The sequence below is a fragment of the Ipomoea nil genome, unplaced genomic scaffold (assembly GCF_001879475.1).
Source record: "Ipomoea nil cultivar Tokyo-kokei standard unplaced genomic scaffold, Asagao_1.1 scaffold3384, whole genome shotgun sequence".
NCBI lineage: Eukaryota > Viridiplantae > Streptophyta > Magnoliopsida > Solanales > Convolvulaceae > Ipomoea > Ipomoea nil.
In genome coordinates, this window is record NW_017619812.1 from 948911 (window position 1) to 1020999 (window position 72089).

Consider the following 72089-nt stretch of genomic DNA (forward strand, 5'->3'; position numbering starts at 1 on the left):
TTAAAACATTTTCGGAGAAATTTTAAAATGTATTAAAATTAAAAATCCGAAATACATTAATGTTGAAAAATATAATAGCCAACATTTTCAACTTTAATAAACTAATATAAAGGCATAATTCAAATAACATTGTATGAAATCATAATATCTAGATAATATATCTTTGATATAATGATGAATCAAATATTGAGGGGCATATTACCATACATAACTCTATAAGGAAATGAGAGCCTTTTTTAAAAAATTGATTGATGACGAATACAATAATACACAGTCAATCAGGCAAATCAGCCACAAATTATAATCATTTACTTTTACCATAATATGCCAATATCAATTACGGAGAATAATTGCAGTAATTAAGGAAAATGACAAGGCTTTAAATCTACATTAATAAGCACGAAACACTCACCTTTACAATTGCCATAACCGATAAAGATGCAGTGCTAGACGGAAGACAATTGCAGCAAGCCATCCATGGAGCACGGCAGCCCTATGATGATTTCCAAATGTTTCTCCATAGCCAAACTGGTAATTGCCAGACATTGTCACCCCGAAGCTGTACATTACCGCTAAGCCCCGTCGTGTCACAACGCCCTTGCGTTGCTAGTTGCAACACCGGGAACACAACATCCCATTAACTCATCACAACACTCCGAGGAGCCCAATTTCAACGCCAATGGTCATGCATGTCAACGCCGCCCCAGACGACGGTGTAGGCCAGAAACAAGACAACAGCGCCCCATGGCGTTGCTGTGGCAGAGTGCAGCAGTAGTGTCACACTGCCTCCTCCCTCTACCATTCTTGTCCATAACAGTAGCATCCCAGGCAGGACCCTTCATCATCACCTCTTAATGACGACGCCAACCCTGCCAAGTTCAAAGGGCAAAAGGCAAACAATGGTGCTACTATGGCACTGATTGAAAGTACCCAAACTGTGCTACAGATCCGATCCACTTCCAGAAACTAACGGTGACCATCGTGAACGAATACCATCGTCACCACTGCCTCCCGTTCGCCGGAGCATAGTCACCGGTAGCATCAGCATCAACCGGGAGCGCCGAAAGAGAGAGATGTCACCAGATGGAGAAGAAAAACCGCCCGGATACAATGGAGGAGGAACAATACCGCTATCAACCACCACCGGGAACCCAGCGGCGCACCCCTCCAACGTCTTCTGATCTCTCCGTCGCACCTCCGCCTCTGCCAAGTACAGCCGCAGTCTTTAGCGACATCATCCGCCGCCAGCCTAAGCTACGACCTCCTGTCTCTAGCCGGAAAACCCAACGCCGCTGACGAGCCTTACGGTAATGATGTCATCATCACCGTCGTTGTCATCTCTCTGACGCCCAATAGCGGTCATCGGAGAAAATGGTAAAATGGCAACCGTCCGAGGCTCATATGCAAAGTGAAGAAAATAAATTCTCACGTGAAAAACATGCAGCAGGTTAAAATTTTATTTTAAAAATAATACTCCGTATAACATTTACCAAAATTATTTTAGAAATATTTAAATATATAGAGAATAACAAAGTACATGTATCCATATATACTTCCATGGGAACAGAGATATTCATACTGCAAACATGCAAACATACTCTGGAGGAAAAAAGCAATAAAACATATATATTGCATAATATATAAATCAAAATATATATCATATGCAAATTCATCAACTAGGCAGAGATTAAACAGGCTCTGATACCAAATGTTAGAGTACACACACAATTTGAACACATGTGATGACCTAACCTCATAGCGGAAGCATAATGATCAAGCAAAACTCCAGCCATAGTTGATACTTTATTGCATTGTATTGTTGCTTCAAGAACTCCAATGATCATAGTTTTGTTGTCTACCATTAATCTCCTGTATGAACTAGATGGTGTAGTTGTAAAGCTGCAACAGGAGCAATGGGAGGACCATGCTTAAATAGCCTACATGCCATCATTATAGGCTAAGTAACGGAAACCGTTACTTCCGTTTCAAACCACAACATAATGGCCATAATTGGCCTATTAAACTTGCACCACTTAATAGTGTAATTATAATGAAAATGTTACAGGCACCTCTTCCTGCCTCTCTTCCACCGCCACCATCTCCTCCGCCCCCTCACCGACGTTTCTTCCTCCTTCACCACCGTCCCTAGCCATCTCCAACTCCTGATCCAAGCTTCTTTACCTTTTTCAGCGGTTCAATAAATAATATATATTAGTTAGTGGTTTGGTATTATAATTTATTTTGGTTGTTTTAAATTTGATTTTCATCTGTTGTTTTGTTAAAGTTATTTCCTCTCGTTTCGTTTGAGAGTTATTTCTTTTCGTGTCTTTACCGAGTTTTCCTCTCGTTTAGTTCGCGAGTTCTTTTCATAAGGTGAAACAATTTATCTGATAATAGAGTATGTTTGCTTCATCCCGAGCACCGAAGAAGATCAACCTTGATATGCAGTTCAGTTTAATGGAGATATTGTCTATGGACATAAGAGTCGCAATAGAATCATACTTGGTAGCAAGATCATTAACAATATCAAAGAAGTTTCAGGTTCTCGAAACGAATTCAGCTTCAATCTTGAAAAAACAATCAGCGATTCAAGTTTCGTGTAGTATTGAAAATTTGTTTCAATGTCTGATTCTAAGAATATTTTATCATTCCATCGATCATTTTGTAAACTTTTTATCGTATGATTAATGAATTAGCTCTTTTATTTCAAAATAAATAAATAAATAAAACTGTAGTTGAATTAAAATAATGCTTTAGGGTTGCTATGATGAAACTATTGTGTAAAATAAAATTGAATGATGAGAGATGTTGCTACATGGACCATAATGAAATTTGTCATCTACTATTCTTAACGGAAAATACTTCAAACTACGACGTCGTTTTTCTACTTGGTCCATGTTGCTATGTGGACCATGGTCCATATTAAATTTGCCATTTAAAATTTCTCCAAACTAACCCACCTAAAATTTGGGTTAAATGAGCCTAATCCAACAACTTGAGTCTCTTTTTGATAGCTCTACCAGCCACGTATGCCACCATGGCAATTATTAAGTGGACCATAATATATTAAAATTACATTATTTTTGTATTAAATGTACATTATTCAAAATAATGTATTTTTCATGAATATAAGGTGCATTTGTAATATACTTAAAGTATATTATTGGATAGTACGTACACAAAATAATGTACTTTAATTATTTAAATAATATTGGTTGTAGTATATATTTTCAAACAAATAATAGTCGGAGTATCGGGTAATCGATCCATTGGGAAGTGGAGTATTAAGCACTAGCTACTAGTCTATTCTTATGAAGCTAATCGTAACGAATATCATGGATAATTGATTAAAATAAATGAAATGAAGCAAAGCAACAAGTTTGTGAAACAATAGAGAGAGAATGAGATTTATGGGATTCAAGTATTTAATCACCTAGTGCCAAACCTATTGTTAATATTAAATCTGGGATTAAACAAGTGTGATAATGGAAATGTGGTATAGAGCTGCTCCCGCATTCCCTAACACTAGTGAATATCCACTCCCGTGGTATAAACACGCAATAAAACAAGAACAAACATTCATAATAAATCCCTAATTATTACCATCTCCCGATGTGAAACAATCAAGAATTAAACTCCTCAACTAATTTGTCATCTCCCAAGGTACAACAGTTAAGGACAATTGTGTGTGCCCTAAATTATGCCCAACTCCCGTTGTGACGCAAAGATAGCGTGTGAAACAAGTAACTGTGACCACTAATTACTAGCATCAACAATTCAAAACACAAATGCAACACAAATATAAAACCCAAATAATAATATATTAAAGATTATAAGAACAAGGCACAAAGGTTCATAAATACTATCACCTAAAAATTTCTAAAAATAAATTAGCCACACATATCTAATATGCAATACATAACAATTATTAAGAGTTTACAAGATAATCTAAAGAGTACAAGAATTGGCCAAGCGATTCTCTCAAATCTCATTGGCTTTCTCCTTGCTTCCAAAGACACTTTATAGCTCTCAATTCTACTCTTTCTTGCATGTCTCCTCTATGATTGAACCAAGGCGGAATTTTATAGTGGGAATCAAACCCGGACAAAATTAGAATTCTATTATTTCTTTAAAAAATTTCCGTCCTTAATCTTCAATTGTAATTAGCAATTTTATTCCTTTTGTAAATTAATGTTACTTTCTTGGAATTCAGGGCCGCCGCCCCTTTCTTAATTTGATGCTGCGCCTTTAGCTTTGGAGATTCAGCGCTGCTCAACATTTGGGAATTAAAGCCGCGCTTTTCTTAATTTGCACTCAACGCATTCGACGCGTCGAACTACGTGAGAGTTTACTTCTAGACGCATTCTGAAATTTTTGGACGCGTCGAGTCCAATCCTTTGTAGCAGTTTTCTAGGTTCATTTTGACTCCAAAATAGTCTTAGCAATTTCCTTACTCTTGTACTTGACCTAAAATAGTTTCAAAACACTCACAAACACCGTAAAACATTTAAAACAAGTGTAAATCATTTCCAAATGATAAAACAAGGGAATGTGTAATTAAAGTAACAAATTCATGAACTAAATCCCAACAAATATATTAAAGCCAACACTAAAACATGTACAATTAGGCTCACATCAAATATACTTTCAAATAATTTCTTTACAAAGAAAAATAACTTTTAGCATAAATAGTCATAAGTTTGAATCCCAAGGGAGCGTCCTATTAATTTTCTTAGTTTGAGCCGGCAAACTATGAAAAACCTAGACCGGTTTACCTTTTTATGATCCTTTACCGAACGAAATTGATGAACTGAGGGAGATCACATTCAGGCAGAGAACAAAAGTGTGCATTGAAGTCAAAGAAAACTCTGTGTTACAGAAGGGAAAAGATGAAAAAGAATTCAATTGAGAAAGGAGGGAAAGCCTCCTATTTAAACTTGCCATCAGGCAATTATAACTAACTAGTTACATAGGAAAAGACCAAAGAACCCTTGAGACAAGCTGCTGCTATGTGTGATCACTTCATCAAAAACCCTTGAGGCAAGCTGCTGCTGTGTGTGATCACTTCATTACCCCCCTCCCCCCCCCCACCCCTCCCCCCGCGTAAGCTGGAGCATGAAGATCTTGAAGGCCCAGCTTAGCAAGAAAGACATTAAACAAAGGAATTGGCAGGGCCTTAGTAAAGTCATCTGCAATTTTCTTGTGTGAAGGGATGCTCACCAATTTAACTAGCCCTTCATGTACTCTTTGCCTTACCGCATGGCAGTCAATCTCGATGTGTTTTGTTCGCTCATGGAACACATGATTCTCACATATGGCCGCAGCAGATTTATTATCACAAAACAAGGTAATGAGATTGCAGTTGTCTGTTTTCAGGTCTGCCAATAAGTATAGAAGCCATTGAAGTTCACAAACAGTGGAAGCTAAGGCTCTATATTCTGCCTCAGATGATGACCTAGACACTGTGACTTGTTTCTTAGTCTTCCAAGAGATGATGGACTCTCCAAGATAAATGCAGTAACCTGTGATGGATTTCCTGGTTTCTGTGCAAGTAGCCCAATCTGAGTCAGAAAACCCTTGAAGTTTAAGGTTAGAATTAGCAGAGTAGAAGATACCTCTTCCAGTAGAACCTTTTAGGTATCTCAATACTCTATGTGCTGCAGCTAAGTGTGTGTCTCTTGGCTTATCAACAAATTGGCTAAGCTGTTGAACACTATATGAAATATCAGGTCTGGTACTTTTCAGATAGAGTAGCTTACCAACCAGCCTTCTAAAAATCTCTGGACTGTCCAGCAAACTGCCTTCAGTGTTATTAAGTCTCAAGCCTGGGGTGCAAGGAGTCTTGACAGGTTTAGCATCTAGAAAATCATTCTCCTCCAAGATCTCCAAGGTGTATTTCCTTTGGTAAAGAGTGATACCACTAGTAGTTCCGTATGCCTCAATCCCAAGGAAATAGTTTAACTTGCCAAGATCCTTGATTTTAAAGGTTGCATCCAACAAAAGCTTCAGCCTTTTAATCTGATCAGGATCTGTGCCTGCCACTAAGATATCATCAACATATACTAGCAATGCCATAAAAGAGTGACCTGAAGTTTTGGTAAATAAGGATGGATCAGCAATGGACTGTTGGAAACCATCAGCCTGCAAAGCTTTTTTGTTAACTTTGCATTCCACTTCCTACTAGCCTGCTTCAAACCATACAGTGACCTTAGCAGCCTGCACACCTGATTAGGCTTGTCACTTTTAAAACCTTGGGGTAAAACCATGTAGACTTCTTCATTCAAATCACCATGTAGAAAGGCATTGTTGATGTCAAGTTGTTGAATGTCCCAGCCCTTAGCAACTGCCACAGCAAGGAAGGTTTTAATGGTTGTCATTCTTGCCACAGGAGAGAAGGTATCAATGTAATCCACCCCTGACTGCTGAGTATATCCCTTAGCAACCAATCTAGCCTTATATCTTTCTATTGTGTCATCTGCCTTATGCTTCACTTTGTAAACCCACCTACATCTAATTGGTGATTTTCCTTGGGGCAAGTCTGTTAAGGTCCAGGTATTATTTTGGACTAGAGCATCAATTTCAGACTGCATGGCTTCTTTCTATTCATTGTGTTGCACTGCCTCATGATAGGATTGTGGCTCATGTGTGGAGGTAACAGATGAAACATAGAGGTGAAATTTTCTATGAGATGAGGAGAAGATCTCAGAACAGACTTATCTCCCATCATAGAGTGACAGTAGTAGTCATTCAGCTTGTGAGGAATAGTTCTTAGCCTTGCTGACCTTCTAGGTTCTGGATGGTGAATGTGGTCTTGTGTGGAATTATCATCCATATGAGGGCTAGCTGTTGTAATGCTGTCTGGCTCAGCATTGTCAAAAGTTGCTTGACTGATTGGTTCATCATCATTCTCAAAATTATTTCTTTGGCCTCTGTCACTAACAGTATTTCTATCATCAATGATGTCTGCTATTACTCTGGGATTTTCAGGCCTCCTTATGGGATTCAAAGGGATAATCTCTGCATCAGTAGAAATAGGAATCATAGGGAGTGATGGGTTGAGTTCACCACTTTCACCATGTACCTGTTTTGGACTTTTGAAGGGATAAACATGTTCATAGAACTTAACATCCCTGGATATGTAAACAGTTTGATTATCAAGGTCATACAATATGTATCCTTTGACAATGGTTGGGAATCCCAACAAGACACACTTCCTTTCCCTTGAATGCATCTTATTTCTTCCTTTTGAGACAATAGCAGCAAAGGCCAAGCAGCCAAAGGTTCTGAGAAGGCCATAATCCACATCATTTCCTGTTAGTATCTTGAAAGGAGTACTCCTATTAAGTACTTCAGTGGGCAGTCTGTTGATGAGATAGGATGCATGTAGGACACAGTGGCCCCAGAACTCTGCAGGCATACTAGATTGAAAGCTCAAGGCCCTGGCCACATTCAGAATATACTGGTGTTTCTTTTCAGCCACTCCATTCTACTGGGGTGTATATGCACATGACTTCTGGTGGACTATGCCATTCTTAATGTAAAAGGTATGCATTTGGAACTCAGTCCCATTATCAGTTCTCATAGCCTTAATTTTAGTTGAGAATTGAGTATGCACAAAGTTGTAGAAATTCTGGAAAATGGTCTTAACCTCTGATTTATTTTTCATCATATGTAACCAAGTAAATCTACTATGTTCATCCACAATTGTCAAAAAGTAGTGGTCACCTTGGAGAGAAGCCATAGCAAAAGGACCCCAGACATCCATATGCATTAAGTCAAAAAGGTGATCTATTCTGGAAGTACTAATTGGAAAAGAATACCTTTTGTGCTTAGCAAAGTGGCAAACATCACAAACAAGATCATTGTGTTTTGTGGAGAATCAAACTTTATTCCATTCAACATATGAATTTTATTGCAAGGGTAGTGCCCTATCTATTATGCCAAAGTTCCACAGTCAAGCTGTTACATTGAATACTATCTCTACTAACAGATTGACTTCCTTTCTTGATTGGAGGACTGTTAATTAGGTATAAACCATTTCTCTCCTTAGCAAAACCAGTCATTCTGCCATGTGGTCCCTGAACAGTACATAAATCAGCCTCTATCACAAGTTTGCATCCAGACTGTTTAGCTAGCTTGCTAACAGAAATAATGTTGAAGGCAAAAGATGGTATGTACAACACAATATCCTTATTAAGCTTGATCTGCCCTATATGAGTCACACTAACAGTTTCACCATTTGGTAACTTGACAGACAATCTATTGACTTTGCTACACTTCTCAAAAAAATCTAAGGAACAAGTGATGTGGTCTGTTGCCCCTGAATCCAAGATCCATGCCATATGTAAATTTTGAACAACATTAACAAGAGGATTATTACCTTCATCATTTGCTTCTGCAAACTTTTGGAAATCTGACTTAATCCCAGGGGTTGTGACTGTTATAGCAGCATTACTTGAGCTTTGATTCCCATGATTTTGATTCTGCAAAAGAGACAACAACTTTTGGAACTGGTCAGCAGACATACCTATGTCATTCAACTGAATCACAGAGGCACTTGATGGTTGTTGTGAGTCTTGAGGCTGCTTGTTTTTGGATTTGTACCCTGCAACCCATCCAGGAGGGTATCCATTCTTTTTGTAGCATTTGTCAATGGTGTGGCCAAGCATACCACAAAAAGTACACTTAGGTATGTTCTTCCCTCCACCATTGGTGAATTTTTTTCTGTTGTTATAAGTTGTGACTGCCACAACAGACTCTTCTCCTCCAGCTTGAGTCTGGATGTTAAGAACTGCATTGGATTGGACAAATTCATTGCACTTTTGCATTATTGAGCCTCTGATCTTCTTTTCAACTTTTAGTGTCATGTTTAAGACCTTTTCCATATCTGGAATAGGGTCCATAACAAGAACACCAAACTTAATAGTCTCATATTCCTCATTCAAGCCATCTAGGAATCGAATTATGTAATCCTCTTCCCTTTGTTTATGCATTCTGCTCATAAGAGTGCAGGAACATCTAGGAACACACTCACACAGGGGCAGGGGTCTTAGAACATTCATCTGCTGCCATAGTGCATTACTTTTTGTAAAATATTCATTAACAGTCAGTTTTCCTTGAACATTTTTGAAGATCTCATTCTGGATCTCAGAGATCCTATGAGGATCGGACTGTGAGTACCTTTTCTGAAGAGCATTCTACATATCTGATGCCTTATCAAAGTACATCACGCTATCCGCAATGCTAGGGTTGATAGACTTCAGCATCCACGAACAAACGATTCGATTGCATCTTCTCCACGAAGCAAGTTTCAGATCATCTTCTTCTAGACACGGAACTGTTCCGTCAACAAAGCCAAATTTGTTTTTTTAATTCCAACGCAATTCTCATGGACCTGCTCCATGATGCGTGGTTAACTTCAGACAATGGAGGAGAAACAAGGCTTATGCAAGGGTTCTCAGAAATGTGGAGAAATAGGGGATCGTCGAACTCATTGCTTCGCTGCATCTGATTCGTCGAAGTCTGGTTCGCATAGGCTCCCTCATGCTTCGCCTGGTTTTGATTACTTCCACCACCTGTTTCCATCACCACCACCGCCGCATAGGTCCGGCGTAGCTCTGATACCATGATGAACTGAGGGAGCTGAGATCACATTCAGGCAGAGAACAAAAGTGTGTATTGAAGTCAAAGAAAACTCTGTGTTACAAAAGGGAAAAGATGAAAAAGAATTCAATTGAGAAATGAGGGAAAGCATCCTATTTAAACTTGCCATCAGGCAGTTATAACTAACTAGTTACATAGGAAAAGACCAAAGAACCCTTGAGACAAACTGTTACTGTGATCACTTCATCAAAAACCTTTGAGGCAAGCTGTTGTTGTGTGTGATCACTTCATCAAAAATTTTTACCTAATACACACTTTCAGGTATTAATTACAAATTTTTCTAGTCGCTCAAATGAAAAGGACATTTTATTTGATTTTTTTATTCAACAAACTAAAATTTTATCAAAATTAGACATTTTAGTGTGGTTGTTTGCACAAAATTGGCTTTTCACTTTCTTGAAAGGGAGTCACATATATACAAGTTATATGATGCATGGACTTTCCAAAAATGTATGCATCCTGGCTGCAGGCTAAAGTGATGATTCATTGATCTGTTTAGGTGTTTATGTGATCCGTTAGAATTAAGAAAGTCAATAGACCATTTTCACATGGAATCATATTTCAAATATTTTAAAGGAAATTTGTACTTTTCGTCCTTAAATTATAGGGTAATTGTAGAATTCGTCCCTGAGTATTGGTCATGCTCACTTTTTGTTCCTAAGTTATCATTGGCGTTGCACTTTTCGTCTCTGAGTTATAAGGTAATTGTAGAATTCGTCCCTGAGTGTTGGTCATGCTCACTTTTCCTTCCTAAGTTATCATTGGTGTTGCACTTTTCGTCCCTTTAATAATAAAACATTCACTACTACGGTCTACAGAACATAGCTACTACGGCGGTTTTTTTACACATACACGGCGATTTTCGAAGTGTCGCTTGTGTAAGTGACTGCCGTTGTAAATATACACATTCTATGGGTATTTTGAAAAACGATGTGTATGTTAACTATATACATCGGTTAAACTACCGCAATGTATGTCAACTATATACGACAGTTATTTAAAAAACTGTTATCTATTAAGTGACGTAGTATAACACTATATATTAGACGACGGTTATTTAAAAAACCGCTGTCTATTAAGTGATGTGAAAAATATTAATTAATATATATACGGTGGTTATTTAAAAAACCTTTGTCTATTAAGTGACGTAGTATAACAAAAATATATTAGACGGTAGTTATTTAAAAAACCTCTGTCTATTACGTGACGTAATATACCACTTATTTAGTAGTGATTAGGGACGAAATTTGCAATTTTAGTATAACTCAGGGACGAAAAGTACAACGCCAATAATAACTTAGGGAGGAAAAGTGAGCATGACCAACACTCAAAGACGAATTCTACGATTACCCTATAACTCAGGGACGAAAAGTGCAACGCCAATGATAACTTAGGGACGAAAAGTGAGCATGACCAACGCTCAGTGACAAATTCTAAAATCTCTATAACTTAGGGATTGAAAGTTGCCTGCACCTTTAACAGCTCCAAGAATAAAGTCTTTTTCTATGGAAATATCCTCAGGTAATGTCCAAGTTGAACTTCCATTTGTAGGTTGCACTCTATAATGGGTAAGGCATAAAGCAAAAAAAAAAAATAATAAAAAAAAAATGCAAGTATAAATGAAAGATGACAGCTGAAATACTTCAAATTTTTGTAACAAATATTAGAGTTTTTCCATGATAATAAACATCCACTGCACCAGAATTGACAGGAGTAGTCTTACCACATAAATCAACTTACACAATTAAACACCAAAAACTAAAAACCTATGTCTGTCTAATCAAATCAGCCTCAGCAAAAGGAATTTTAGTTGAACATACAACAGGGGGAGGAGGAAAAACAAGGTTGCATCCAATCGAAGCAATGCCATCGTCGTTACTTCCAAAGCTGAATGATCTTGTCATGACTGGCTGAAGCAACCAAACCCGCCACTGTCGATACAGCCAACGAAGCAATCAATCCTTCATGTGTAGGAAGCGTCATCGTTTTGTTTTCGGTCATGTTCGAAAGCTCTAGAGACTGCAAGAAATGCCCTTTTAGCTAGTCAGTTATCACAGAATCACATTCTTAAATGGATGCAAATTATAGGTTTCACAGTAATCTCTAGGAGTGGAGATAGGTTGATAACTTGCATGGTAATATCCAATAACTAGCAATGAAGAGTAGGAAGGATGGAAAACACACGAGTGAAACTTATTGCCGTTTGAACTAAGTCGACTCTTTAAAGTAATTTATAATGTAAAGAAACTGTCCGGTTGTTTGGGGCAACAAGAGGGTTTTGTTTTTTTTTTCTTTAATACTACTGACTCTGTTACAATGCAGTATTTGTTCATAACTACTTTCTCAACATACTGAAGTTCAAAGAGTCAATACCGCCTCCATAACTACTTTCTCAACCTACTGAAGTTCAAAGAGTCAATACCGCCTCCACTGAAGCTGGAACCCACAACCTCCCATATGGAAGAGCAACTTGATGCCACTAGACCACAAGGTCCTTTGGCAAACTATTTCAAAGCTAAGGCAAAATATTAGTTTATTTTCTCTTTTTGGGTATTGAGGGAGGCCACTACCCGAGGGTGTGCACAAACACCGCCTTGTGACCTTAGCCGCCAAAGGACCACAAGGAGGTAAACCAGCCTAGGTAACTAGGTTGGCCCTTAGCTAACCAGCTCAAACCAAGAAAGTCAATAGACCGCTCCCACTAGGAGTCTTGTGGTTACCAAGCCAACAGTCTGACCAACTTGATTGGGGTTGCCCCAGCAAAATATTAGTTTTGAACACTAGGCTAGCCAATAGCCATAACAAATTCTCCCACGAATTCTATGCACTCACCTTTAACGTCTGTCTCCACATCAAGAATTGATACAACATTCTCAGCAGCTGCTGCGAGATACCTGCCAAGACGAGACTGAAATCTCACCTGAGCCGTCCCACCCTATTTCAAATAATGAACATCACGATCAAGTTATGATATCAAATAAAAATGACAGTGAGGAAAGAACGCATCAGATTCATAACATGGAACTGAAATTATTGTACCTTGAACGCTCTTGTGCAGCTACCGTTGGTGATGCTCCAGTACCTAATCTCACCATCCCCATCACAGGAACAGATCAAGTCTTCTTTATTGGGATGGAAATCTAGTGACATAACACCAGCAGAATGCCCAGTAAAATTCCGAAGGGAGTAGCCAGGCACAAACAATACAGGTCCAATTAGGATCGTTTTAAACAAACCGTGGCAAGAAGCTTCTCTTGAAACCTCCTTTCCGTTTTTGGTTAGGTAAAAAAAGGACTCACAAATTTGAACGATCAACCAAAGTTTTAAGTTTGGACATGAACGAAATTTCAGAAAGAAAAGAAACAAAGTAAAGTATAATGTTTGGCTTACATTGTCAGCACCCCAAACTCTTACACTCTTGTCGAAAGAAGATGTTGCAAGGCGGGTCATGCTTGGACTAAAACGAACATCAGTTATAAGTGATGAATGCTCTTCAAGTGTAGTTTTTGGCTTTAAGGTATCTGTATGCTACAAAACAGCCTGCATGACAAGATAATGAAACAAAACCTTGTAAAGATCAGAACAGTCAAATATGAACCAGTGAGGAAATTCAGTAGCTCTAATTGTTCACCTTTTTATCATGGCCACCGCTGACAAGCAGATTTCCATCTGATGAGAAGTGGCAGCAAACTACTTTACTGACACTTGCACGAACAGAGTTTACTTCCGTAAATGTGAACCCTAACATTATAATTTATTTACATTAGAGACGACAATTTTGCAAAAATATGACACAAGAAGTAGCATGCTACCAATCTAGAGAGTTCATAGACATCAATCTTGAAACACCATATAAAAGCACAAAGAACAAATCAGGAAAACAGAGAAAATCAGCAAAAGATATAAGAAAATGCATTTAGTACTAGAAACTACTTTTGTTTCTCAAATGAAGGTTAAACCATTGCATCATGATTCATGAATAATAGTCAAACAGCTGTCTAAATCATCCCAGATTCAGTTTCCAAAGGTCTGAATTTTCTTTTTCAGAATAAAATACAATGATAATAAATACAATGTATATTTTGTAGAAACAATGAGTGTTTAAGACTACACAAAGAACTATCACCCTCAAATTTACAAATTCAACAGATTTGGAAGGTTAAGCAAAAATGTGGTCAATATAAAAGCCAGTCAACTATCAAGAACCTAAATAGGTCAAGTAATTTGAAAGATGGTGCATTTTTCTATTATTATACAAAATGGAGGACTGCATAGAATGAAACAACATAAGATCAGATTGTGAAATGCTTATGGACCAAACGTGTGAAGATTAGTGTATTAGACCATCTTATGTTAAATAGATATTGTCTAGCACAATAGAATAAAACAGGATAAGTAGCTATCCATTTCCAGTCTTCCTCATGGGTAAAGTTGGGCTTTGAAAACAAATAAACAATAGAACCAGATGGAGGATGTCACCATATAGCCATAGATCTTGTTGGTTTCTTCTCCGAGACATTACCATGGAGAGATGTGGTTAAATGGTTAATATCCACCTACTTATCACTAATTGGTTTTAAGTAGGATATGACAACCAAATAGCCAAAGAACTCTGTGGTTAATCGTGTTTGACTTACCACAGTCACAGGATGAGTGTCCCACTCGGAAGTAAGCATAGTGCAGTGTTGAGATCCAATAAGTGGTTTTTTCATGCATGTGGATCCTCTATGTACAATGTCCTCAAATATTGAAGGGCAAGAGGTAGCTCATGTGCAGGTAGAATTTCACTAGCCTGACCTAGATATCCTTGAGGATCGTTTTGTGTTTTCTGCAAATTTTTACTAGGATTATACTCCATTTTACCTTGCAGAAATTTGGAAAGACTACAGCCTGGGGGATTCTAGATATGCAGCATAGGATTCTTGTATAATATATGTTGAAGGCATCAAAGCTGTTCTAGATGAACCAGTATGAAATTACTGCAGTTTACACTATAGCTACAAAGAGCTGATCGAGTAGATAGATAATTCAAGTGGGCACTTCTTTGGACATCTCTAAGGAACTGCTATATATGTAGTAGTTTATAACATGTCTTGGACTCATGGAGGGTTATAATTTAGCTTTAAGCCGCTAAATAGTTGTGAATTTTTCTGGAATGGTTTCCTAGAATCATATTAGTCCACTGCTAGAAGAGGATATGTTGAGTCACTGAGGGTGGATACTTTGCAAGATTGTTGAGTATATAGAAGCAATCTGTAGTTACTCTATGCAGTCAAAATTTGAAAATCAAATACACGAGCATATTATGCAAGAGGTAAATTGTATGCACATTCTGGGAAACAAGAACACCATAACTAGCAGCAAACTCACCTTTACTGGAATCCATACCACGACCAACTGTGTCTCTTGGATCTGCATCATCATGAGATAAAAAGGATGGTGTTATGAAGAAAATCGAATTGCTGCAAAGATGAAAACTAATGAACCATTATATTGTTTGGATAGAGTAAGTTCAGAACTAACATCTCAACCAAATACCAAATCATATTTAACACTAACACTTCAATGAATCGCACAATCCAATAATACAGTACTATCACTTCAGAACCATTGTTTTAATACAATAACAGTTCAACCAACGAACCAGCCAACATTATCGATGAACTCCAATAATCCAGGATGCATTTCTGGGAATGAAGCCAATGCATCATTGTAACTTGTATATGATTCCCTTCAAGAAACACAAACAGAAAAGCTAATTCTTTGCAAATACCCAAAATAAAATGTCTAAATGAGATGGTAGCTAGGTTTTGATGTTTCATTGGTAATTTGGTATGCATACCTTGGTTAAACCAGATTTCCTCAAACACAAAGTTATCAAATTGCGTACTCACCCCTTTTATCTGAGCTTTCATTGGTTGGCAGCTCAATCTAATAAAAAAAATAAAATTAAAAACCAGAACAATTAAGAAAAAAATAGGAGAGGAAGGAGGGATTAAAAAAAATGATTAATAGAACCAAAACACTCATAAACTATTTATCAAAATTCATAATTCATAAATGTGAATTAGAGAGAGACCTTAGTTACATCACGAACAACAAGTACTCCTTCATCTCCCAACTCTAGTTGCGCTAGTTGGATCTCCTTTGCCGAAGTCACAAGAGAAGAACAACAATTGCCTAACTCAATTAATCGCAATGTAGAAATCTGCTTAAAATCATTTGGAAGTTTTTCCAAGTCCCAACAATATTTTAGAATTAGATGCTCCAAAGCTGGGAAATGGTTTGCATTTGCATTCCAATGTTCGAGATCAGAGCGCTCAATAAGGAAGAACCTTAGTTGTAGAAACTCCCCATGCCTTGGTGTCCACTTTGGGCCACAAACAGCAAAATCTTTCAATTTGAGTAAATCAAGGTTGGGTAACATGCCAATAATGTCTATATCTTCCCATGAAAGATACGTATTACTAAGGGTCAATTGCTTGAGGTTTGATGGAAAACAATTTGGAAGATTAAACCGCTCTACCCTTCCTGTTTTAACCTTTAACTTCTCAAGTTGATGTAACTGAGCAAGGTTGTCAAGAGCATTAGGCAATACTTCACCTTCAATGTAGATCCCCAACTCCTTCAGGTTTGGAACTCTTGTAAAGTTTGTTGTTCTTGAGTCCCAGCCGGTAACTTTGAACCATGAAAGAGTTTGCAAGTTCTTTTGAACCAAGTTTGGGAGATAAGATGAAGATCCCTTGTCAAAGCGCACATGCCTTAACCATGGCAAATCCAAAACATCACATGGCAGTTGCAATTGATACTCTTTTGTCCAAGCGGAGAGAATGAGAGTTTGCAAACTTTGGAGCTTAAACAATTGAGAGTTACAAACAGAACCTATAGTTGTTAAAGCTAAATATCTTAAATGAACCAAATTCACAATCTCACTAGGCATGCCATGCCAATATTTTATTAATGATAAGTCCAATATTCTTAACAACTTCAATGATGATGAAGATATCGACCAATACTTTGCAAGATATAAATTTTTATCAAAGTAGAAAAGGGAACGGGTTTTATCTTCCGGGAAACCATATTGACGACTTACCCAGCGAAACCCTTCAATAAACTCATTATCATCAGGCCTACGAACCGTAATAATATCCTCCTCAATTGCTTTTTTCCAGCAAAAATGATGTACTACAACATGCAGCATACATGATTTGATTTTTCTATCCAAACTCCTCTTGTGAATTTGAATTAGCCTTCTATTGATAAGATCACACAAATATTCTATAGCTATCTCTTCTAAACTCTTGTTTGTCTCCGGGTTTACAAATCCTTCAGCTACCCATAACTTAATCAACGTTTTCACATGAATTTTGGTATCATGAGGAAAAACTCCGAAATAAAGAAAACAAGGTTTTAGGTGACCAGGCAAATAGTTGTAGCAAACTTCAATTATGTATGACAGTATCCCAGAACGATGCTCGCATGATGAAATGGTGAACAGAACATCCTCCCACTGCCTTGGTGAGTTGTTGAGTGTGGCCAGAAGTCCACCAATCCAAACAATTACTAGTGGCAATCCCTTACATTTCTCAACAATGCATCTCCCTATTTTCTCTAATTCAGGGGGTAGACTACTACATAATTTTCCATTACACGTTGCAGTTTTGCTTAATAATTTCCAGCTTTCTTCTGGATTCAGACCCCATGTTTCGAAAATCCACATACCTGAGCTACTAGCAAATTCAGCCACAACCATATTTAGAGTAGTTATCAGAACTCGGCTTCCATTTCTATCATCTGGAAAAGATGTACTCATCAATTCATCACATGCCTTTTTCGTCCAAAGGTCATCAATGACAATCAAATACCTTTGGCCCATCAGAAGTTTGCGAAGTCGCTCTGCTAGCTGCTCATCATTTTGTTTGGAGATTTCTTCATTGGTCAATGACACAATACAACTTAGAATACCAATGAGTACATTTCTCTTACTGCGTGCTAGACCTTCAATCGTCCATGCTTGAATGACAAAGTGAGACACAATAGATGGATCTCCGTACACTTTTTTGGCCAAAGTAGTCTTACCTGTCCCTCTCCTTCCCACAATTGAAAGGACTTGTAGTTGAGTGGACGAAGAAGTTTGAATGAGCATGCCTTTTATTTTCTCAACATCACCTTCCATTCCTGTCAATGTATTCTCTAAATCATAGTTGGAGGAGGAGACACCATCCCTGTCGTTCTCTAGCTGTAAACAAGGTGGTGTTGATGAAGAAGCATGATGAATTGAGGCTGTATGTCTGGTTTGCAGATCTCTGATGCGCACCTCAACACACTCAAAATCCTTCACTACTTGTTGCAAGCTCCGATAAAGATCTTCACAAGCTGCAGCCTCACCCTGCTGCTGGTTAGCCGCCAAGTAAACTTCACCCACTTTGGATTCGATTTCATCTTCTGCTTTCATTGCAACATCTCTGATTTCTTTAAACAGCCTTTTCACTGCCTGGCGATCGGGGTGGGAGGTAATTATGGACTTAAGTATGTGAAGATAGGCCGGCAGGACATGGAGCTTGTCCTTTAAGGTGGATAGGATGATTTCATATTTTGCTTCCATTGCAAAATGTATGATTTCTTCATCGAGATGTGCCACATCGAGATATGCCTCATCGAGATCGGGATCAAAGATATTTATGGGCCTAGGCTCGTCAAGATAGGTGTGCAGGAAATGGAGCTTGTCCTTTAAGGTGGATAGGATGATTTGAGCATCATCAGGAAGAATGAAACAAGGATTTTTATGAAGAAGAAGAAGCTGTAGTTGATCTACTATTCCTAGTAGACTGCTTACAACAACATAATCCATTGCTTTTTCTCTTCGATCTTCTTTTACTCAACTACTGATGGATCTATTGGAGAATATCCAATTGGCTATACTAGTATTTGGTTGGTCTATGGGAGAAGATCAGAAGAAGTATTTGGTTGGTGTTTTTGTTAGTTCAAACAATAATTAAAACAAGAGATAGATAATAAGGCCGGGTGGGTTCATTTCTCTAAGCATTGCATCATGAATATCAACAACCATAACCATTAAATTTATTTATTTTTTAATATTTGTTCGATTTTCAAAACTCAATTGGTGGTGGTGGACTATAAAATATATGCTCTTTGTTTTACTCTTTACATCTTAAGTAGAAATTATACTTGCGATGCACGGACATATGATATAATAGTAAATTTAACAATAGTGATAAAATAAAGACTATAATAGTATATGAATTACTTAATGAAAAACAAAGAAAATTGCAATTATATTACATATTATAGAAATTTCTTTGTATACGACAAACATAGTCGTACTTCCATATGGTACATTATCCCCACTTTCAGATGATAAAGTAATTTAATACATCATTACCATTTGATAGATTGCTAAAAGGTTGCAAGAATATAGAACTGTTCATAATTTTTGAACTATATATTCATAATTATGAACAATTTTAGAATCATGTCTACCTTGCAAGGTGGACACGGTTCCACAACATAATTTGCCTCGCACATATATTCAGGCCTAATATTTAAATTATATAATTTGTTAAGCCCAAATTTCTACCTCAGATAAAAAAACATTATTTCAAGCCCAATGAAGTCTACTATTCATGACCCAATAACCCAGTTGTATAACCCTTTCACAGTCGAGAACTTTCCTAACCCACTCGACCCTTCATCTTCTCTCTCGACACCCGGCAAGGAGACAATCGCTGATCTACTTTGTCCGAACACCTTCGTTCTACCCTCATTTCTTCGATCTAAGCTGATCAATTCTGTCCGAACACCTTGCTACTACCCTAATTTCTTCGATTTCTAATCTATTCTGTCCTCACACCTTGCTTCTACCATAATTTCGTCCACTAAAATTTTCATTTTGGGTTTATGGTAGCTTATATCACGATTTTGTATCATTAATCGTGATAATAATCACGTTACAAAGTCTAGATCAAAAATAGTAGATAGAGATTTCGACTTGGTCAAGCATGGATTTAGATTTACAATTTCAAATGGCACCCGTGTGCCAAGACTTTGTGGTCTAATGGCACCCGGGTTGGACTCCCATTTTATAAGATTATAGACATGTAATTATTAATAATGTTACTATATATGTTTTACTTGGCAAATTATTGTGTGGACCATGAATTTTATAAGGCATTTTTAATATATGATGTTGTAATTACTAGCCGTCCATAACCCGAACCCAATACAAAGTTTATAGAGGAAGGTTCAGGTGCGGCGGTGTCTTACGGTGCGGCGTCACCAATAGTTCAACAAATATATACCATCAACGTTAGGAAAATACACCACAAAAACACACACAAATTAGGTACGCATCACCAAAAACACACCATTAGGTGTGAGTAAAAACATCATACAGTTTTCGGAAATACACAATTGGGGGTGATGAGTTATATAGTGTATTTTTTTTTTGGGTCTGTTGTGTATTTTTTGGTGTTTTTTTGAATTTCATTGTGGTGTGTTTCTCTTACACTGTTAACACTGTTGATGTATTCTGAAATTCCGCAGCACTGCCGCATGGGAAGACCCCGCCGCATATGAACTTTCTTTTATATATATATATATATATATATATATATATATATATATATATATATATATATATATATTGTTGGTCCCGGTAAGGTCGAAAGAGAGTCTAGAGGGGAGGGGGGATTGAATAGACTATACTCCAATTTTAAAAATAATCATTTCGAATGATATGCACAGCGGAAAAGTGTGAACTTGTTTTAGAATATTCTTTGCACGGTTTCGTTATGAAAATCTTAGGGTTTGGTCAATATGAATGCAATGCCAGATAGATAGATAAACGAAAGTAATGAGAGAGTGAGAGAGAGATTTTTATAGTGGTTCGGCTATTAACAAAGCCTACTCCACTCTTCTTCCACAACTTGTGAAAGGGTTTGCAATATCACTCCTAGTATAAACTAAATAAGCTAGCTTCCTTGATCACTAAGCCGGACAGCTACTTGTGTAGGTTTTTCAACTCCTCGAGTTTACTCCGCCTCTATCAACGTCTTCTTCAGAGTTGAGGGTTGGAAAGAATTGATGTTGTTCTCCAACTCATGAAATCTTGACTTGATGATGCTTGAATCTTCGATTACAAAATGCAAGATTTCCTTGTGTTGTGAAAGCTTGTAGTCTAGATGATCCCTTAAAAAGAACCTTCACAACAACACACTGGTTTGAAAGCTTTTTGGATGACACTTGTTAACAAAGCTTTTGTAGATAGAAATTGAATGAAAAACCAGCACCTTCTTCAGTGGTGAAGAGGGGTATTTATAGGTGAGGAAAAATTCATCCGTTGGAGGGTAATGAAATTTCAAACCTATTAACTAGTGTGTAATAACCACTGGGCATGAAGCATTTAATACGGATGTACTGTGTAGCCATTGGTGGCAAAAGTTGCTTGTCCTTTTGTCCTTTTTCACTGACAAAGGTACTAATCATTTAATGCTTCTTGATTTTTGTGAATATCATTCCTAGGACTCCTTTTGTCTAGGATGATTGCCCAGCTGTGAGAGATAGACAAACATTCTTCTTATTTACATGTAGAAGTTGTATATTTAAGTCTGACTTAGACTTTTTGTCTCGGGAACGAAAGATTGTCCTTATCTTTCGTCTTTCCTTCTAGTCAAGTGATCTTTCTCATCATTTGACGTTTACACGAGAGTTAGACCCTTCCATGTTTCGGTGTAATTTGCTCTCTCGGCCTTCTCTTGATCTTCTCTTCTTCAGGTAGACCTAATTTACTAAACACAACTCAGATTCATGTATATGTGTTCCTCAACACGAATCACATGGTGAGTTGAAGCTTCTTTCGTCTAACACGAAAGATGCAGTATAACGAAAGTAAAAAGAGGGGTCTACAATCCTAGTGAGTGTGGTATCATCAAAATCTAAATACATCTGTTCCTAACAATTTCCCCCTTTTTAATGATGCCAAAACCTATACTCTTGATATAAGGCTGAAAATTATCCATTAAAGGATTTTTATTACAAAGCATCCCTATAGTTGAGTTTACAAGAGAAATCTAAGAAAGTTATTATTAAATAAACGACTTAACACAGACAGCAAAAAGAGAGATTTCATTCAAGTTTAATGTATTACAAAAAGAGATTGAAATAACTAGTTATTACATGTTCAAGATCTTATCTCTCTGTGCAGCTTCTTTCATTCGGGTTTCCTTTTTTTCTGCCTCCCGCTTTCCTGCCAAGGTCTGATAGTCGAGTTCATCATTGAAAAGTTTTTTGAAAGCTCTAATACCTTTGTCTCGAGCTTTTTCTGCATATTGATTAGTGAAGTTGTAATTAATGTAGTCGTTGTAAGCTTCGACTACATTTCTTCCTGGAACTATTCCATTGTTCCACCAAATAACAAGTTCAATGGAGTTCATTCCCTCGAGATAGCTCTTGCCTGATTTTTCATGAATTTTAAAGACAGCATTGTGTTTGGCATATGGATCAGCATCAATCTCAACAGTGCTAAGGTCTTTGATTTTCTCTTGGATTTCCTGAAAGTAGGCAAGATCTTGTTCTCTTCTTATTCTGACTTCTTCTTCAGCTAGCCGCTTCCTTTCGTTTTCTTCTCTTATTTCTTTGTTTCGGGCTCTCTGATATTCCTGCCTTGCTTGATTATCTTGTTTCTTCATGTGGACATGTATGTTACATCCTTCAAAGCGCTTTCCACCGCCTACAACATATTCTTCGTAGGGTATGAATTGTCCTTCTGCACTCAATGTCACATTTTTGTCTTGCATCCACTTTCTTCGAATTTGCTCTCTTGCTTTTTGACTGGATTGACGAGTGCTGTAACACCCCTAATTTTTAAAATGATTAAAAGCTTAAATAAATAGCGTAATCTACCATTAATCATCCCAAACAGAGAATAAACCAAACATAATTGTCGGGGTGCTATGCCACATCTAGGTTTGAGAACCTAGATGCACAGGCTAGACTAACTGAACAAGGAATAAACTATAATTAATATCCGTTACACAATTCAAGGCTCACAGGCCGTCTAACTACTACTAAGCTAAATCCACGGACCATCTAACGCGCTCCTTAGCAAAAGACCGCCACCTGAAAAATATATCGTAGCAACCGTTAGCGAATAATGCTGAGTAACCCACTCCCACGCGTTAAGTACAATAAATATAAACATAGGAAATCATTTTGAAACTGGAATACATATATAGTCTTAGGTAACATTAGCTTTCAAATCAAGATCAGGACTCAGAGTATAACCCTGGATCGACATCACGAATACTACTAACATGCGTCCTATATTTGCAAAGTATCATAAACAGGCAAGCACATATTTAACAATTAAAGGCAAGCAACAAGACTAAATAATCATCAATTAGCAAATAATCCTTAGAACACACAACTCATCTTCCAACCTTATACTAAGTTCCAACCTTTACTCCCCTCCATCCTTATTTCAGTTCCAACCTGTACCTCCTGGCCACCCTTATATCGCCTCCCTTATTCCTCCGGAGCAACTACATGCCCTACTCCGTAACCACCAACAAGTCCACCAACATGGTAGCATCGAAGTGTCATTCGCATGGTCCGTGCCTCTAGCACCAATACCAAGGGGTCAGCGCATATAGCCCTAACATGACATCGCGGCGCTTATACCCTGACCCAAGCATTTAGCCAGCAAGTCTAAGGGGTAGTCCGTGCCTTTAGCACGATAACTGAGCACTCGTTGTGCTTTCCGCCAACAATTATTTTCCACCAATCACAATCTCATCATCATCAGTCACATCAATCAACATTCAATCAACAATAATAATCAAGACATAATAACAATGATACGCACTACACATAAATTCCTAGAACGGTAACCAAAACATCGTACGAGACTCATAAACATCAAACGGGGTACAACGGGGCACGGGGAAACAACAAATGGGAGAAAACATCCCGCTGCTCACCCATTTTCCAGCGGGTGGGCAGTGGGTGGTGGACCACCCGCCGGCCACCCGCTGGCGGGCAGCCACTTTTCCAGCGGGTGCCCAGGCGGTAGGCCACTGCCTGCTAGAATTGGGCGCCACGGGCATACCCCCACTGGTACGAAGGTAGAAATCCCGGTCGGTGTTTGTTCGTGGAACTCAAAACCATGTCCAAACACACTTTAACACGTAATAACAAATTAACGAAGATTAAACCAAGAATCATCCAATTACATTCTAACACGATTCCTAAACATGTCACGACTCAACATCAATCACATAACAATTCAGGAGCATCTGGAACCTCAAGAACATCAAGAAATCTATATGCAAAGCCCTACAGACAAGTCTTAGGCTAGACTCAACGCCCGAGCATGCATAAACCCACCCAATAACACGAAGAACATCACAATACAAAATTCACGATATAAACCCTAGGGACAAGCTCTAGACATAATTAAATACAAGATTACACATATAATCAATCACAACATCAAGATCATCAAGATTATCAAATAAACACAACATAAAACCTAGGCAAAGCTCTATCAAGACTCAATCACAGAATTAAAATTACAATTACCAAAAGAGCCAATAATCAAGATATAGCAAGGAAAATAGGTTTTGTAAGACATGAGTTACCTCTTAGCCCTAATAGATTTCCCTTGGCTACTAAGGTTCTTCCCTAAGATTCTTCTCCCAATTGGTCTTCCTAAGCTTGCTGGTGGGGGATTTCCTTGGCTGGATTTCCTGAGAGTATTTTCGAGTAAGAATGATGTGAGGAAGGGTTCTATCTGCTTCCTAATATTCTATTTATATGTTTAAGGGAAACCTATTCAGAGTCAGAATAATAAGACCCACTTTCCTTATTTCCTACGGGCTTAAGGTTTCTAGTTCAGGCAAAGGTCCATGATCCATCGAGGACCGCATAGATTAATTAAGAGAATCATAATTGAATTAAATCCTTCTTAATTACTTTAATTAACGGAATTAGTTTAATAATTAATTCGGGTTTGAAGGCCGTAACACGGGTGTTACACCCTCCCTCTAACAAGAAGCTTCATCCCCGAAGCTTAGACGTGACGAGGTGTAACCTAACATCTTAGCCTAAGGTCTAGTCTATGTTAACTGGTGTGAATAGGCCGGGGTAGCGTTCCCTCATTGTGCTTTCGAGCTCCCATGTCGCTTCCCGGTCTTGTGATTGGACCAGAGGATTTTAACCATCTTCATAGTCTTCCGGCGGGTCTCCCTTGTCTTTGTGTCCAGGATTTTCACAGCCTTTCCTTGTAGGATAGGGCGTAATCCAAGCACACTATTTCGGGTTGTAGTACGTGAGTCGCGTCGTGCACATATTTCTTTAGTTGCGACACGTGAAATACGTTGTGTACCCGCTCTAGTTCGGCTGGCAACGCGAGGTGGTAAGCCAGGTTTCCGACTTTCTCTAAGATTTCGTAGGGGCCGATAAACCTAGGACTTAAATTCCCTTTCTTCCAGAATCTCATCACTCCCCGAGTGGGTGAAATCTTTAGCCAAAGCTTTTTTCCCTACAGAGAATTCAGCTTGTTTCCTCCCTAGGTCGGTGTAGGACTTCTGGCGGTCTTGTGCAGCCTTCATTTTCTCTTGTATGTTTTTGACCTTTGTTATGGTGTCTTGTAAATACTGGGGTCCCAGAGTCACCGGATTAACCATGTCTTCCCAACATATGGGAGTCCTACACTTTTGACCATACAGTGCCTCATAAGGTGCCATACGAATGCTTGCATGGTAGCTATTGTTGTAGGAAAATTCAATTAGATCTAGGTGTTCCTCCCATGATCCCTGGAAGTCTAACATGCAGGCTCTCAACATGTCTTTGAGGGTTTGGATCGTCCTCTCGGTTTGGCCATCGGTAGTGGGGTGGAAAGCGGTGCTCAACTTTAGTCTCGTCCCCATGGCCGTTTGCAGTGATTTCCAGAACTGTGAGAGAAATCTGGGGTCTCTATCAGAAACGATGTTTTGTGGGACTCCATGATATTTTACTACATGGTTTATATAAGTTTTGGCTAGTTGTGTCATTGTCCAAGTCTCTTTCATGGCAATAAATCGTGCCGTCTTGGTTAGTCGATCCACTATTACCCAGATTTTGCCATCTTGATATTCCACGATTCATTGGTGAGTTTGCATCTAGCACGCTTATAGATTCTTTCTAAGTATTTTTGTGAGCTATCGTTGAGATGCAATGCTAGTATAATTGAATCTTGAAGCTAGTATGATCTTGTTGAAAGCCTTATTCTTGGAATCTCAGTGTATTTGACTTGAGCTTATTATCCTTGAATCCATATTGTTAGGATCCATTGAGTTGTTGAGTCAAGATCTGATTGTTGTTGCTATGCCATTGGAATCCGTATTTGTTGAGTTATTCCTATGAGCTTATATTTGATGAGTATTCTTGAAAGTGTTTTACTCTTAGAGAGCTATTGTATTGACTATGCGTCCTTTTTGTACACTCGGATCAAGTTGCTATAGTATTGAGATTGTCCAGTATAGCATTCTTTCTTTGTTATTGAGCTATTGAGCAATTGAGCTATTGATTCTAGATCATCTCTCTTTTATACCTTTAGTTGGAATCCACTAGTATTGATATATTGTTTTGAGATTAAATCCTTATTGCATCTTCATTTGGAATCTGTTAGTATTGAGTTATTTCATTGAGACTATTCTATGTTGTGCTCTTCTTTTGGGATCCGATCTACAGTTTTGTTTCACGAGACTTTGTTGAATCTTGGAAAATCTTGACTTTGATAAGCAGAACTTGGGTTGTAACCCATAGTACTCTCGAGTTTCAAATTTAGAAATCTCTTACTTTCACCATTTGTGAAGTCGAAATTCCTTCAAATCAAGTGTACACCTATCCGGTGAATTCAAGTTTGTTTGTTAAGAAGTTGCTTTGTTCACCCTTGTTTTATCCTTGAAAAGTGAAAGTTGAAGAGTTAAAAGTTTAAAGTTATGTGAAAGTTGTTAATGTGATAAGTATAAGAGTTATGCTTATATCCTGTATGTGTGTTTTACCTATGTGATCCTTGCTTTTGAGAAAAGAAGTTAGAAGTAGTGAGATATTTTGTTGCGAAGAAGTAAGGTAGTAGCGTGGCAACTAGACGACCGAAGAGCTTGATGAAGAAGGTTGCTCCACGTGCAGCATCATCTACAAGACTTATGCAAACCCCAAAGGTTGAAGAGAATCTCCGTGCAATTGGAGACAAATATGAAGAAAAAGAAGCAACGAGAGCTTAAAGACGAAGGTTTAAAGGTTCTCAATCGTGAAGAAAAGACAAGTGTGAATGCTGATGCAACCAGAAGGAAACAAATTACGCAAAGTGGATGCTTTCGAGATCAATGGTGAAGGAACCTTCAAAGGTCAAACTTGAAGACTAAAGGTTAAAGCAAAGAGGAAGAGTTAAACCCAGGAAATAGAAGACTTGGAACTTAGGATTGGGTTACACAAATAGAAGGCGCAATACCATCTACCTTTAAGAAGATAAGAAGGAGATGAGCTAGGAGTTGTGAACTCCAAAGGTGTGAAAGTCTAAGACGATGGATGGTAACTTTGGGATATAAAAGATATAAATATAGTAAGAAGCATTGTCAGTAAGTTGTGAATCCCTATGAAGTGTGAAGAAGTTAAGGAAAGAACTAAGCAAAAAGGGACAAGTAAAAGAATGTAAATTTAAAGGAGGATAAGTTATGTGAGAACTTAAAGAAGAATGGTGGTAATGAGAATGAAACAAGAAGCAGTTGAACTTATGATAGAATGATTGGGTATTTGAAGGAATGAGATTGGCAGAAGTAAATCTAAACGATTAACACAATCGTTTAACTTTCTTGAAGAAGAATGAGACTTTGCATTGAACGACTTCTGAAAGGATGAACGTGGATAAGGCAAGGAAGAAAGTAACGTTAAGAGTTTCGTATAAAAGCGATGGTAAATATTAGTAAGAAGGGGAATAATCAAGTCGGAGTTTATCGAACTATAATAAGTTTTGGAAAAGACTTAGTAAAAGAAACTTATTATAAGTTGGCACTGATGACTAACGTAGACAAAGATTTAAAGTGTAGAGGGGTGTATGATTGTATTTCTCGTGTGGGGAACCCCTTGAGGTAGAAAAGGTGAACAAGGCTAGCAAGAGATAAGTAACAAGTTGATAAAAGTAACAAGGATAGTTAAGTAGTATCAAGAAGTTTTATAACGAAGTGCTTGGTAAAGGGATAAGTTATACCATGGAATTAGTAAGGAAGCAGTAAAGGAATACACCGAACCAGATTGAAAGAGAGTTGCTACTTTTGGTCTACAATAAAGAGAACTAAGAGCGAGTTGGATCACATTACGTGGTCAGGAGGGTTGATATATCCCTAAGATGAGTATCCATGTGTGGTATGAAAGAAGGGCTACGACATTATGTCTAGTATGATAATAGAAATCGAATGATGAACTTGAGAAGTGAAAGCGGTAATGAAGGTTGATTTTGTTTGCTATCAATAGTTAAAGGATTATGTAAACGATGAGGAAGTGATGACGTCAAATGAAAGGATCGAGGTAGTTGGAGTTTATCAACTACGATCAGAGTGAACATAGTAGTGTTATGAGAATTAGATCTCATTACGTGTAAGGTCCTTGAGGGGTGAGAACAGTAAATAGTATGTAAGGAAGTATATACTAGTTCAAGCAAGAGAGGTTGAGATCGGTTTTAGTTTGAACTTTGTGGGTGTCTGACCCTAGTAAAGACGAGAAAGATGCTACTAAATAAGAAAGAAAAGTGTTTGTGAAACACTCTCAGTTTTCATGAGAGAAAACGTAGAAGTTCAAGTGTGGAGACCAAAGAAGTGGTAATAACGATAAGAATAAGAGAAGTAACAAAGAAACTTTGAGTTAGTGAATTCTAGCAGTTAAATTAAGTTTAGCACCTTAGTTGCTTCGGTGCTTGTTTGGAACTCAGAGATTCCGTTTCTTCTTAGTATTCCAAGAGAAACTTCTAAACCAATTCTTGAGATTCTTACCATCTTTTCGAAAGCTTCCGTTTTGAGAAAATTGATCCGTCCTTCTAAGTTTCGGGACAAAAATTCTTTTAAGGGGGATAGAGTGTAACAACCCAAAATTTAATTTCATAAATCCAATTTTAAGAAATTTCGAAATAGCCATTTTTCACTCCGTAAAAATTTTTGCGATGAAATTGGTGTTGAATAAATTATTTTGAGCCACTTTTAAGTAAATTCAACATCAGGATTTATTTTAAATTTAAAATCCTAAATTTTCGGGTACTTCGCGTACCAAGTTTTTAACTGAGAAACCAATCTGAGTGAGACCGGGAGAAAACTGAACCAAGTGTTTGTTTGGAAATCTTTTTGGAAAAATACATTTTGACCCCAATTTATTCAAAAATAATCTATCTAGCCCTTGGTTCATGATACAAGGTGGACCACAAAGTTTTGTCTGATACTTTAGAGATCAAGCTAAAATTACCCTTTTGCCCCCAACCAATCATTGGCCACCTACCTAGGGTTTTGAACCCATATAAATAGAACATATTCTCCTTGTTTCTCCTGATCCATTCCATTTGCCTCTTCACTCCAAGCCTTAGAAGAAATCACAGTAAGTGTTCTGCCATTGATTCCTCCATCCATTTCATTTTCATTTCACAGACTTTGTTCATTCTTTACCTCCCATCTTTGAGTTGCCTTAAGCTTAGTAGGCATGTATGTTTGTTTGAGGAAGATAGGTGGGGGAACGTAGTAATCTCTGAAGGGGAAAGGAGAAGGGATCCACACAAGAAGAAGAAGCTACAAGATGTATAACCCCATGGACTCCCTCTTTAAAATTTGGCTCTGTGAAGCCTTTTTGTTGAGTAGAAATGAGTAGAATCTATGAGATTTTGTCGTGTTTATGCTTAGAAGTGATCTAGTATTTGTTTGTGAGTTGTTGAGATTGTTTTGGACATGTTTGGACTGAATTTGCAGATGAAAAACCTTCTGGTGCACAACATAGTGTGCACCAGATCAGACTCACGGCCCTAGCTGCGGCCCATCAGGAGGGCCGCCGGCTAGAGCCGTGGTGGCACATGACTAGGGCACGGCCCAAGAGGAGGGCCGCCGCCTAGTCCCGGTGAAGTAACGGGGTACAAGGGCCGGACCATGAGGAGTCCCGCCCCAGGTCCCTGACTTTGATTCTGAGAAGAATCTGTGCAGTGGTCGGGCCCTTGTGGCTTAGCTACGTGTCATTTCGGGCCGAGTGTTATGGGCCCTTGTCGCTCGGCTCTTCGGGACCGTCTCGACGCACGTTTTGGCTTTGATTTCGTTGAATTTGGATTAAAAATGAGTATGTTATGAAGAAATTGGTGAAGATTTGCTACACAGAGTATATATTTGCCAGCTACTGTGTATGATGAAATATTTGGCTATGTGATCTGATGATGTTTTTATTGAGTAAAGAGGCATTATCATTTGAGAATGTGATTTATTATGATAGCATGATTAAATTGTGATATTTGATCAATGAGAAATGAAGCATATTTTGTTGATAGAATTTGCTATGTTGCAAACCGAGCATGACACTATATTCTTATGTATTTCATTATATTTCATTCATGGTTTTAGAAGCATGTTATAGAGCATTTTGACATTTCACATGTGTCATATTTCAAAAATGCATAAGGGGCCAACGTGAGCCCAAGAATATTTCCAAAAACCATGAGCATGTGGTATATTATCATTCTTTGATGCATTGAGTAGTAGTAAAGTTGTTGCATGCATGAGAGATATATTTATGTATTATCTATGTTGGTGAGGTTTTGGAGGATACCATTTGGACTATGTCCTCTCGAGAGATATTTATGGACATTGCAGTCCCAGTACATGTAACGCGGCGTATTCCCACGTTACGAGGTTGGAAACTGCCCGCCAGGCTTGGAATCCTGGTCAGGGGGTGTGCACACTGAATGTTCAATACCTGATTCCACAGCGCGTGAACCACGAGATTGGTTCCGTAAACGGTAGGAGATATTGGGTCGGACTTACGTCGTTCCCGATGGGGCAATTCACGCTACGGTGAAACCCTGAGCCGTTTACGAGCGAAAAGAAAAGAAAGCGAGTCAAGAGAAAGAAAGCGAGTCAAGAGAGACTCAAGAGAAAGAAAGCGAGTCAAGAGAGACTCAAGAGAAAGAAAGCGAGTCAAGAGAGAGTCAAGAGAAAGAAAGCGAGTCAAGAGAGACTCAAGAGAAAGAAAGCGAGTCAAGAGAGAGTCAAGAGAAAAAAGCGAGTCAAGAGAGACTCAATAGTAAGAAAGAAAGAAAGAGACCTCCACAGAAAGTACTCTATTTTTACGAGTGTGCATGAGTATATATATATATATATATATATATATATATATATATATATATATATATATATATATATATATATTGTCGTACGAGATTGCATATAAGTATGAGTATATTGTTGCACGAGATGACATATGAGTATGAGTATATTGTTACACGAGATTGCATATGAGTATGAGTATATTGTTGCACGAGATTGCATATAAGTATGAATATATTGTTGCATGAGATTGCATATAAGTATGAGTATATTGTTGCACGAGAATGCATATGAGTATGAACATATTGTTGCAAGAGATTGCACATGAGTACGATTATAGCATTGTACGAGATTGCACATGAGTACGATTATAACATTGCACAAGATTGCATTTGATTAAAGTATCGCATGAAAGTACATAATGTGAACGTTGACTTTTAATCGTTTTGTTGTATTAGAAGTCTTGTTTATCAAATTATGAGATGAGAATATGAAAGCATGAGAATACCTGTTATATGGTGTATTAGCATGATCCTATCTGTAAGCATGAATTGCTTGATAACTTATTTGAGAAGTTATATGTTGATGAAACTAAGTGATCAGTCTTATATATATGAGCATGCCAGCTGATATTATAGGGTGCAAGCATCTAGAAAGTATGTGATAGATTTAAAGATGATTTGAGATGAGTTATTGTTGATAAAGAAATCAAATATTTCCGAGTAAATGCTAGAATGCTTTACAGGGTTGAGTGTGGTTATACTTAACTTCCTGCTAACGGGTGTTTTCCTATTTGTCTATGTGTTGCTTGCAAAACCCCTTTCAGGTGGACCCAGCAGTGTGAAGAAGTCGAGTTAGATTAGTTTCGTAGTTAGAGATGTCTAAAGTCTAGATTTATTGATGATCTTGTTTTGATGACTAGACATATTGACTCTATGTTCTTTGATGATGTTGTACACTATTTGGGGTGACGTTTTCCCCCTTACGTTTCCAGTATTTTATTTAAACACCAGATTTTTATCTTATTTCTAATAGTACCCTTTAGCCTGTGCAATCACAACGGAGGGGTGGTTATGGCGGTGACACTCCCACTATTTATCTTTTGGTTAATATTTCCGCTGCTTAGTTTATGTAAAAGATTGTTTAGGGTTATAATTAAGAGTTAGAAAAGTGGGGTGCTACAATCGACCTTGTTACTTCACATTGGACCGCAATGTCCGTTTCTTTCTTTACTTTCTCTTTTCTTCCGAAAGGACATAGTCCTAACGGGCCTCCAAATCCTCATATTACTCACACTAGATACATATAGATATAACTCATGCAATAACTTTACTTATGCACATAGCTTCTCAACAGCTTCTCTTTTATCACAAATTGGAAATCAAATATCATGCAACTTCTCAGTGCAAGTAGATAATGATTTTCGATAATAGATATAGATTTTTGAAAGAATACTTAGGCTTACTTAGAGCCACTTATGCACTTTAGTTTATGATATGCTAAATATACTCTTTACTATAAGAAATAACTCAAATTCTCTTTAAGTATAAGTCAAGCAAACAATATGCTACTTCATGCTTATCACTTTAATACTTAGCAAAACTTATTAGCAAACACTTAACAAATATTGATCATGCTCTTTGAACACAAAATAGACAACATGCTTTAATATTTCACTTTACTGGACAAATAGATTCATGCTCTGTACAACCAAACATCTCATATTCTTGGCAAAATTCTCAATAACTCACAATGGCTATTTAAACATGCTAATCAAGCAAACTTTGGCAAATAATGATCATGCTTCTCATTCAAATAGCTAAGTCTAAAAACTTCACATTTTCCTTGTCTGTAAATGCTACACAGTACATATCATTGACAATTCTCAATGCAAAAGCTACTGTAATTTACTCATTTCAACTCCAAATTCAACTAGTGCGTCGTAACAATCCCGAGTGTCCGAGCCTCAAGGGCCCGCGAGTCCCGGTACGAACGACACGTAGCTGAGCCACAAGGGGCCCGACCACTGCACTGTATTGGCCTGGCGGTGCTTGCAGTGGGGCTAGAGGAGCCCCGCCGCTTGGATCAACCAAGCGGTGGCCTAGGGCCACGACTCTAGTTGTGAACCGTGCCCTAGGGATGCTCCTTCATGGGGCTTGCCAACGGTCGCTGCCTAGGGCCGTTGGCTAACTCCGTGACTCCATCTGGTGCACACTGTCTGTGCACCAGTGGGGTTCATCTTCATCACATTTTCATCAATAAACTTTACTTCACAAAGTCTAAGTAAAGAGGTGGGAGTCCATGGGTTATACCTTTGGTGCCTCCTCTTCTTGTGTGGATCTCAGCCCCCTCTCTACTCAAAAACCTTCACTTCTTTCACCACCTAAACACCCCCAAGCAACCACAAAAGCTAGACCTAAGTATCTCAGAGATTGGGAAGTTAAAGGAAATAACTCAAGAAGCAAAGTGGTGGAATGATGAATGAAGGATAGCTTACTATGAATATTTTCTTCTATCAGACTTGGCTTGGAGAGGCAACGGAAATGAGATCAGAGAAGAATGAAGGAATAAGATGGGTTTTATAGGGTGCAAAACCCTAGGAAATTCGCTTATGATTGGTTGATGGCAAAATAGTAAATTTGGTTGATTCTATAATGTATCAAACACATGGATTTTGTGGTCTACCATGCTACATGGACCAAGGTCTAGAATCATAGTTTAAAATAGTTTTGGGGTCAAAATACATTTTTCCAAAAATTCTTTCTAGACAACCATTTAGTTTAGGTTTCTCAGATTCTCCCGGTTTCACTCAGATTGACTTTTGATTCAAAAACTTAGTATGCAATGTACCCGAAAATTTAGAATTTTAGAATTATAATAAGTCCCGGTGTTAAATTTATTCAAAAGTATCTCAAAATAATTTATTCAAACATCGATTTTATCTCAAAAAATTTTGATAGAGTGAAAAATGACTATTTTAAAATTTCTTAAAACCGAATTTATAAAATTAAATTTTGGGTTGTCGCAGTGGGGTAGCAGGTCAAATATTCCACAATAATATTGTGCTTGTTTCGCTGCATTAGTATGTTGGTATTTTCCATACACTGTGGCAGAAGGTACATTTAACAATCAAGAGCTCTCTGCGGAGTTATCGTGGGGTAGTGTTTAACTTATGAAATTACATTTTTTACTCCTAATTTTAACTATAAACAAATAGACAAGTTAACCGAGGATTAAATTAGGCAAAGATTACATAATTGAGGACTTAATTGGGTAAGACTGGTAATTAAGCACTAAATTGGTAATTACAGCATAGTCGAGGGACCATTTTGTTTATTAACTCTTAAAAAAATACTAAGGACCTTGTGGTTTAATGGTATCTGGTTGCTCCCCTAAGTGGGAGGTGATAGATTCGAGCCTTAGTGGAGGTGATTAGTAGTTTGGGTATCCCCTTCCTTTGTAATAAAAAAAAAAATGTACACTGAAATATTAGTTTTATAATGTTAGAAATTAGATTATTTAATAATAGATCCAGGCATTGTTTGGTAAGTGCAAATTTGCAAATTTTCATTACTGTAAGTGCGGAATAATAGCATCAGGAGGGACATCGTCCCAATACATAGTAATGTTCTGGTTAGAGATCAATGAAGCTAAAGTATGAGCAATAATATTTAAACGTCTCGGAATAAAACGAAACTGACATGAATTATATTGTGCCGTAAGCACTTGACACTCATGAACCACAATTCCAACATATGATCTGGGTTGCGAGCCAATTCTGGATAGATAGGATTGTAGGACCGAACAATCTGTGTGAATTGTAATTTTTGTTACTTGCCGATCTTTCAACCAAGATAAAATTAAATTTTGGGTTGTCGCAGTGGGGTAGCAGGTCAAATATTCCACAATAATATTGTGCTTGTTTCGCTGCATTAGTAAGTTGGTATTTTCCATACACTGTGGCAGAAGGTACATTTAACAATCAAGAGCTCTCTGCGGAGTTATCGTGGGGTAGTGTTTAACTTATGAAATTACATTTTTTACTCCTAATTTTAACTATAAACAAATAGACAAGTTAACCGAGGATTAAATTAGGCAAAGATTACATAATTGAGGACTTAATTGGGTAAGACTGGTAATTAAGCACTAAATTGGTAATTACAGCATAGTCGAGGGACCATTTTGTTTATTAACTCTTAAAAAAATACTAAGGACCTTGTGGTTTAATGGGGTAGCAGGTCAAATATTCCACAATAATATTGTGCTTGTTTCGCTGCATTAGTAAGTTGGTATTTTCCATACACTGTGGCAGAAGGTACATTTAACAATCAAGAGCTCTCTGCAGAGTTATCGTGGGGTAGTGTTTAACTTATGAAATTACATTTTTTACTCCTAATTTTAACTATAAACAAATAGACAAGTTAACCGAGGATTAAATTAGGCAAAGATTACATAATTGAGGACTTAATTGGGTAAGACTGGTAATTAAGCACTAAATTGGTAATTACAGCATAGTCGAGGGACCATTTTGTTTATTAACTCTTAAAAAAATACTAAGGACCTTGTGGTTTAATGGTATCTGGTTGCTCCCCTAAGTGGGAGGTGATAGGTTCGAGCCTTAGTGGAGGTGATTAGTAGTTTGGGTATCCCCTTCCTTTGTAATAAAAAAAAAATGTACACTGAAATATTAATTTTATAATGTTAGAAATTAGATTATTTAATAATAGATCCAGGCATTGTTTGGTAAGTGCAAATTTGCAAATGATCTGGGTTGCAAATTTTCATTACTGTAAGTGCGGAATAATAGCATCAGGAGGGACATCGTCCCAATACATAGTAATGTTCTGGTCAGAGACCAATGAAGCTAAAGTATGAGCAATAATATTTAAACGTCTCGGAATAAAATGAAACTGGCATGAATTATATTGTGCCGTAAGCACTTGACACTCATGAACCACAATTCCAACATATGATCTGGGTTGCGAGCCAATTCTGGATAGATAGGATTGTAGGACCGAACAATCTGTGTGAATTGTAATTTCTGTTACTTGCCGATCTTTCAACCAAGATAACGCCTCCATACAAGCTAGAGCTTCCGCTGTGATAGCATTTTCACAAAACGGAAGCCGACCACTCGTTTCCGCCACAAAGCATCCGCTCCCATCTAACATTACTGCCCCAAACGCTGCTGTCCGTGACATTTGGCTCCATGCCGCATCTACAAAGCAGGCTGGTCCTTGTGGAATGACGGCGTGACATTGCTGCTGTGCTGTTGGAGGCGTTGGTGACCGAGCCGCTACCCAGGCAGTGAGGGTTGCTTTGGCGCTGCACCATAACATCTTCGGCATCTTCATACTCCCCTCCCAAACTACTGAATTTCTTGCAATCCAAAGGTGATATAAAACTGCAACAATTTGAGTAAGATTCTCCTTTGTTAGCACAGTCATTGCATTCTGAAACCACTCAACAAAAGACCCCCCAACCACAGAAGATATATCAATACAAGATTCATTCCAAACTCGACAAGCATATTGACATTCTAATAAGCAATGCATAACATCCTCATTAAAATCAAGACACATAGGACATGCTAGAGACACATCAACTCTTCTAATCGCCAGGGCTGTTGTAGTTGGCAAAATACCACTTAAGGCTCTCCACAAGAAAGTTTTCCACCTTGGTGGCACATCCAATTTCCACAACGCATTCCATTTATTAAAACCAGTATTATTTTGTATTTCTCCTACAACTGCCCGGTAAGCACTTTTAACAGAGTATGATCCATTATGCTCCTTATACCAATACCATGTATCCTCATAATCCGGACAAACAGGCACCCTGCGGATTCTATTTACATCAATGGGGTCAAAAATATCATTCAAAATATCCAGGTCCCAGGTACGAGTATCCTGATCAATCAAACCTGATACTCTTGCCTCATAGATATTACCTGGTAAATCAGTATGAATCTTATAATCCAAGTCCAATAGCCAAGGATCCTTACCTATCAATGTTGTTTGTCCATTCCCAATTCTCCTCCTTATCCCTCCACATACAAGGTCATGGGCAGCCATAATACTTCTCCAACAATAACTTGGGCTATTTCCCACAATAGCATCTATAAAATTAGATTTAGGGAAATACCTTGCTTTATATACTTTTGTAACCAAAGATTCTGGCTTCGTAAGGAAACGCCATGCCTGCTTCCCCAGCATTGCAAGATTAAAGGCCTTTAGGTCCTTAAAACCCAGTCCCCCAGCTACTTTGGGCTTACTGAGACGATCCCAAGCCATCCAGCGAATACCTCCTCTGCCTACGCCCCCCTTCTCCCAATAATACCTATTCATAATCCTCTGAATCGCCACACAAAGTGAATTCGTTAGTAAAAAGACACCCATTGAAAAGGTAGGCATAGCCTGGGCTATCGTTTTCAATAGAATCTCCTTACCAGCTTGTGACAGCAACTTCTTATTCCAGGATCCCACCCTGTTGGTCCCGAAAGGGTGGCGAGAAGTCTAGAGGGGGGGGGGGGGATGAATAGACTTCTCTAACTTTTTCAAACTTCTTCTGCAAACAACACTTTGTAACTTCAACTCTAAGTAACTAGCATAAACAAGTATAACAACTTAGAGTGTGCACAGCGGAATTGTAACGGCAAAGTGTTATGCTTTAAATTGTGTCATGCTCAAATAGAGATTTTATACATGCATCACGTTAGAAACACTTAGTATAGATGTAGGATGATGTATATAAAATTTCACTTGAATGCAAACGAGGGAACTATCAAACCCAGACAGATAAAGATATGCAATAAACCGTAACGGGTTAGTTCACAAATAATATAGGCATGCACGAAATATATATGAGCAGTAAGTAAATAGAGAGAGAGATTTATAGTGGTTCAGAGGTGGTGTAATCCTCCTAGTCCACTCTTCTCCTTTGACTTCAAGGAGGAAATTCACTATTCTTCGATCACCCAGATACAATAGTGAATAAGTGCCCAACGACACTTCTCCGAGTGCTTCGCACAAAGCTACACTCCACCAAGGTTTTTCGCATGCTCCTCTTGTTACTCCGCCTTCCCGAGTACTTCGCACCAAGCTGTACTCCTACACCACGAGAACTACGCACAAAGCTACGCTCTCACCGGGTTTTCACAAGCTCCCCTTGTTACTCTGCCCGTCACAACCGAGTGCTACGCACAAAGCTACACTCCAACTGGGTTTTTCACTCTCCCTAGTTACTCTACCCCTTTTCTACACTCAGTAGAAGATTTACAATGAAATACAAAGATTTTTCTCTCACTCAGACTTGAATTTGATCGTGTATAGCTCAATATATCACTTGATGATTGATTGGATAATTTTCTTGTTCAAGTCGTGCTTGTCTTCAAGTCTGCTTGGGCAATTTATAGCAGATGAAAGCTATTTGCCCGTTGATCAACTTTCGATCTCGATCGTCCATTTTGAATTGTAGTTGATCAAATAATTTTGCCAACTTGGTCTGCAAAAAATCATTTCGTCGTCTGTCAGAAGATTTAAATAAATTTGCCGTTGCTCCTCTTTAATCTGACAAAGCTTTTTCTTTGGAATGGGTAGCCTCCAAATTTGAATTTCTCTGGCATGACTTTTGTTGAGTTATTGATCTGATGTGCCAAGTTGATCAAATAATTTATCTGCTGATTCTTGCTTGAGTAATAAAAAGATCTCCTTCGTATATCAGCTTCTTCTTCTCCTTCGACTTCTTCTGCAGAAACAGAGCTTCAAAATAATGTTTCTGTCTAATTCTATCATGATGTCATAGCTCCTTTTGATGAAGTCATGTCCCAATAGTATATCATGTTCCACCTTGTATCATGGACCATATATATCATGTTAGCTATCATGTTCCACCTTGCATCATGGACCATGTATATCATGTTCCACCTTGTATCATGGACCATATATATCATGTTCCATCTAGCTATCATGTTCCACCTTGTATCATGGACCATGTATATCATGAAATCATAAAATCAATTCGGGTGGGAATCGAACTGTGGACCATTTACTTTGCTTGGCAAGGCTTCTTCCATCTCGGTTGGGTATCCAATTGATACAATCCAAGACTTAAATTCTTTTGACTTATTTCCTCCACGTGTTCTCCACTAGCTTTATCACATCGTGATGTCATTACCCGATAGTTCTCAACTATCACGATATTACTATCATGATGACATCATCTCCTGATATTGCTACTTCACGATAGCAATTCATCTTTACACCAAAATTGCTTTAAATGAGAATCAAACCGTGGATCATTTCGTATTAGGCATGCTTCAACAAGTCTTCTATCATCTCGTCCATCTCAACCTTTGGTGACTTGATGCTTCATAAATCTGTTAAGCTATGATCTCGTTTTCATTTATTCTTCCTTCAAACTGCTTTCACGTAGACTTCATGTAGGCTTCATGGCAGTGGTGCACTATACTTTGTGAACCAGAACTGACTCCAATAAAATAAAATTGGGGTCTACAAAATACATTTGGCTCATCAAAACTTATACAATATATTCCTAACAATTTCCCCCTTTTTGATGATGCCGAAACTTATACCCAAGTCATTTGGCTATGTCAAATTTTTTGAAAAATAATCTTTCTGTCCAATTTTATTGCGACTAGCCATTTGACGGGTTTAACACATTTAAGACCTAGAGATTTTAATTTTGGACGGTCCTAAACGTATATTGAGACTATAACGCGGGGTTGCGTATTGATTTTTATCTTTTAATTTTTCTTCCCCCTTTCAATTTTATTTTCTCAATTATACGCCTCACATGCAATTACTAAGTCCAATTTAAAATCTTGAGACTTTAAAGCAATTAACATACTAGACAAAGTAAAGAAATAAACCATATGCTAGCAATTTATATAATGTTCCAAAAAGCATAATTCGAACAAGCTAGCTATTATGTACACCAAAAAATTTGAGGCTTCAAAATTTTACCTCTTGCCAATTAAGGCATTCACGTGTGCCCTTAATTCCTTGAAGTCTCGTTTCTTTCCTTCGGGTTGGTATGGTGCGGTGACTTGCTCGGTAACATAATTTCCATAAGCTTCTTGAACATTGTCACCCCGTAACACTCCGGCTTGGTACCAAGCAACGCATTCTTCAAAAGATCTTCCATCTACCATTTCGTTGCTTGTGTGCCCAAAGAATGTCTCCAACTCTCGTATAAGCTTCAACTTGTTTTCTTCATAAATTGATCTTGAAGGTGTTGATCTTTGGCATTCTTGTTGGCTAGGAAAATCCATGCTTTGAGGGGTCATCAAATAATCCATTATTCTCCTTTTTTCTCGGCCTTGAGCTCTCGGTGTGGGTGTTACTCCTCTTGGTGCCCCTGGAGGTCTAACAAGCTCAACTAGTGGTCGTTGTGATGACGGTCCAATCAAATGGTTCACCAAATGACTTGGAGCTCCTCTAGCTCTTTCCCCCTTTTCGGCAGCATCCACATAATGTTGGAAACTCGCCGAAGATTTGTCTTGGCTCTTTTGGACTCCAATTAAAAGATCATTGATCACGCCAACTTGATGTAGTAGAGCCTTCAATTGGTTCTCTACCAATCGTAGCCTCGATTCACACTCCGTTCCTTTCTTTCCTAAGTCAAGGAACATCTTCAAGACTTCCCTATTACGCTCTTCTTGCTTAGTAGACATTGTGGCCATATCACCTTGGATTGATCCTTGTCCAAGTAACAAGGATTCGGCCCTTTCATATGCTTCTTTGTGAAAGTCATCTAATTTGGTATCAACATTACCAAATTGATTTTGGACTTTCTCAAACTCTTGAAAGACATCTCTTCTCAACTCTTGAATTTCTTTTCGTACATCCCCAATAATGTTTTCTTTCAAAGCATTAATATCAATGGGAGTAGAATGTACCTCCTTGTGTGTCTCATGTGGATGTCTCGGCAGTGTGGTGTTATCCGGCTCCGGTGCTTCCACATGTGGTGTATCTTCAAGACATAAGGGCTCATCATGAGTGGGAATGAATGGTTCGGCAGTGGCAATAGGAATCGGTTCGGCACGGTTTAGTGGCAAAGGTGACACTTCAATTTGTTGCACATTTTCTTGTTCCTCCATTCGGCTTTCATCATCAACATTTGTTTCCAAATTTTCATTCACCGAATTCGTCACATCCGTAGCCATGTGGGGTGAAATAGCATCAAAACTAAGGTTGTCATCCCCTATATTCGAAGGAAATGGGTCTAATTCTTGCAAGCTTCCACCTTCGGTCTCCTTCAAATGTGATGCTTCCCCATGTGTGCCGTGCACTTCTTCTCTAGAAATGACCAATGCTCGGGCAATATCATCACGAGCAAATCCATCTATTGTCTCAACGACATCTTCGGGAACTTCTTGAGCCACTTCCTTGCCCCGACTAATGGCAACTTTCTTAACAAAGCACTCATTAATCACCGAAAGCCTAGTTGCGGTAGCAAGATTTCTTGTTCCAATCCATGTTAGAGCAAACTCTTCCAACTCTAGAGTATCCGGTCCTATTGTTGTAGCAACCGAATTATGATCACTTAGTCTCCAATTTCTCCAAACTTTCACACGTTCATACTCCTTCAACAACTCACTACTTGCCCCATAAGTTGGAATGTCATCTACACTCCCAACTTTACTTGGAATTGTCTCCTCTTCATTCGGGTTTGGGGTGTGGGTTACGGGTATGGGTATGGTAACAAATTGATTGCTACAAGCATCATCACTACCCCTTCCATGAGTATTGGATTCCCCGTGACTAGTAGCTCGGTTAGAAGGAGGTTTTTTGGCTAAGGAATAGGTTGATGCATTTGCCGGTTTTCGTTTTCGGATATTGGCTAGGGAAGGATAAACCGGGATTGGGGTTCGAAAAAGGTAATTTTGGTTTTGTATGGGTTTTGGTTTGGATAGGGCAACACCTTTCAACTTCAACAACTCCCCAACAACAAAACCATATCCAATATCATTAGGAAACCATCCATTCACCAATGGTTTTGCTAGGCCAATTTGATCAACTATTCGGCCATATATAAACCGTCCCCAATCTACGGCAACAACATTCACAATGGCATGCATCAAAGGCAAATTTTTCTTAGTAAAATAATTCCTACTAGAATATTTGCACTCAATAGTTTTATGCACTATATCAAGTAGCATTCCATATTCGTGCTTCAACATAACCTTAAAGCCATTAGTACACGTCTCGACTTGTGTGGTTTCGTGTCTAATTTCACTCCAAAAATCATTTAAATCAAAGCCGTGATCTTCCACTTTCAACAATTTTTCTTCCAATCCAAAATGAGCTCTCACATCATCTAACACAATTTTTAACACAACACCTCCAACAGTAGAATTTATAATACCATGTTCGACAAATGCATGTCTATAAAATTCTACTACTTCATTCAAATAGAAACCATCATACTTGAAAGAGCAAAATTTCAATAACCCACTACTTTCAAGAGAGGTTAAGATTTTTACCCCCAAGTCTTGGTTTTGGATGAACTTGTTGTAGTCCTCAAGGTCCATGATCATCCCTCGAATCACCCGAGTGAGTTTCCTCGATCCTTCTGCTCCAATTGGGTTTTGAGCTCCTTCCATCTTGATAGAACAAAAATTAGGATAAATTTTGAGATGGGTTTTCGGGTGGGGTTTCGGCAGTCCAAAAAAATGGGTAGAAGGAAATGGGTTTTTGGTTGTGAGAGGTTTCAAGGACAATGGTGAGGGTGGGTAATGGGTATTTGGGTGTAGAATGGATTTTTGTGGGAAATTTGGGATGGGTTTGATTGAATTGAGAGATTTTCAAGTTTTGCTTCTTCTTCTTGCATGCGTCGGTGGTGAGAGAGGGAGGAAGAAGAAGATGGACTTCTTTCTTCTTTGTCTCTTGGAGGCAAAATAAATGCCTAGCAAAATTACCATTTTGCCCTTTAGTGGATAGAAAGAGATTGTAGAACAATTGAGGGCAACTTCGAACTTTCACTGATTTAAATTTACCAACTCAGATTTTAATACTCCATTTGTGGGTACATAGCGCCAAAAATTAAGCTTTTAATTCGCTGCCACCTGTAGATGTTCATGGAGCAAAAATTTCTTCGACACAAAATTGTTAGAGCAATAAATCTATTCATGCTAACAATTTAATTTCGACATCTGATAAATCTGAGAATTAAAATTGATTGTCCAATAAAATCAATTTAAACAGATAAGATCAAAAATGATGCTAGATACATTTAATTTTAAAAAGAATCACATCAATTTGACTTAAGCAGGTGAAAATTAAAATTAAAGCTGATGACCATTCAGACTGACAACTCAATTTGCATGTACTGTTATTAACTTTTAGCATAGCTTAGCAGTAGGTCATTCCCCCTAAGTCATATAATCCCTTACTATCATGATGCATTCCCCCTAACTTTAATATTCCTTTTAGCAATTAAAAACAAATAACCAATTTCTACGTACCTAAGTTCGTAAGATAAAATTACTAACATGTACACAAATAAATTGTAACACATTAATTAAATTAAATCACGTTGAACACATAGGTAACAAATTTCATGCAAATCACGTACATAAATTTTTCGAATTTAAAAGTTTCGAAATACTTAGCTCATTTCGATCATTCCCATGCCTTAGAGTTGCAAAACGAGATTCACACAACGGTTTTGTGAGAATGTAGGCAATTTGATTTTTTGTGGGAACATGATCGATCTTCAAATCTTTCTTCTCGACGTGGTCTCGTATAAAGTGATGTCGGATGTCGATGTGTTTGGTTCGCGAGTGGAGCACAGGATTTTGGGTTATTGCAATTGCGCTAGTATTATCACATAAAATACTAACATTTTTGCATTTAATCCCATAATCCAACAATTGTTGCTTCATCCACAAAATTTGTGCACAACAACTCCCAGCTGCAATATATTCGGCCTCGGCAGTGCTCGTAGCTATGGAGTTTTGTTTCTTGCTGAACCAAGAGACCAATCTTCCCCCTAAGAAATGGCATGTCCCTGAGGTACTTTTTCGGTCTATTTTACACCCTGCAAAATCTGCATCTGAATAACCAGTTAGTGTAAAATCTCCTTCTTTGGGATACCATAATCCCACATTGATTGTTCCTTTGAGATATCGAATTATCTTCTTGGTTGCAATCAAATGACTTTCTTTGGGCTTTGATTGGAATCTTGCACATACGCCAACCGAGTAGGATATGTCCGGTCTGCTTGCGGTTAAGTATAGTAACGATCCAATCATCCCTCGATACATCGTTGAATCGACGTCTTTTCCTTCATCATCTTTATCCAATTTTTGAGATGTACTCATGGGAATTTTGACTGAAGATTTTCCATCTATGCCAAACTTCTTGATAAGATCTCTTGTGTACTTTGCTTGATTTATGAAAATTCCTTCTTCAAGTTGCTTGACTTGCAGTCCCAAAAAGTAATTTAATTCTCCCATCATACTCATCTCGGACCTGTTCTGCATGAGCTTAGAAAATTTCTCACATAAAGATTTATCAGTACTTCCAAAGATAATATCATCAACATAAATTTGTACTAATAAAATGTGATTATTTTCTCGAATTCTAAAGAGGGTTTTATCGACTAGACCTTTGGTGAATCCACAACTAATTAAGAACATTGACAAGGTGTCGTACCAAGCTCGCGGAGCTTGTTTTAACCCATACAATGCCTTCTTTAATTTGTAGACTTGATCACCAACGTCTTTTACCTCAAAACCGGGTGGTTGTTCGATGTAAACTTCTTCTTCAAGTAAGCCATTAAGAAATGCGCTCTTTACGTCCATTTGATATACGATGAAATTCTTGTGTGCTGCGTATGCTAGGAATATCCGGATTGCTTCGAGTCGTGCGACGGGGGCGAATGTCTCATCAAAATCAATGCCTTCTTCTTGTGAATACCCCTTTGCGACTAATCTTGCTTTATTCCTAACAATGACGCCATCTTCGTTCGCTTTGTTCCTAAAGACCCATTTGGTGCCGATTACATTTTGGTGCGTTGGTCTTGGAACAAGTTTCCATACGTCATTGCGCTTGAATTGATCTAATTCCTCTTGCATGGCATCTATCCAACTTGGATCGGCTAATGCTTCGTCAATTTCCTTTGGCTCCAGTTGTGATAGAAAGCATGAGAACATTGCATCTTGTTGTTGATTCCTAGTAGATGATCGCGTCTTTACTCCGTCACTTGGATTTCCAATGACTAAGTCATGTGTGTGACTTCTTAGCCATTTTCGATTTGGTTGGAAACTTGTTGGATTCTCAGAGTTTCCTTCTTGTTGGAATACTTGTTGTGATTCCTCTTGTTGTGAATTGTTGACGGGTGCATCTTCGGGTTCATCTATTGGAGTTCCTTCTATTTCGGGTGCAACTTCGGTTGTAGGTGTGCGTGCCATTTCGGGTATCACATTGGATATTGCCTCAATTTGGTAAGTACCCATATCACTTGATTCTTCTACTTCCTGCAACACATTATCTTCCAACATATCGTTAGAAATAATTGAATCACGATTACCTTCACCTTCTTTGCCATTTTTGTCGTGATTTTCATCAAACACAACGTGAATCGATTCTTCTACCACCATGGTTGATTTGTTGAATATTCTATACGCCTTGCTGGTGGATGAATATCCTAAGAATGTTCCTTCGTTTGCACGTTCGTCAAAAGTCTTTAGTTGGGACTTTCCATTAACAAGTACAAAACATTTACAACCAAATGTATGAAAGTAGGTGAGATTGGGTTTTCTCCCTTTCCATAATTCATATGGTGTTTTGTTATAAGACTTGTGGATTAGACTTCGATTTTGAGTATAGCACGCCGTATTGATTGCTTCTGCCCAAAATCTCTTTGGTAGTCCGGCGGCTGATATCATGACTCGTGCGGCTTCCTTCAGTGTTCGATTTCTTCTTTCAGCTACACCATTTTGTTGCGGCGTTCGTGCGGCAGATAATTGATGTAAAATTCCTTGTGAATTGCAGTAAGATTGAATTACTCCGTTTACGAACTCTGTTCCCCGATCAGTTCGAATTGTTGCAATCTTCATATCTTTTTCGACTTGTAGCAGCTTTAATAGCTCTGGCAACTTTGATAAGACTTCATCCTTTTTCTTGATGAATATTGTCCATGTGTACCTAGAAAAATCATCAACAACAACCAAAGTGTATTTCTTACCACTTATACTTACTGGGTCTACTGGACCAAATAAATCCATGTGCAGTAGACTTAAGGGTCTTGATGTTGACTCTTGAGCTTTGGATTTGAATGATGCTTTGATTTGTTTTCCTTTTTGGCATGCGTCACATATTTGATCTTTCTTGAACACAATATTGGGTAGTCCTTCGACTAACTTCTTTTTGGCAAGCTTGTTGATGGTTTTGAAATTCAAATGATTTAGCCTTCTGTGCCATTCCCAACTAGCTTCATTCGAATTATTTGCCATCAAGCATACAGAATCTTTTGTTGTACTCCAATCTACAACATACATGTTTTTCTTTCTTGATCCGGCTAGTACGACTTCTTTCGTGGATTCGTCTTTGACTTGACATTTGCCTTTGTAGATTTCTACGAGATATCCTTTGTCGCAAAATTGACTTGTACTAAACAAGTTAAATTTTAATCCTTCGACATAAGATACGTCATCAATTCGTACACCATTTTTCACAATTGCGCCGGTTCCTTTTGTCATTCCATATCGATCGTTTCCACCGAAAACTACTTTTGGTCCTTCGATACTTTTGAACTCAACTAGACTAGCTTTATTGCCGGTCATATGTCGAGAGCAACCGCTATCGAAATACCAAACTTCCTGCAAAAAAGATTAATTTCTTTTAGGTACCCATACTTGTTTGGGTCCTTTTGTGTTAGTAATTTTTGGCATCCAAATCCACCTAGATCCCACTGATCCAAGAGTAGGTGATTTGTAACCATTAAAAACTTTATAATCATAACACACTTTCGAATAATGATTCGGTGCGGGTTGGGAAGCTGATAGTTGCTTGATTCTATGAAATAGAGCAAATCTGGACTTGGTCCATGGTTTGATTTCAAGCGACCAATCTTCTTCTGAGGGATATAATCTCCCAGCCCCAATTCTCGGAATTCTTCCCATATTCCTATGAGGTTTTATTGCACTAGACTCGTTGGTTCTCCTTTGAGATACAAATTTTTGCCTTTTAAAATTTTGTTGTCTTGCCATGATATCATTGTGTTGATTCGGCCTTGCAACAATTTTCTGGGCATTAATTTTGTTTCCAACTCCTTGTCTCATTGTGCTATGTTGACTTTTCACAAATTTTACCACTGGAACTTTATTAATTAAAGTAGTAGTAGAATTAGTCAACTTTTGAGGGGTTTTAGAACATGATGGATCGTAGCCTAGTCCGGCTTTATCTCCAGCGGGTTTTTGCATGTTCACCATTTTATCCATTATTTTAGATGAATGCGTAAATGATGCGATTACTTCCCGAAGGTTATGTTCTCTAACCTCTCTAGCTTTGCACTCTTCTTGAAGTCGAACATTTTCGGCTTTCAAATTACTCATTTCATTTAGAGCATTTTGCAATTTTTGTGGCATTTCTTCCTTTTCAAGAATTAACGTATTATTGCGCTCTTTGATTTGAGTATGAGTGGCCATGACTTTTTGACAATCTTCCATAAGACTTTGAAAAGATTTTTGAGTCTCGAAAGAGGTGTCAACGGAACTAAAGGAACTAAAAGAACTAGAAGATACCTCTTCGTCGGTTTCACGCGCCATATAGCATTCCTCATGTTCGGATGTTTTGCCCATTAGACATAGTAGCGCCGTATCTTCTTGTGATGAATCACTCTCGTCACTAGATGATTCTTCGGATTCACTTGCTTCTAAAGGATCGCTTATTAGTGCCTTTCGTTTGTCCTTTTTGAATTTCTTCTCTTTCGACTTGTACTCAACCTGTGGAGAGTTAGAAGTATTCGAATTTTTGTTCACCTTGGGATGTGGACATTCGGCCATAAAATGTCCAGGCTTTCTACAATTGTAACACACATTTGTGTTATCTTCGACTGTTTCCCTTCTTGATCTTCTATTCTCTCGAAAAGAATTTCCTTGTGGTGATCCTTTGTTCTTTCGCATGAATTTCTTGAATTTCCTAACAAATAAGGAAAATTGTTCGTCAGATAAAAAATCATTATTTACGACTGACCTTGATGTAGACGGTTGATCGGCCATTAATGTGGATGTTCGTTCATCGCGTTCTTCTTCAACTCGTGTCTTCATCTCGAACTCATACGCCTTTAGATCACTAAAGAGTTTATCCGTAGATAATGTCCTTAGATCTCTATGATCGCGCATTGCGGTCACCTTCATATCCCAATTTGTAGGTAGTCCGCGTAACACTTTGAGCGATATTTCCTTCTGGGTAATGGTCTTTCCCAGATCCGTGATTTCTCCAAGTATTTTGATCAATCGAGCTTCCATGTCGGTGATGCTTTCGTTCGGTAGCATTTTGAAATCTTCGAACCTCTTCATGGCGATGGTTAGTTTGTTGTCTTTTTCTTGTTCGTCGCCTTCACCGATGCTTATGAGCGTGTCCCATATTTCTTTTGCCGTGGTGCACTTTCGAATTTTTGGGAATATGGTGTCATCGACGGTTTTGAACAAAATGTCCTTGGCAATATTGTCCGGGTTATTTCGTCCTCTATCTTCCTTTGTCCACTCCATTTTTGGCTTTGGAATATATCGTGGAGCATTTGGATCTCGTGGGGTAGCGGTATTAGCTTCCATAATTTGGATAGGGCCATTTGTGATGACTTCCCACATTTCATCATTTAAAGCAGATAAGTGCACCTGCATACGTATTTTCCAATCATCAAATTTATCAAGTGAGAAAAGCAAATTTTGAGCAGGAACCATATTTCTCTTCATTTTGAAGTTTTCGAGATCTGTCTAGCAGTCAAGAAATGACTCAAATAGACAACCGCTCTGATACCACTTGTTGGTCCCGAAAGGGTGGCGAGAAGTCTAGAGGGGGGGGGGGGGGGTGAATAGACTTCTCTAACTTTTTCAAACTTCTTCTGCAAACAACACTTTGTAACTTCAACTCTAAGTAACAAGCATAAACAAGTATAACAACTTAGAGTGTGCACAGCGGAATTGTAACGGCAAAGTGTTATGCTTTAAATTGTGTCGTGCTCAAATAGAGATTTTATACATGCATCACGTTAGAAACACTTAGTATAGATGTAGGATGATGTATATAAAATTTCACTTGCATGCAAACAAGGGAACTATCAAACCCAGACAGATAAAGATACGCAATAAACCGTAACGGGTTAGTTCACAAATAATATAGGCATGCACGAAATATATATGAGCAGTAAGTAAATAGAGAGAGAGATTTATAGTGGTTCAAAGGTGGTGTAATCCTCCTAGTCCACTCTTCTCCTTTCACTTCAAGGAGGAAATTCACTATTCTTCGATCACCCAGATACAATAGTGAATAAGTGCCAAACGACACTTCTCCGAGTGCTTCGCACAAAGCTACACTCCACCAAGGTTTTTCGCAAGCTCCTCTTGTTACTCCGCCATCCCGAGTACTTCGCACCAAGCTGTACTCCTACACCACGAGAACTACGCACAAAGCTACGCTCTCACCGGGTTTTCACAAGCTCCCCTTGTTACTCTGCCCGTCACAACCGAGTGCTACGCACAAAGCTACACTCCAACTGGGTTTTTCACTCTCCCTAGTTACTCTACCTCTTTTCTACACTCAGTAGAAGATTTACAATGAAATACAAAGATCTTTCTCTCACTCAGACTTGAATTTGATCGTGTATAGCTCAATATATCACTTGATGATTGATTGGATAATTTTCTTGTTCAAGTCGTGCTTGTCTTCAAGTCTGCTTGGGCAATTTATAGCAGATGAAAGCTATTTGCCCGTTGATCAACTTTCGATCTCGATCGTCCATTTTGAATTGTAGTTGATCAAATAATTTTGCCAACTTGGTCTGCAAAAAATCATTTCGCCGTCTGTCAGAAGATTTAAATAAATTTGCCGTTGCTCTTCTTTAATCTGACAAAGCTTTTTCTTTGGAATGGGTAGCCTCCAAATTTGAATTTCTCTGGCATGACTTTTGTTGAGTTATTGATCTGATGTGCCAAGTTGATCAAATAATTTATCTGCTGATTCTTGCTTGAGTAATAAAAAGATCTCCTTCGTATATCAGCTTCTTCTTCTCCTTCGACTTCTTCTGCAGAAACAGAGCTTCAAAATAATGTTTCTGTCTAATTCTATCATGATGTCATAGCTCCTTTTGATGAAGTCATGTCCCAATAGTATATCATGTTCCACCTTGTATCATGGACCATATATATCATGTTAGCTATCATGTTCCACCTTGTATCATGGACCATATATATCATGTTCCACCTTGTATCATGGACCATATATATCATGTTCCATCTAGCTATCATGTTCCACCTTGTATCATGGACCATGTATATCATACAATCATAAAATCGCTTCGAGTGGGAATTAAACTACGAACCATTTGCTTTGCTTGGCAAGGCTTCTTCCATCTCAGCAGGGTATCCAATTAATACAATCTAAGACTTAAATTCTTTTGACTTATCTCCTCCACGTGTTCTCCACTAGCTTTATCACATTGTGATGTCATTACCCGATAGTCGTGACATCATCACCTGATAATTCTCAACTATCACGATAAAAATTGGTCTTTCATGATATTACTATCATGATGACATCATCTCCTGATATTGCTACTTCACGATAGCAATTCATCTTTACACCAAAATTGCTTCAAATGAGAATCGAACCATGGATAATTTCGTATTAGGCATGCTTCAACAAATCTTCTATCATCTCGTCCATCTCAACCTTTGGTGACTTGATGCTTCATAAATCTGTTAAGCTATGATCTCGTTTTCATTTATTCTTCCTTCAAACTGCTTTCACGTAGACTTCATGTAGGCTTCATGGCAGTGGTGCACTATACTTTGTGAACCAGAACTGACTCAAATAAAATAAAATTGGGGTCTACAAAATACATTTGGCTCATCAAAACTTATACAATATATTCCTAACACACCCTTTGTCGAATTTTTTCCTCAATGTAAGAAAAGACCTGTTTCTTATTTCTACCAATAAACGACGGTAGTCCCAAATATTTTCCGAAGTCAATCGCCTGGGCCACCCCTAAAACTGCTGCCACCTCCCCCCTTATCTCTTTCGATGTATTTTTACTAAAGCAAATACTGGATTTATGATAATTTATAGACTGGCCAGACAACTTTTCATAGAGCTCTAAACATCGCTTAATTGCACCCCCTTCCCGAGCATTAGCCTTAAAGAACAAGAGGCTTTCATCTGTAAAAAAACAAATGAGAGATAGCCGGAGCCCCTCTTGCTACTCTACATCCATGTATAGTTCCCATAGACTGTGCCTGCTGTAACATCAAGGACAATCCCTCCGCGCAAATAATAAACAGATAAGGAGAGAAGGGGTCTCCTTGCCTGAGGCCCCGTGTTGGCACCACAACACAAGCCGAGGAACTATTGGAGAAAATTGCTATGAATGGATCTACTTGGTACACGGAGAAGTCTCCACAAAAGCTTGTAGGAGGAATTCATGATGCGGGGCAATTAACCGATTTGTCAACAAAGTTGGATAATGTGGTTTCCATGGTTCAAAAACTTGCCCAAAGCACCATCCAAAACCACAATGCGAGTCATGTTTCTAACCCTCCTACTCTTGGTCGAGTTTTGATGTGTGAACTTTGTGGTGGTGGACATAAGTCAGGGGATTGTCTTGACGAGTTAAATTCCCAAACCTCTATGGAGCAAGTTAATATGGTGGGATATAATAGGCCTCATCAACAATCTTTCCAACCTCAAAGGACCTACCATCCTAATAATTCAAGGAACCATCCCGGTTTTTCATGGAGCAACCCAATGGGAGCTGCCAACCCTCAACACTTTGTTAATAGAGGTCCTCCGGTTTTTCAAGGTACTCAAGTTCAATCTAAATTTCCCGTTTCGGAGGCCCCACCACAATCGAATACGGAAGTATTGTTGGAAAAATTGATTAAAGGTCAGTTAGAGATTACAGAAAGGATGGATAAGATGGATGCTCACCAAAATATGGTTGAAAAGCAATTAGCAAATCAACCTTCTATATCAAGTACTAAAGTCACAGGGAAGTTGCCAGCTATGCCTGAAAATCCAAGGGAGCATGTAAATGCAATTGTTACAAGGAGTGGCAAAGTACTTGAAGAGCCACCTTTTCCAATCAAAGCATCAATTCCTAAAAAGACAGTTGAGGAGAAGATTGAAGAGATACTTGATGGTATAGAAAATGAGCCAATTGTTGTGCAAAATAATCCACAAGTTCAAAAGGAAGTAGAGAAGCCCGTGAGAAGGTATGTACCACCATTGCCTTTTCCTAAAAAATTTGAAACAACGAAAGAAAGTAGGTGGAAAAAGTTTTTGGAAATTGTTGAGAGTTTGAAAGTTTCAATTCCCTTACTTGACTTGCTTTCACAAGTTCCCTCTTATGGAAAATTTTTGAAAGAGATTCTAGCTAAGAAAAAGAAATATGGGGAACGAGAGATGGTAGCTGTGGCACAAGAATATCGAGCGTTGACCCCAGGAATTGGGAGGAATATACCTAAGCATAGAGATCCGGGGAAGTTCACAATTCCTTGTGTGATTGGAGGCCGACCTTTAAAGGGACCCCTTTGCGATTTAGGAGCCAGTGTGAGTGTTATGCCTCTTACTCTTTGTCAAGGGTTAGGGTTGGGAGAACCAAAACCAATCCAATTCACTTTAGAAATGGCGGATAGATCCATCATAAAGCCTATTCGAATTCTTGAAGATGTCCTAGTTCGTGTGGACAAGTATTTTGTGCCTTGTGATTTTATTGTGATAGATGTACAAAAGAACCCAGACATTCCACTTATTTTGGGGAGACCCTTCCTAGCCACTATTGGAGCAATGATTGATGCAAGGAAAGGGTCCATGATTTTTGACTTTGGGGAGGAAAAAGGTGGAATTTAATGTTCTTGATGAGCCAAAAATCATTGATTGCAAGTCAATTTTGCACATCGACCCTACTCTCAAGGTGACACATGATGAGTATTTGCATTTGAAGAGTCTATGGGGTGATGAGATCAAACTCGCGGATCAACCAGGATGAGCACTCCATAACCAGGTTAGGTCGAGCAAGCGACGTTAAACTTAGCGCTTCATGGGAGGCACCCCATGTTATCTTTTATTTCTTTCATATTTATTGCTTTCTAGATTCGTTTTATTTAGTTTTATTGCTTTCTAGTTCGTGATTATTTTATTGCTTTTTAGTTTTCTCTTTTCTCTTGTTCTACTTTTCTTTTATTTTGCATCAGGGATGATGCAAAGTTTTAAGTGTGAGGGGGAGGAGTCATTAATTTGGGGATTTTTCTAAAATTTTAAAATTTTTGTTTTTGCTTGGATGACTCATATGCTATTTTTGGTGAATAAGTTACTTGTCTTAGCATGCAGTTACAATTACTCTCTCTTGTTGGTTTGTGGTTTGTTTTAGTGGTGCTTACTGCATCTCAATTTGTGATGGATGATTTGCGGTGTAACACATATTTGATCTATTCCCTTGCCAATAGCTTTGTTAACCACTTAATAATTGGATTAATTCTTGATCTTGTGTTTTGCATTGCTAGTGAAGGCTTATGTGAGATTCCGGTCATGGGTGTTTTGCTAGAACTTGCCTCATTACTCCCTAAGTGATGTCTAAGTTTTGCATGTTTTGAAGTGATTTAGGCCATTTTTGTTTAGCCATAGCCTTTAAACCTGTCCCTATATATATTTTTATCCTTCGTGTCCCCATTGTGCCTTTGGTTTGTTCAAATAAGTGCTAAGCATTTATCCCCTCTTTGTGATTGTTTTTCTTTGATTTACCCCATTATTATAACCCTTAGCCCTTGGCCAAATATTTCCCTTCCACCCTTTGAGAGAATGAAACTTTTATCTTTATTATTTCTGTAAGAAGAGGTTTATGGAGTTGTGCCAAAAAGCAGATGATATTACAAATGTTCAAGTGTGAGAGAATTGAAAGATTGGATTAAAATTGTCTTGCTGAATCCAAAAGAAATCCAAAGTAAAAAATAAAAAAAAATAAAAAAAAAAAAAACAAGAGAGAAAAGAAAAGAAAAGAAAAGAAGAAAGAATGATTGAAAGTTTTTGAGTTTGGATCCCCACTTTACCAAAAAGTTGCTAAGTTCTTAAAAGAAATTTGCTCATTGAAATTATGATTATCTCATCTCTTCCAAATTTTGAAAAGTTTAGATAAATTGTGACATTCTCTCTTTTTGATTAATTTTTCCATACCACTTCTTTGTTTGCCATCACCCGTAGCCCCATTACAAGGTAAATAAAGTCCTAGTTGATCTTAGCATGCATTCTTAGATTTGATCTAGTGGAGTATGAAGGGCAAGCCTATGGGATCTCATTCATGAGCCGTGTCTTGCATAATCTCAACTGAGTACATGTGCACACTTGATCCTCACATGCTTTAAATTCTTGGTGCTTGGTTATTGGCTTGGAAATGGGTCTCTTATGTGCCAAACTAATTTGATTCTTGAAGCTTGTTGTTTTGTAGCAAGTGGGTTGGTGGTTTGAAAGGTTGTGCAAGAGAGAGCATGAGTAATTTGTATGTTTTGACTTGTGATTTTATTCCTTAGTTTTGCTTGAGGACAAGCAAAAGCTTAAGTGTGAGGGGGTGATGTTATCACATCTTTGCTTGTTTTTATAGTTATTTTGAATCATCTCAGTATTTAAGTTCTTTAATTTTGCTTATTTAATACATGTTTTCCTTGCTATTATCATTTAATTATGGTTCACACTTGTTTTGAATGTTTTACGGTGTTTGTTAGTGTTTTTGAACCATTGTAGGTCAATTCTATGAGCAAGGGAAGTTCAAGGATGAGTTTGGAGCAATTTTGGACAAGTTCGGAGCCCAGAGGACTCGACGCGTCGAAAATTTCCAGAATGTTTTGTGATCGAGACCTGCTGGTCTCGACGCGTCGAGCGAAACACGAAGTCGCAACATTATTTTTTGTCCACTGCCGCAAAGTTTCAAATTAAGGCGCTGGAATCAACAACAGTGAAGGGCACTGATTTCCATATTCAATTCAATTCTCAAATCCCAATTCACACTTCAATTCCAAATTCAAATTCCAATTCCAACTTTAAACTAAATTAAATACGACAATTTCTAAAATTAAATAGGAATATTTCTAATTTCTCAAGGGTTGATCCCAGCTTTGTACCTATTATAAAATTTCACCTTCCTCAACCCTAAGAACAAGAGATTTTGAGAGAGAGAGATTTTTAGAGTTCTTTGTAGACAAGAAAGAGAGAAGTCAAGAGCCTCAAGTTGTCTTTGGAAGCAAGGAGGAAGCCAAGGAGATTTGGGAGAATCGCTTGGTCAATTCTTATACTCTTTTGATGATTTGTAATTCTTTATTTATATTTTCTATGTATAATTTAGCCATGCTTGGCTAAATTCTTTAAGGATTTTTGGGTGAATTTGTTTATGAACCTATGTGCCTAGTTCGTTAATTTCTTAATATATTTATGTTTGGTTTTATGATTTGTGTAGCAATCTTGTTTTAACCTGTTGTTGTTGGTAATTAAAGGCCTAAATTACTAGCTTCATAGTCATGTTTGTGTCACCAATGGGAATTGGGGCATAAATTAGGGCACACACGATTGCACCTAATGGTTGGACCTTGGGAAATGTGAACTTATTAGGGGAAGTTTATTCTAGACTGTTGCTCATCGGGAGATGGTAGTAATTAGGAATAATTGAATGCTGATCTTCGATCTTATTGGGTGTTTAAGCCACGGGAGTGGAAATTCACTAGGAATAGAGATTACGGGAGTAATTTTGTTCCGCTTTGCATTCCCATACAAATCTTAATCCCAAACCAAATATTACAAACGTTAATTGGCACTAGGTGATTAAACATTGTGATCCCAAGAATCCTGTTTTGCTCTATTGTCTACAAAATCTTGTTATTTATTTTATTTTGCTTGTTATTTTATGCAATCAACCAACCTTCAAGTTTTGTTCGGACTAGTTTCATATGAGTAACCTAGTAGCTAGTGATTAGTACCCCATCTCTCTGTGGTTCGACAACCCGAATACTCCGGGTATTATTTGTTTGCCCCAAAATACTCGCAATCAAATTGGGGAGACCCTTCCTAGCCACTATTGGAGCAATGATTGATGCAAGGAAAGGGTCCATGATTTTTGACTTTGGGGAGGAAAAGGTGGAATTTAATGTTCTTCATGAGCCAAAAATCATTGATTGCAAGTCAATTTTGCACATCGACCATACTCTCAAGGTGACACATGATGAGTATTTGCATTTGAAGAGTCTATGGGGTGATGAGATCAAACTCGCGGATCAACCAGGATGAGCACTCCATAACCAGGTTAGGTCGAGCTAGCGACGTTAAACTTAGCGCTTCATGGGAGGCACCCCTTGTTATCTTTTATTTCTTTCATATTTATTGCTTTCTAGATTCGTTTTATTTAGTTTTATTGCTTTCTAGTTCGTGATTATTTTATTGCTTTTTAGTTTTCTCTTTTCTCTTGTTCTACTTTTCGTTTATTTTGCATCAATGTTGTACGAAACCGAAGTAACACACATCATAATTAAATTTACCCATCTTTCTGCAAATCCCAGCGCTTTCATCATCTGTCTCAAAAAAGTCCACTCCATCTTATCATATGCTTTAGCCATATCCAGCTTTAGGGCCCCCCAACCAGTCTTTCCACACTGCTTCCTATTAAGATAATGTCCTACCTCAGCCGCAATTAGGATATTATCTGTTATCAACCTGTCAGGAATGAAAGCACTCTGCGATTCCGAAATAATAATATCCATAAACGGCTTCATCCGGTTCACAATCATTTTAGCTATAATCTTATAGATCACATTGCTTAACGCAATTGGTCTCAAATCCGCTGGGTACTCAGGGACCTTCTTTTTGGGGATTAGGACAACATTAGAATCATTTAACCCCTCCGGGAAGACACCCGTATTAAGACAATTGAGCACAAATTTTGTCACCTCATCTCCCACAACACCCCAGAAGTGCTGATAAAAGCCTGGATTCATTCCATCCGGCCCCAGTGCCTTATCTGGAAACATAGCAAATAAAGCTCCTTTCACCTCCTCCGCCACAAATGGTTTCAATAAAGACTCATTATGCAAATCAGACACACGAGGGGGCACCGTATCAAAAAAAGTACTATGGGGCGGGGCATTAGATGATTTAAAAATATCAACAAAATAATCAATAACAACAGCATTCATAGCACCTTTAGTTACCCAACTTCCATCCACCCCTTTTAATCTAGTCAGATAATTTTTCCGCTTACGAGATGAAGCATACCTATGATAGAATCTGGTATTTGCATCTGCCCCACGGAGCCAATGTTGTTTCGCCCTCTGTCGCCAATAGATATCCTCCTGCGCCTCCAGACGGGTCAATTGAGCATTGATTGTATTGTACTCTGCCAGCACTGTAGGGCCTCTGCCTCCTTTTAGTTTCATCAGTTTGGCACGTAATAATTTCAACTGCTTACCAAACATATGAAAACGATCACCACCCCAGGCCTGCAATCGGTCTTTACACAACTGTAGGTTATTCAGCAGCCCATTCCCCTGCCCATCAAGCCATGCCTGCTCCACCACCCCTCTACAACCTGAATCCAGAAGCCAAGCCATTTCAAAGCGAAACGCCGAGCGACCACCTCCACCAAATCCCATAGGATTAGAAATACTCAGAAATATCGCCGAGTGATCTGACTTACGTGTGAGTATATTAACCGTCTTGGCTTCTACCAACAATTCACGCCACTCCATAGTTGCTACTGCTCTATCAAGATTTTCCTCAACCCAGTCCTCCGTACCCTCGCCCCTTTCCCAAGTGTATGGGTATCCCTCCATAGGCAACTGTAACAAACCACATAAATCTAGAGTCTCCCCAAAACCTCGTAGCAAATTTTCCGGGTGTGGATTATTTCCACGCTTCTCAGACTGGAATAAAAGGTCATTAAAGTCACCAATGACAACCCATGGTAGTGTGGATTGCGTTGATAACCTCTTCAATACATCCCACGACTCCCGCCTCCTAGATCTTTGTGGAAATCCATAATAACACGTCATACGCCACGAGGGGTGACTTTCTACTGTGACCTCCACATCCACATGGTTTTTAGAATAACTAATCAACCTTGCAGTGTTATTATACCACCATAACAATGCCAAACCACCACGCTGTCGTTCAGGATCCACATAAAAGACCCCTTCAAATCCTAGTTTTACACGTAATCTTTCCGCATGATCACCCTTCACCATTGTCTCAATAAAAAATACAAAATCCGGCTTCTTACTGGACACCATGTCCACCACCTCTCGAACTGTCTGTGGATTGCCCAAGCCACGACAGTTCCAACATAACGTACTCATGATGACGGGCGGGACTGCGCAGCAGTACCCGCCATGAACACGTTTTTTGACACATCGACCATAGCTATATCCTCTTCCCCATTCCGCCTTCCCCCCTCATACCCATCTTCCCTTCTCCTCTTCGCCACCGCCTCCACCACCGGCTCTACAACCACACCACCTCCCGAAACCACCCGCTCCCCCTCCACCCTTGACATACCCACCCGAACCCCCAACACCCCTCCCCCAACCACAACTCTCGGCCTACCACCCACAGGCACCAACCAATTCTCCCCCACCTCCCTCGGTCCCCTACTTCCCCCACCCTCATCTCCGAGCCATATGGATACTGCTGAACCGGGACCATAGAAACCCGAGCTTTCACACAAAATTTGTAGGAATGCCCCATCAAAGCACAGAAAAAATAGAAGGAATGTAGTCTCTCGTACCTGAAGTTAACCCAACATGTTGTTTTATCACGCTTCAACAACTTCATGCGCCTCCGCAAAGGCTTATCAACTGGGATCGACACACGGATACGATAGAATGCTAACCATGGTGCCCCCACGAACCTCTCATCGTGCTTAACAAAGGTTCCAATGAAATTTCCCATCTGCTCAAGTATTGGCTGTGATGTATATCCCATAGGCACATCATGCAACTACACCCACATGTCAACAGTGTTCAAGTCTACATTAACCGGCAGCACCCCATCATCAACTGGGCGACACACCAAGGTACTATTCTCAAATGCCCATGGCCCTCCATCCAGAACATAATCGACATCCGTTTTGTGGAAGAAAACGAAAAGAAACAAACCCTTTTGTATCTCTGTCACCGTCACCCCCATCACTGGTTGCCAAACCGAAGCCAAAACTTGTCTCATGTATTCAAGCTTAATCAATTTCGATGTCAAAAATCTGCCCACCACACTCCATGTTAATATCGGAGGTTCAGCACCTGCCTCCACCCCTACATCATTCGGCGCATAACAATCTTCTTCATCGTCAATAGTGATGTCTGCCCACCTTTCTGCCAAAGCCACGACCTGCTCCTCTCCTCCTTCTAATGCCATGCCGAACACACTGAACAAACAGAAACAATTCGCAAGCTACGTGTGCGAACCAAAAACAACCAGCGCCCTCCACGTCGCATACACAGGAATAACGATGCAATCCAACAGATTCACGTCGCAACACAACCAGCACAATTCGACTCAATCCATACAGAAACTTCAATGCTAAACAAGCGGATTAAAATCCGGGAAAAGTATTGAAATCGCAAAACCCTAGACAAACCCTAGGAGAGGAAACAAAACCCTAGCATTCTAGAGAGAGAATTTTTTTTTTAGCCATTCACAATCCGGGTAAATTCTTGACTATTTTCTCTAATCCCTGCAACTAAAAATATGTAAAAATATGTTTAGCATCTATTAGCATATTTGACCATCAATTTATAAAAATATGTTTAGTAAAATTAGTTGTTTAGTGTTAACGGTTAATATGTAAACTAATCTATAACGACATACAAGAGAGCTAACATGGCCCCCTTTAATTTTGTCCCTTGGCTTTTTCCACATGGCTCCCTTTAATTTTGTCCCTTAGCTTTTTCCACATTGATGGGAAAAGTGGAAATTAGTTGTTTAGTGTTAACCGTTAATATGTAAAATAATTTATAAAGACATTAGGGTTGTTAACGAATCGAACATAAACGAACGGAGGTTGTTGGCTTCCTTTAATTTTGTCCCTTAGTTTTTTCCACATTGATGGGAAAAGTGGAAATTAGTTGTTTAGTGTTAACCGTTAATATGTAAAATAATTTATAAAGACATTAGGGTCGTTAACGAATCAAACATAAACGAACGGAGGTTGTTCGTGTTCGTTTGTTAAGATTTTTGCAGTGTTCGTGTTCATTTGTTAAGGTTTTTCAAAATATTGTTCATGTTCGTTTGATAAGTGTTAATTAGTGTTTGCTAACGTTCGCAAACCCGTTTACGACAAACATGTTTGTTAACATTAATGAACATGTTCACGAACATTTCGTTCATGTTCATAGACACGGTTGTGAATGCTTAATAACCAAACATATGAACATGTTCATGATCACAATTCGTTCGTGAACAAAAAAACAAAATATGTTAACGAAAAATAACCGAACAAGTAACACAACTACAAAGAGAATACAAAAAAATATTAAACAAACACAAACGAGCTTGTTCATGCACATTATTAAACGAACACTAAACGAGCTTGTTCACAGACATTATTAAACGAACATAAACGAGCTTGTTTACGATCTCTTAGCAAACAAGCTTACAACTGTTTAGACTCTGTTCGTTTATAAACCGAGCTCTAAATTTTGATTGTTAATGTTCGTTTACCTTAATAAAAGAACATAAATGAACGCTTACGAACACAAACACGAGTAGTTTACCGGAAGCTCTGCTCGCTAATCTCCCTAAAAGACATACAGGAGAGCCAACATGGCTCCCCTTAATTTTGTCCCTTTTTCCACATCGATGAGAAAAGTGGTATGAGAGCCTTAGATTACAGCTTGGCCATCCATTGATATATATATGTATATATATATATATATATATATATATATATATATATATATATATATATATATATATAGTGTGTGTGTGTGTGTGTTTATTTTTTTTTTTGAAAGCTACTGACTCTATTATAGTGTGTGTGTATATATATATAGTGTCTATATAGTGTGTGTGTGTGTGTATATATATATATATATATATATATATATATATATATATATATATATATATAGTGTGTGTGTTTATTTATTTATTTATTTATATATAGAATCATAATCACGAATTAGCCTTAACTAGCGAAATTGTGAATTACTGAAGGATTGCACTGCAACAACGATGTGATTGCACCTTAACAGCTCCCAGGCACGCATGGAGGACCATTGCGGTGCAATAGTATTCGATGCAGTGCAATAATGTAGTAAGTACAGTGCAATCCTTCAGTATTTTGCAGATTCACACGTTAAGGTCATTTCGCATCTGATTATTGACCTATATGATGTGGTAAATACTCTCGGGTATACGGATATGAGGGGAAATTATAGTATGGTAGCTATGGTGGTTAAGACCGAGGGTCCAAGCTTATAACTACTATAGAGAAAAAGTTCAAAAGTCTCCCTCCTCGCATTTAATGTGGTATATAGGGGATCATGTCGGACTCCCCACTTGCTTGACACTTGTCGCACATGCAATCGTCTAGCTCGAGAGTAACACTACAATGCCCACGTGTCACAATATTCCAACAGCAACTAAGTGATGTGATCAGCGCAAAGTCGGGAATTTGAGTATCAATCCTCAAGTAGCCTAGCTCGGGGCGAACTTCCCTTTCTAAGGCCACGTGAGGGTTTAACCTGATCACCATTGACACTATTAATCATGGTATTGTAAGATATAGTAGTAACACACTTCATTAACAAGTCCACCCATCCCACCACAAACCCCAGAGCCTCCATCATGCGACGCAGGAACGAATTTATGTAGTGATTTAAAATTATATAATACTAGTTGTTTTAGAATTGTTATTTATTTACTAAAAAAATATGAAATTTTAAAAAATTGTTTAAACCTTTTTATCAAAATTAAGATAAACGTACTAATTAATTCATGAACGGATTGTTTGTTTTTCACTACTATCAAAAATAAAATGAACATATGTAAAGGTGCTGGTTGACTCTTTTACTTTTTTTTTTTTGCCTATATGTCAATTATTTTAATATCAAATTTTACTATATGCTTTTAACTTTTATGCTAAGTATGCTAAATATTTTTAACCTTTCAACTAAGTGTGTAACAAACTTATCTTTTAATTTACTCCGTATATTAATCTATACTACGTCCTAAAATATGTCTAGTATATCAGTTTTAAACTCCTGTGTACCGGATTCCCCCTCCACGGGCAAATTATATCGTGCACCACGCCGCACATAGCAATGTGCGCCCAGGCACAAAACGCGCGTGTTTCATGCTGACGTCATGTTGACCTCACTCCGTCTATCTGAACAGATCAAACCTCATTATGTATATTTAGTTAAAATTTTATGTGTATTGTGTTATGAGTTTATGTGTATTATGTTAACCAAACCCCATTATGTGTATTCAGTTAAAAGTTTATGTGTATTGTGTTATGAATTTATGTGAATTCAGTTAAGAGTTTATATATGTGTATTGTGTTATGAGTTTATGTGTATTATATTATAGTTTATGTGTATTATGTTAAGAGTTTATGTGTATTATGTATTATGTTAGATTATATGTATTCTGTTATGCGTTTATGTGTATTCGAAATAGAGAATTTTTTTTAACAACTTAACAAAACGACGTCGTTTTGGGAGGCGCGGGGCGCACGTTGCTATGCGTGCCCTGGTGCACGGTATAACGATTGCCCTCCACGAGGATGATGATGATGAGACGCATATAGCTCTTTGTACTGAGTTATCCCTCCATCAGATCCAAAAAAAAAAAAAATGAAAATGTCTTTAGAAACTAGGTCATTTTTTAATATTTCTTTCACTGTCTTAGAAATTATAATAACAACTAATAATATGCTAGTTGGCCTTTTCTATTCTTTTAATTTTTTCATATACTACTGGTATTCATATTTTGCTATAATTTTTAAACTAATATTTTTTTTTTTTTTTTGAAAGCTTTAAACTAATAATTTAATTGGAAACGAAATTTTAATATTATCATGACAACTAATAATATGCTAGGTTGTCTATTGTTATAGTCAACTTATATTTTGTGTAATTTAGGGGCTATCCAATACTAGGAAATATATATGTAATTTATGCCCCTCACAGGCTCACAATATGCCAAGGGAAAATTGTAATTTATGTCCCTCCAAAATATGTGAATTGTATAATGTCACTCGTGAATTATTAGTGGTGTACATGTTGCCCCTCAATTTTCAATACTTGACATATACTGTCACTCCCCTAAATTATTAGTGGTGTAAATGTGGTTACCCATCATTTTCTTTATTCGAAGACCACGTTTTTTTCCTCTATTTTTCTTTTTTCGTTTGTTCTCCTTCCGCCAACAACAATATATTTCTCCTTCTTCCTATTAGGGGAGGGGCAATATATGTCCCATTTTAAAAATTGAGAGGCAATATTTACACCACTAATAATACATAGTAACATTGATAATTGACATATTTGTGAGGAGCATATATTACTATTTTTCCTTAATATTATCAAGACAACTAGTCAACTATTATGCTAGTTGTCTGTTGTTATATTTAACTTTTGAAAAAAAAATTCTTAATATTATCATGACAACTAATATGTTATAGTCAACTTATATATTTTGTGTAATTTAGTGGGTATCCAATTGATGAGTCATCTAATTAAATAATCAATTAATCATGCTTAGAGAAATGAACTCTTATTATCTCTTGTTTTAATTATTGTTTGAACACCTTTCAAAAAAAAATAAAAAATATTGTTTGTGAAATTGTACCGTGAGACTTGAAATCAAAAAGTAATGTATTTTTACTTGTTTTTAAGTTATGCACCAATTACTTTCATTAATTAAACTTGTTTAAACAAATATAAATAATGAAGACAGAAAGCATAAAAGAAAGTAAAAACATAAAAGAATTGTTACGCAGTTCAATTCAGAGCTCCTTCTCCTACGTCTGCGGGGCAACCCACGTCTGCCCAATCCACTATAGGTGTTCACAAAAAAGGAGTATTACAAGAGGTAAATACAGATGGCCTCCAGCCTTTACCACTACCACTCTTTCTAACACCTATCCAGGACTGACACACGTATGCCAGAACAATCTTCACAAGATGCTTCAGCAATACCACTTACAGATCATGTATTACAGATTAAATCTTCTTATCAATTAGATAACATAGCAGATTAAATTAGGAAGCTTTTTAAGGAAAGTGTGCACTCAGAATTGTAGTCTGAAAAATTGGCAACTTTCCTCTTTGGTGTGGCTTCTTTTTATAGCAATTATTAAGCCTCCTCTTTGATCCTTAATATTAGCCTTTTTCTTGTTCGAATAAATCATAGCCACATCCTTTTGTTTTTTGAAAGCTTCATGCGCTGCTGCTGACTTTCTCTTCATTCACCAATGCATACTGTCCACTCAAATAGACATCACGTGGTCCAAAGGAAAATTAACTCTAACAACTCTTAATTAACCTCTTAATTAAAAACTGATAATATCACTACTAAATAAAATAGCCAATAAGGTTTAACATACAATAATTTTACACTTACAATCTCCCCCTTTGGAATTTTATTATGGTAAAACTCAAGTATCAAATACTTTGGGCAAAAATTGAAAGTATAATCAATTTAGTTTTTATTTAGAGCCCTTAGTATAGGTACTGAACAAGACAAAAGGTAATAAATAATAATAATCTTAAATTTCCTTTTGGACCATGTGTCAACAATATACCTGTGTAGGGTGCTTCAATCATCCAACCACAACCACGAGTAGAACAGACACAGTAGCAACGAAAGAGCAGTTGACATAACATAATTCAGTAGAAGATTTACCATAATGCTTGTTCATGCGAGTAGTAGCTCAAAACAGACATACCATACATATGCCATCATCTATCCATGCCATAATTACTACTACTCCCCCTAACTTAGTGCCTTTTATTTCCAAACAACCAACTTATCAAAATTATCAAACCTCCAAAATTATCAAACAACCAACTTACCAAATAACCCCCCCTTACTCCAAAAACTCCCCCTTTTTGCCAAATAAATGACAAAGCAAGGAATGATGAATATCAGCATAATGGATTAGTTTCAGCGTGCAGACGGGGTGCCCAAAACTGAGTCGTCGTCAGCATCATCAGCTTCATTGGTAGTAGCGCCAGTATCAGCCCTCATACTTACTTGCTGGTTTACACCCATGTATAATTTTTTTTTCATATCCAATCTTGCATCATATTGATCAGTATCAAATATCATACACCAAGAAGATAAAGCCTTATAAGCAATCTCATACAAAATAATCTCATCAAGTAGATAATCCAAGAATAATCCAAATAAGGTGATGATTATAAAATGAGACCCCAGAGTTTATGATGAGCCAAATAAAACTATAACCAAACGAGAAAATCCAAAATCTGAGAAATTCCAGTAAGAGAATCCAATGCATCATATAGCCAAATAAAGGCTTTATATTTGGCGAGAGATTAATAACCATAAACTTCATAATCGGAGACTGATATAATAGCAAGAGATTTACCAAAAGAAGATTACCATAAGAGTAGTAGTACCAAAAAGAATACCATATGCAGTAGTCATAGTCAAGCCAATACATAAACCATTTTAACTACTACTCCCCCTTTCTTACTTACCCCTTTATTCAAACAAAAACAACCAGAACATACCAAACCAAAATTCGAACAATTTTATCAAAACAATTTTAACAAATAACACATACGCACAAGTCAAGTTGGAGCAGATTAAGTAGATAAAACATACCAAGTAACAAACGTATTCAAGTACAAATTCGTAGCAAATAACACAAAAAACACACAATTGGGTCACTCAAAAGGACAGATTGGTAAATAAGACAGTAAGCACATTCAGGTAAAGCATATTCAGCCAGAGATTCAACTAAAGCAACATTAGGCACAGATTCATATAAATCTAATTTAGGCACAGATTCATACCAGATAGCACGGGAAAACACACAAATAAACACACATACGGTCATGACCGGACTAAACACATAACACAGGAGAATACAAATATTAAACAAATTGCATCAAATTTTAATTCAAGTAACCATAGAGAATTCAAAGATTTAACACAAGAAACACCAATAAAATAACCTAAGAAAAAATTGGTTTATCATTCAAAAGCACTCAAAACAACGCAAGTAGAACATTTAGTAAACACATAGAATAGTAGGCAACGAAAAGGACTATTTGTGAGAAAATTAAAAAAAAAATAAAATAGAGGACAAATCAATCATAGAGAGACATACGCACAAAAAAAGACATAGATGCAATGTGAGAGCATGTAGGAACTGAACCATTAATTATTCAAAAGATAAATTCTCTTATCCTGAAACAGATTCTATCACAGATGTAGAATATTACACTGACAAAGATGAAGAATTTCAAGATTTGATGAATGCAAGGATATTGAAGTAGAGGGTACCAAATTAGGTAAATGAACACATAAAAACTCAGCTTTAGACATAGGAAAATTTGTAGGTATTTCACAAGACACATTAGACAATGACACCCTAAAAACATTCAAGGAATTAACAAAAGGAATTAGAGAGTAATGAAAAACTTTATAACCAACGATGGTGGCAAATTTAATTTTGAAGATGGGTGATCTATTGTGGATATGTGTTGGAATGTCAATGTCGTCTTGATCAGTGTCAGATTCTTATTCTGGTTCTGGGTCAGGTTCAGATGGCGTGGGTGATTCTGGATCTGGTTTAGGAGTTTCAGGATTAGGAGTTTCAGAACGGTTTGCATCAGGTTCTGTCACTGACTCAGGTTGTGAAACTTCAATAATATCATTCGGTTGATCATCAATTGCAACATTTGTAGACTCCATGATGGTCTTGGTCACTTTGTTGTATACACGATATTCCCTGTTGTTCGTTGAATAATCGGAAAAGATCCCCTCGTCGCTTTTTGGTTCAAATTTTGCAACAGGATTTCTTTTGAAGTTTTAGTCCCAGGGTTTTGAACGCTTCAAGTGCTTCGGACTTTTCCCCGAGAAAAATTACCCACAAAAAACGTGAAAAGTCATCAACACATACCAGTATGTATTTCTTACCTCCAAAACTTTCTGTTTGAGTTGGACCAATGAGATCCACGTGGATCAGTTCTAGGCAATGACTTGAGTTTATGGAATGTTGAGCCGGATGAGATGATTTGATTTGTTTCCCAGCTTGGCAGGCACCACAAATGGTTGATTCGACTATCATCTTGGGTAAGCCGCGACCACCTTCTGTCTTTACTAGTTTATCAAGTAGTCTATAACTCAGACGCCCCAGTTTTTAGTGCCATAGCTCAGCTTCATCTATGCTCGTCCTGCAACAGAAGATATGTTAGTTAGAATATAGCAATTGTCAGTTGACCTTTTACCTTCCATAACGCATTGATTTATTTTGTCCAGGACACTGCAGTTATTTTTGATGAAGCACACGTTCCAGTTTTGGTCACATAGTTGACTTATACTAATGAGACTTGCGTGAAGTCCACTGACTAGAAATACTTTTTCTAGCTTTGGCAGGCCAGCTACATTTAGTGTGCCTATGCCAGTGACATGACCTTTAATACCGTCACCAAAGGTAACTTCACATTTGCTTGCATTTACGTTACCTAGAAATTTTGCATTTCCTGTCATGTGACGGGAACACCCGCTGTCAAGGTACATTTCTCTTCTCTTCCTGCACTTTTAGAGTGAAACGAAACAAACAAGATATAGTCAGTCTTTTTAACCCAAATTTGTTTCGTAAAGGGCTGAATTTTCTTGTGCCTAAACTTCTCAATTCTTTGGTCCTTGTAAAACTAGTAGCATTCAGGTCTGGTATGCCCTCGTAACCTGCAATAATGACATACGGGGTTATAAATTTTATAATGTAGTTTATTTGGTCTTACTATACCATGGGTGCGTTTCATTGTGCTGGATTCAGGGACACCCCCTGGATCAGGTCCAGACGCCTTGACAAAGACTGTTTTCTTTTTTGAGTTGTTTCCGGTGAAGCCCAAACCGAATTTTGCAGAAGTTTTTCTTCCAGAATCAAGGATTTTGTCAAGTGTTGAAGTAGTGTCCATCATTTGAATTTGTCATTTGTAGGTGCTTAGCTCCTGTTTCAAGGTCTGTACTTCTTGTTGCAGTTTCTCTTCTCGGTCGGCTGCTTCCTCAAGGAGTACATTCCCAGTCTGTACTTTGTTTTGTAGTTTTTCTTCTCGATCAGCAGCCTCTTTAAGTAGTACATTCCTAGCAGTTATTTGAGTTTGATATACTTTGCTAGCGTTTGTTACAATCTCTATTTCACTAGCTAGCTTGCGATTTGCTTTTCGTAGGGCTTCCCATTTGGGATACAACTTATTAAATTCAACTTCAAAAGATAAAGTATTTAGTTCTAAGTCTTCTGTGGAGACATATTCACCACATTTTGAGTCAGCTCCTTCAACGGATTCTGAACAGCCAGTAACACGTGCCGTAAACGCAACAAAGTTACCCGAGATTTCTTCGACATCCAATCCAGTTGTTTCAACATCAGGCTCGTCATCACTCCAGGTAATGGCTGACATAAATTTTTTGCGTCGAAGGTAGGTATCACACTCTACTTGTACATGTCCAAAGCCTTCACACTCATAACACTTGATTCCTTTATTGTTTGGTTTTTCTTTGGACTGTCCTGGACGTGAGACAGACTGTTTGAAGTTTGACGCACTTGTCCTAGGACCAGTTCTGGACGATGTTGCCCCCCTTTGTAAATTTCTGTTGCGTGAATTTTTGGATACCTGTTTCAAAATTTTAGAGAACTGTTTAGTAAAAAAAGCAACTGTATCATCACCGGTTTCGTCTGTATCAGATACAACATTATTTTCTTCAGCGGCAAAAGCTACATTTTTTTGTTTTTTCATGTGATCAGTTAAGATTTCCAGTTCATAGGTTCTAAGATTTCCCATTAACTGAGTAACCGTTTTATTCTCCCAGCCATCATGCTCTTGGATAGCTATGACTTTCATTCTGAACCTGGGGGGGTAAAGATCTCAGAATTTTCTTAACAGGCTTTGCTTGCGAGAATGGTTCGCCAAGGACCATTGCCCGATTCGCTAGTTCTTGTACGCGTGTGTGAAAATTGATGATTGTTTCATCCCTCATTCATTCGAAGTTCTTCGAAATCAGACTGGACCAGCTGCAGCTTTGATTGTTTCACAGAGGTAGTTCCTTCGTAATTCGACTCAAGAGCTTCCCAAGCCCCTTTGGCTGCAGCAATACCTGCAACAATTGAAAACTGACTTTCATGCATAAGGGAGTAAATTGTGTCTAAAGCCTTATCATTGTTTCCAGCGTTAGTTATCTCAGTTTGAGTCCACTCAGTCTCAGGCTTAGCTACTTCTGTTCCGTCAGTGCTGGAACTGGGTTTGGTGGGATGTGTCCAACTTGACACCACAGACCGCCACACGGCTTCACCTTGAGCTTTTAGGTGCTGATAAGAGTCTAAAAGTTTATAATTTCACCTTGCATTTAAGCTTATTTTCCTTGTTATTTTTTATAATTTTGCCCAAAGTATCATCATTTGATTCATTTGTGTGCTTATGAGTAATTCTTGATGATTTAGATGAATTGAATTATTTTTGGAGCATTTCGGATGCATGTAGAGTCAATGGGAGTCAATGAGAAGCTATGAAGATGGAGAAACACCTTTTAGAGAGCCAAATTATGGTGTGTTTATTGGTCTTGGTCATTTGGACAAACAAAGGCAAAAGTGGAGCAAAAGAGCAAGAAGTTGAAATTCCCGCACAAATCATCCACTGCTTGGTTGTTTGATCATATCTCTGCGTAGGAATGTCCAAACCAAGTGAATTTTATATCATTGGAAAGATAACTTGAAGCTCTACAACTTTGATTCAAGCACCAAAGGCTAATTCAAATGTTTAGAGGGTGAAAAAGTACCTAGAAGACAGTCGTAGTGCACAGAAAAATCACTGCCTGGTGGCCACGGGTATGGCCACGGCCGTGGCCACTGGGCAGTGCACACGGCCTTTCTGGCCACTGGTGTGGCCAAGGGCGTGGCCACAGCCGTGGCCAGCCCTCTGCAACTCTTTGCAGCGCGTTTTGACCCCTTTTAAGAGGATTTTTCCACCCCAAAACACATCTTTCATTACATTTTTTCATTTCTCTTTCACTCCATAGCTAGGGTTAACTTTAGAATAGCTTAGATAGGTGTAGATTGGTGGTTTCTTTCCATTTCCAAGCTCAAGAACATTGAAAATCTTGGATTTCAAGACTTGAATAGAGAAGTTTTCTATTTATCTCTTCTCTTTACTTTTCATCTATGCTTTCAATTTCTCTTTTAATATTGTGTTTCCATTGTTATATTATGAGTAGCTAAGTGTTTTGGGACTAGGATTTGGTTTGATTTCTTGCTATTGATGCCTACCTGAGTTGGATTGCATAAAGGGGATTATTTGGGTGTTCTAGGGTTAGTTGTGTGAATTGGGTTTGTTAGTTGTGAAATTGTGTATAATTGTTGGATCCCAATTATATGCTTGATTTGGAGTGTGTTTGTTGCTATGAGAGTAGAGCTTGTACACTAGCCACACATTCACACATTTAATGCCTAATACGAGAGTATTTCGGGTATTAAGGAGAATTATCGCCTTGTGTTCTTGCTTGGGCAACCTTGGGTTGAATTGCCACGAGAGTGGAGTTTAAGGTGAGGTTGCAAGTCCAAATAGCTACGAGAGTGGTATTTGGACACTTTTGTGCATCTCACTTACCCTATGTCTCGATTTAATTCCCTAATCCTTAGTACAATATTTGGCATCTTAGCTTGAATCAACCAAGTCCCGGTCCTTTGTTTTACTTGTCTTATTTGTTATTAGCTTAAGCATATCAAACCAACTCCTTATCGATAGGTCTAGCTTCTAAAAGCGTAGTTTTAACTTGTGCTTAACTCCACTTTACATCAATTCCTAACATTACAAGAGCCATCTCCAGTGGAACGATATCTAAACTCTATACTGTGATTTGATACTTGATGGATGTGTGAAAAATGTCCTTATCAAGTGCGTACGAGTGCGAACCTTCCAATAGGCGTAGTTGTCGCCAGTCAGTGAAATGACTGGGTGAAATAATCAGATTTGTTGCAATCAAAGCAGAAGATGAAACCGAATCCAAACTAGATGAAGTTTACTTGGGGGCTAACCAGTAGGCTGAGGGAGAGTGCGCACACTACTACTACTATAAAAAAAAAATCCTTTTAACGTCGATTATTTTTTACAAACAATATTGGTTATTTTTGCGACGTAGTTCTAACAGATATAGTAAATAAATGATACGACGATGATTTTTTAAAACAGATGTCATATATATTTTTTTAAATAAAGAAATAACGTAATTATTTATTAATAACCGACGTCGTTAAATTTTTAATTTTTTTGAAAAGGAGAGCCGACATAATATCTCTTTAATTTTATTTTTTAAAAAAAAAAAATTGATACGACGTCATATCTATTTAAGAAAACTGACGTCCACCAAACCTCAAGCAACCCTGGGTCTGCTGCAACAAAAGGGATAGTCCCTCATCAGCACAAATAATGAATCGATAGAGCGACAGGGAATCGATCACCCTGCCTAAGTCCACGTGATGAGGGTTTAAACTAACCACAAATGACACCATTAATCATCAGTAGTAACACGCTTCATTACCAAGTCCACCCATCCCACCGCAAATCCCAAAGCCTCTATCATGTGAGGCAGAAACGAATTTATGTTGATTTAAAATCAT

The 72089-nt window shown here is 38.0% G+C and overlaps 4 protein-coding genes across 4 annotated transcripts; all 4 read right to left on the minus strand.

Moving 5' to 3' along the window:
* Positions 1-11538: 11538 nt before the first annotated feature.
* Positions 11539-13203, minus strand: LOC109170942 (transcriptional corepressor LEUNIG-like). Its single transcript, XM_019320073.1, has 4 exons — positions 13054-13203; positions 12703-12858; positions 12496-12598; positions 11539-11682 (listed from the first exon to the last, which is right to left on the minus strand). Exons 1-4 carry the CDS (start codon positions 13111-13113, stop codon positions 11627-11629), a joined length of 375 nt encoding a protein of 124 aa, XP_019175618.1. The 5' UTR covers positions 13114-13203; the 3' UTR covers positions 11539-11626.
* A 2106-nt stretch (positions 13204-15309) lies between these two features.
* LOC109170941 (putative late blight resistance protein homolog R1A-3) lies at positions 15310-27621 on the minus strand. The gene is made up of 4 exons (XM_019320072.1): positions 27611-27621; positions 15743-16728; positions 15506-15594; positions 15310-15394 (listed from the first exon to the last, which is right to left on the minus strand). The coding sequence occupies exons 2-3, from the start codon at positions 16601-16603 to the stop codon at positions 15541-15543; spliced, it is 915 nt and encodes a 304-aa protein (XP_019175617.1). The 5' UTR covers positions 16604-16728; positions 27611-27621; the 3' UTR covers positions 15310-15394; positions 15506-15540.
* On the minus strand, positions 16651-18514 carry LOC109170971 (putative late blight resistance protein homolog R1B-17). Its single transcript, XM_019320106.1, has 3 exons — positions 18317-18514; positions 16767-18157; positions 16651-16678 (listed from the first exon to the last, which is right to left on the minus strand). The coding sequence occupies exons 1-3, from the start codon at positions 18512-18514 to the stop codon at positions 16651-16653; spliced, it is 1617 nt and encodes a 538-aa protein (XP_019175651.1).
* An 8167-nt stretch (positions 27622-35788) lies between the features above and the next one.
* On the minus strand, positions 35789-37297 carry LOC109170972. The gene has a single exon (XM_019320107.1). It carries the CDS (start codon positions 37295-37297, stop codon positions 35789-35791), a length of 1509 nt encoding a protein of 502 aa, XP_019175652.1.
* Between the last annotated feature and the right edge of the window lie 34792 nt (positions 37298-72089).

Excerpts from the sequence above, each read along its gene's own strand:
- LOC109170942 (XM_019320073.1), bottom strand. The coding sequence starts at position 13,113 with ATGACCCGCCTTGCAACATCTTCTTTCGACAAGAGTGTAAGAGTTTGG. Across the intron at positions 12,859-13,053 it reads GAGTTTGGGGTGCTGACAAT|CCTGGCTACTCCCTTCGGAA; the intron begins GTAAGCCAAACA and ends GTATTGTTTGTG. Across the intron at positions 12,599-12,702 it reads GCTGCACAAGAGCGTTCAAG|GGTGGGACGGCTCAGGTGAG; the intron begins GTACAATAATTT and ends TATTTGAAATAG.
- LOC109170941 (XM_019320072.1), bottom strand. The coding sequence starts at position 16,603 with ATGCCTAGTGAGATTGTGAATTTGGTTCATTTAAGATATTTAGCTTTA. Across the intron at positions 15,595-15,742 it reads TTGTTCGTGATGTAACTAAG|ATTGAGCTGCCAACCAATGA; the intron begins GTCTCTCTCTAA and ends TTTTTTTATTAG.
- LOC109170971 (XM_019320106.1), bottom strand. The coding sequence starts at position 18,514 with ATGGATTATGTTGTTGTAAGCAGTCTACTAGGAATAGTAGATCAACTA. Across the intron at positions 18,158-18,316 it reads TTGATCCCGATCTCGATGAG|GCAGTGAAAAGGCTGTTTAA; the intron begins GCATATCTCGAT and ends CCCGATCGCCAG. Across the intron at positions 16,679-16,766 it reads GATAATGAGTTTATTGAAGG|TATTGGTCGATATCTTCATC; the intron begins GTTTCGCTGGGT and ends TATCTTGCAAAG.
- LOC109170972 (XM_019320107.1), bottom strand. The coding sequence starts at position 37,297 with ATGGCTTGGGATCGTCTCAGTAAGCCCAAAGTAGCTGGGGGACTGGGT.